General features: G+C 37.6%; 1 protein-coding gene across 11 annotated transcripts; it reads left to right on the plus strand.

Moving 5' to 3' along the window:
- Nucleotides 1-612: 612 nt before the first annotated feature.
- On the plus strand, nt 613-56,466 carry INPP1 (inositol polyphosphate-1-phosphatase). 11 transcript variants are annotated; one of them, XM_007494520.3, is made up of 6 exons: nt 613-800; nt 35,181-35,454; nt 46,459-46,519; nt 48,494-48,694; nt 52,660-52,834; nt 54,366-56,466. In XM_007494520.3, exons 2-6 carry the CDS (start codon nt 35,251-35,253, stop codon nt 54,931-54,933), a joined length of 1,209 nt encoding a protein of 402 aa, XP_007494582.2. In that variant the 5' UTR covers nt 613-800; nt 35,181-35,250; the 3' UTR covers nt 54,934-56,466. The 11 variants fall into 11 exon arrangements, with proteins under 11 accessions (XP_007494582.2, XP_007494585.2, XP_007494581.2 ...); XM_007494523.3 differs by having other exon boundaries at nt 35,184-35,454; XM_007494519.3 differs by lacking the exon at nt 613-800 and adding an exon at nt 2,142-2,410 and having other exon boundaries at nt 35,184-35,454.
- The last annotated feature ends 15,623 nt before the right edge of the window (nt 56,467-72,089 follow it).

The following is a 72,089-nucleotide window of genomic DNA, read 5'->3' on the forward strand; positions in this document are numbered from 1 at the left end:
GGGCTAGGCAATGGGGGTTAAGTGAATTGCCCAGGGTCACATAGCTGGGAAGTGTATGAGGCCAAATTTGAACCCAGGACCTCCCATCTCTAGACCTGACTCTCAATCCACTGAGCTACCCAGCTGCCCCCCATACAAATATATTCTTGCAGAAAAAATAACAGGAAAGAAAAAGGAAGGAAACAACATTTATCAAACACTTACTATGTTCCAGGGACTGTACTAAGCATGGAGGATACAAAGAATTTCTGCCCTCAGACTTTTCATTCTAATGCCAGAAGTCAACACATAAAAGGGGGCAGAAAGTTGGAGTTGAAGGGGGCAAGAGGAAAAGCATGGCTTTCAAATTCAGAAAATCAGGAGTAGGGCTGAGAGAAGAGTGAAGGCATATTATAGAAAACTAAAGAAAGTCTATAGAAGACTAAGGTAAACAGGAATGTTTTAGGAGAATGTTTAAGAATCAAAGGAAATGACTCATCGGTAATGTGCCTTGCTAAAGAGAATAACCTTTGGACTTCCCAACGGAGAACCTTATTATCTCCCCACCCTAAACTGATCTGGGAAAGTTTACAAAGATTCTTAAGTTCTGGGATAAGCCACAGAGAGCTGTATTTCCTAAACTTTCTGTTCTCAGGCACCCAGCCCCCAACTTTGCTTTGTTCTATGGGGACATAAAGGGACCCAGATCCTCAGAGTAGCATTGGACACACCAAGACATTGGAGCTTATATTTCTTTTCATCCAAGAATTCAGAAAGCTTGACAACCAACTGATTCACTAAAATACCACCTCTGTAGAAAGGTAAGTGACAGAAATGACTGTTTCTAGTTTAAGAATTTTTAAGCAGTTAGAACAGGAGTTTTAATATATAGGAAACCAGTGGTAAAAAAGATTGAAGTTTCATGCCCCGTGCATTTACTTTCACCAGAAGCCAATCATATTCCTCAGCAATCATATTCTTTGGGAAAGGGAAGTAACTAGAGAAATTTCAGTCAGGAATTCATCTAGAAATGCAGTTGTTTTTTCTCTTGGCACCTCAGCCTTACTTTCTCTTTCCCCAAATCAAATTCTCCCTTACACAGTTTTTATAATATATGACAGTCCTGCCCAAATCCCTGCAACATGTGAGAAAATTAAACTCTGAGATTAAATTCAACATATGTATTGAACACCCAACATGTATAAGACATTGTATTAGGCACTTTGGGAGAAGGGACAAATGAATAATAAGATCTCTTATCTTAAGAGAGGAGAAATACTCATATGGAAAGAATTAGGTTAGAGAAAACTAATGGAAAGAAAACTGAATTTTGGTAGCTTTTTTGTAATTAGGATGCCAAGATTACTTTGACCAAGAGAGACCTCTGCACAGCTGAGGTGAGAGAGGGACTGCTAATTCCCGTTATAAGTCCCAAGAGAACAGAAGCCACCTATAAAAATGACCCCAGAAGAGCTAGAGATGACAGCATTCAGCATTGGTTATCCAAGAGTCAAATTTGGGTTTTAGGCCAGTAGAACTAAGGATTCTGGTTCATTCTCAGAAAGGGAGGTGCTAAATGGGTGTAAAAGTATCTGGGTTCTCTGACCAATGACAAGATTGATTATCAAATGCTACTCAAATGGTGGGTAACAATACCACTAATATAGCCAGGCAATGTCTATTGGCACAAGGCCATGTGCTCCTTTTGGGGCAGGATGGTATCAGAACAATAGAATAAAGTATACTTTATAAAGTATGGTAAGTACTACAAAGAAATGTATACTTTGCATGGGACACTAATCTGTGGTTACTGCAGTGATACATCTCCTGTGGTATTTGGTTTACTATCTACCACACTATATGATGTGGAACAATCCATACTTTACATATAACTAAGTTGTGTGGAATTTGACAATGTAGTATAATGTGTACCTATAGACTGTACGGGCACACACGCATGCATGCACATACACACACACACACACAACACCCCTGATGTATTTACAGTTTTTTATTTTGTAACTTGAGTAGAGAGCATAGCAGCAATTCCCAATGACAAGCACCACAACCCTGAGCACAGGTGCTGATTAGAAGAGAATAAGGACTCCATTTCCCATGAGCCCATGAGCCTGGGACAGGCATTAATTGGATAAGAGCAAGATTGCTGGGAGGAAGAAGCTGAAAAAGAGTTGTTAGAAAGAGCAGTCATCGGTGGTAGTTACAGTAGAGGAAATGTTAGCTGTCAGACCAGTGTCTGAGGCTTCAAAAGATCAGGCAGGGTCTACTGGAGTTGTGGTGACTTGGCTGGGCTGTACATAGGAACAATGTCGATAGATGCATTCTAGACATGAGGAAGAGAGACGCAAGAGCAAAGAAACTCAAAGAGGGAAACTAGAGAAAAGAAGCACCAGAATCAAGAAAGGAAATCAAGGTAAATTTCTGGAAACCATTCTAAATCCTTCTACTATGTAGAGACTTCTCTTTTGATCAAGTCAACCAGTATTTATATTAAGCACCTATCATGAGCTAGGCACTATGCCAAGCATTGGTGATGTAAAGAAAGGCAAAAATAGTTTCTACTCTCTTGATCTATTGACACTTTTGAAATACATTTTCATTAATAACCTTTGTTTTTCCAACAATTTCCTATAATTCCCAGTGTATTTTCTCCTCCTTTCCAGAACCCTATTATAAAAGAATGTCTGAATGAAGTAAAAGATAATATAATAAAAGAAAAAAAAACACATTTAGCAAAACTAATGAAAATACTTAAAAATATGAAGACACTATATTTCTATTGTGGAATTATATTGTGCAAGGAAGTAGGCAGAGGCATCATTTCAAGCTTGGTCATTATAATTTTGCACTATTTGGTTTCAGTTGTATTGTTCTTTACATTACTTTTTTATAGTCATTATGTATATTGTTTTTCTGGTTCTGCTTATTTCACATTGTGTTATGTGGATTCCTCATATTTGTCATTTCTTGTATAGTAATATTCCATCATATTCATCTTCCATAATTTTTTAGCCATTCCTAGTCAATGAACTTTCATTTTCTTTCTAATTCTTTGTTACTATAAAAGATACTGCTATAAATATTTTGATCTATATAGGGCATCTCATTTTGTCATTGACCTCCTTGAATATATGCCTAGCTACTAAATTTCAGTGTCAAGAAAGATGAATACTAGGAAAAAGTAATTGCATTTGCTGGTGAGGAAGTGGCCTTTGAAATAAAATTTTCAGTAACAGGAGACTAGAAGGCAGATTGCTAAGGATTAAGCTACTTTCCAAGACTATAAATTGCAGAACGATTGCTGATCAGTATTAGTAGAAGGAACTTCCTCTTCCAGAGTTCCCAATCAAATCATAAATGCTGATCCCCCCAAAAAGAAGTAGGCATGCATGAATTGAGAAACTAGAAACTGCAAATGCAGATTACTCTTTTGAGAAATTTAACAAAGGGACAGTGAGAAATAGAATGGGGGCTTAAAAGCATAGCATAGCCAATAGAAACACCTTTTTTTAGGATCAAGATTCATAGAATCATGGAACCTGAGTTGAAAAGGATTTCAGAGGCTATCTACTCCAATCCATACCAGAAGGAAAATTCCTTTTTACAATCTCCCCAACAAGTGACCATTTAGTCTGAAGATCTCTGGGAGGGGAACTGGAGACAGTTCATTACTATTCATCATATTACTAATGAATTGTTGTAATTCTTGGGGAGTTTTTCCTTACATGATACCTAAATTTTCTTATTTTTAGCTTCTATATATTCTTCCTATTTCTTTTCTGCAAGGCCAAGCAAAACAAGTTTAATCTCTTTTCTACATGACATGTCACATACTTAAAAAGAGTTATCAAAGTCCCCCTTCATTTTTCTCCCCATTTTCCCATAAACATCCCTTTTTCCTTCAAGTAGTCCTTATATGGCATGAACTTGTGGTCCTTCACCACCCTGGTTGTCCTCTTCAGGACACTTTCCAATTTATCAGTGTCCTTCCTAAACTTTGGCCTCCTGATGTAGACAGAACCCAGAACATGACACTAGATATTTTGTGACCAGAGTGGAGTACAATGGAATTGTTCCCTCCTTATTCCTATATATTTCCCCCCAATTTTTAATTATTCCAAATGTTTACAAAGCAATATAAGCATTTTCATATACAAACAAAAAGAAGATAGTACACAGGTGAAATTACAAATCTTCTATATGCTTACTTTTCTTCCTATCTACATAATAAATGTGTCTACAAGTGTCCCAGCCCCTCTCTAAACTCTCCCCCACTCCCATCTCAAAGAATATCATCAGGGAGTCCAACATGTTCATATAAATTAAGTCTTTCACATTTTACCTTTCTCTTCACTTTCTGGAGATAACATTCACAGTTTATTTTTCCATTATTAGTTCATTCTAGCATTACTATTCCCCTCTTAATGAAGCCTAAGATTACCTTTTTTTTTTACTGCCATGTCATATCACTTACTCAGTGACTTTTTTAGTTAAATGGCTATTTAGCCATGTTCATACTATCTTTGATTTATAAAGTTAATTTTTTAAACCTATGTGTAAGTCTTCACCTTGAGTTCTATTAAATTTCATCTAATTAGATTCAACCCAATAGTTCTAAGTTGTTATTACCTTCTTGGATTCTACCTATTCTCTGATGGTTAGCTCATCTTTGGCATGTTAAGAATAAGGAAGGAAGGGGACAGCTAGATTGTTCAGTGTGGATAGAGAACCACTTGGAGATCCTAGTAGATGGGAGGTCCTAGGTTTAAATTTGACTTCATGTACTTCCTAGTTGTGTGACCCTGGGATAGCCACTTACCTCTTATCACTTAATCCTAAACCATTCTTTTGCCTTAGAACTAATATATAGTCATGATTCTAAGATGGAAATTAAGAATTAAAAAAAAAAATAAAAGTAGGGAAGGAATCAATAGTGAGATAGAAGATTTGAGAGAAAGAAAATGGAATAATTATGCAGCAAGATTTTGGAATCGGTAGTAGGGCATGGGGTCAAATTCATAGACAAAATTAACTAATCTTGGCAAAAAAAAAGAGACACTTCTTCATCTGAGACAGGAAGAGCAAGAGAAAAGAAAGGGCAAGTTAAGAGAAACATTGGGATAGACAGTAGAGAAGTTGAGAGAATTCCCAGATGGCAGATTGCTAAGCAATAAGCAACTTTCAAAGTCTTAAATTGCAGAACAATTGATAATATGTTTTAGGAGAAGGCATTTCCTCACCAGAACTTCTAAGCAATTAGTTTGATATAGAAGAAAGGGCAATGGATTATGAATAAAAGGACCTGGGTTCAGGTTCCAGCTTTGCTACTAATTTTATTTCTGCTGAACTCAGTTTCCTCAGGGGCTTAAAAAAAAAAAGTTGGATTCAACAACCACTAAAGTCTCTTCTAAACATTAACTTGTGGGATGCTTAGTTTCTTGTAAGGGCATGACAAATAAAGATGATAGCTCCATGCTTCATGCTATCTGGACCAAGTATTAAGAATTACTTAGGAAAACAGAGCAGCATAGTAGACAAAAGGAAATCTCAAGACTTGACTCTTAGATTTGCTACCTATGTGACCAATGACATTTAACCAAACATTTGTTAAGCACCTACTATGTGCCAGGGTCTGTGCTAAGTCTCCAAATTACAAATGAAGCACTGATATGCTTCCATAGAGGAAGTTCTAACACCAGGGATGAAATCATAGGTCCCAGAAAAGTTGGGGGCTGTGCTGGCTTGGTTTTCATTTAAACCTGACAGCACCTGGATAAAAATGTTGGGGACATGATTGGTACTGTCAACATGAAATCTAGAAACCTCAAACTTGTAGCCTACTAAGATCTGAGGAGCCCCAAGCTTTAGGACTAGCTTGTAAGTTGGAGACCCCAAAACTTGTACTTGTTCCCTGTTGCCATGAGAATCCACCCTGAGGGAATCCCAGGCTAGCAGTTTCAGATTGAATAATGGACCCCTAGGTAAAAGACAATCGATGTCTGGTGGGGCCAAGCTCAAGCCAAGTGACTCTTAGGCAGCCTGTCAAGTCTCATAAGCTGAAGGTCCCGAGTTATATTCTCAAAAGCAGGATGTGATGCAGTGGAAGAGGCTTCTGGAGACAAGAAGAGTCATTTGGCTTGGACTTGGCCCCACCTGAGAGTGATTGTCTTTTACCTTGGGGTTCATTATTCAGTCTGAAACTACTAGCCTGGGATTCCTCTGAGGGTGGATTCTCATGGTAACAGGGAACAAGTACAAGCTTTGGGATCTCCAACTTACAAACTAGTCCTAAAATTGGGACTCCTCAGATCTTACTAGGCTACAAGTTTGGGGTTTCTAGATTCCATATTGACAGTACCCATCTTCTCTCCATAATAGAGAGTAGATTTTGTGAATTTAGAGTTAACCTAACCTAATCTTCATAGATGGAAAAACTAAAGCCGCCCCCAAAGTGAAATGACCTTGGCAGAGCCTAGACTATAATCTTCAGTTCCAAGTCTTTTTCCTACCTCACATTGCTGCTGATGTATTACCAATAACAAAAGCTAAAATTTTAAATCGATGTAAGGGTTGCAAATTACTTTACCTGGAAAGTGAACTCCCCAAAGGTACTGATGTGTCCAGCAAAGTATCCAATATTTTTGATGCTCAACAAATGTTAAAAATAACAATTATTGCAGCTAGGTGGCGCAATAGACAGATTACTGGACCTGGAAGTCTGGAAGACCCGAATTCAAATATAACTCAGACACTTACTAGTTGGGTAAACTGTCGTAAATCACTTTGCCTTTCAGCCTGAGTAACCGTATCTGTAAAATGGGTACGATAATAGTATCTACCCTACAGGCTTGTTTTCAGAATCAAATGGGATAAGTGTTCCATAAATGCAAGCTATTGTTATTTTCTACTTGAAACAGGGTTTGTCAGTTTCATCTCTTCTGTGTTCCCAGTGCTGCCATCCCAACTGTCAACCATTTAATCCCCTAAAGAGAAAGATTTTCTTTTAAAGTCTTTTATTGTAGGTGGCTCTAAATGAGAAAGACAACAGTAGATTAGGGGACCCCGAGAGACCTCTTTTCTCAGTATTTCTTCCTCTGAATCAGAACGCCCGGCGTATGACAGCTTATGGTGTCACTTGCGGGCGGTCTAGAGGGCAGCTGCGGGACGCGGGACTAGTTGCTCTCACCGGGAGATTGACTATCTTCAGGGTTCACTAGTTTCCCCAGGGCAGCCTCAAAGGAAATAAGTGGGCGGCCATCTGCGGCGGATGCTGTAGTCACTCTTTGTGGAGGACCCAGGCTAGGGAACATGGACGAATTTGCTCCTTCATCGAATTCTCCCTCAGCCTCCCCCCGCCCCCGCATCTGGGCCAGTTTCTTCCTCCCTGCCCTTCCCCCTCTTAGCTCAGGCAGTCAAAGGTTTCAAGCTCTGCCTCCCAGCTCCAGTCCTGGCTCTAGCATAGCCCTGCCACTTAGCAACCCTTCTGATTGCATCTCACGGCCCACCTCCTCCTATTTAACTCTCCTCCTCCCCCTCCTCCGCCTCTTCCGTTCCTCCGGGGAAAGGCAGAAACATCTGCATCACCCTTCTCCCACCTCAGCCCCTGCTTAGGTAATACATTTTCCTTTTCCTTCTTGGCTCACTACTTCTGCTGCTGCTCTCAAGGTCAGATGGGCCCCGGGAGGGAGGAGGGCTTGGAGGAGGAGGAGGATGGGAAGGGGGAAACAGAGTGCTAGAAGCAACTTTAAACAGGCCCTGTGTGGCCCCCATCCTCTCTTAAAGGCCTGAGTTAGCAACTATGGGTGAGGAGAGTTCTGTCTCCAGCAGCTATCCACCCAGCCTCCGGGTGTAAAAAATCCACCCCCACTCCCCACCCCCAAGTCCTAAAAGCAGGGACGTGAGTGGCTGCGGCGACAATCTGTTTTGCCAACCAGCAGGAGAGGGGGGTGGAGCCCAGGCGGTTTGCACTCTCTCCCTCTGCTCTTTGAAAACAACCAGAAAGACTTGAAATGGGGTTGGGAGGGAAGGTTAGCGGGGGACTTGTCTTAGTCATAAGGGTGGCTTGTTTTTAGATCTGTAGAAGGAGGATACTAGCTGTTCTGACATTTGGGAAGCTGAGCCACAGGGTCTACAGGTAGGTGGCAAGCTGGAACTGCTTCCTTTCGTATTGTCTGCAGTAAGAGACCTTTTGCTCGCCCACCCTCCTAGTGGGAACTCATGGCTGTCAACTAACTCTGATACCTTTTGGAGGCATCGGCACGTATGTAAAAATAAACTTACTATGCCTCAGATTGGGGAAAGGTTCTGTTTTCACGCTTTTAATAGTCCATATTACCCAAACATTTGCAAGAGTTTGGGGAAGCTTATCCAAGTTATAGGGTCCAAGTGGAAAGTGGGGAAGATGATTAACCTTTAAAAAAAATTCTGACCCGCATATTCTAGGATGTTAAAAAAAAAAGATTTATAAAGGAAATAAGCATTAGATATGTGTCTATGTGTTCGAGATGAACCAAGCCAGGAGTCAGATCGTTCGTAACAAATCACATTTTGAACTGGAACTTTTTTTCAAATGGAAACAATTAAGGGCAGAGCAAAGTAGCTAGCTGACTTACATGTAAGATCCCAGGTGCTGAATAAAACAGGAATCTGCCCTTTTCTTTTTGCTTCAGAACTTTGAAATTAAAGAAATTGCTCTAGAATCAGCTCTTGGACTAGATGGGTAGCTGTTTACTGCTGAAAATAAGATAACCTTGCAGTCAATGTGAAATTTTAGGTATTATTTAAGTGACCTCATTCTTACCCTTTGAAAGAGTTGATAAAAGGGAAAAATAAAGGAAGTGGGAGATTGATTTCACTTTGGAAACTTGTTAATGTTCCAGTATGGCTTCTTGTTTTCCACTTTAAGCGATTCTGGAGTTGGGTTTGTTTGTTTGTTTGCTTTGGCTGTACTCTTGTTACAATTTTATTCAGAAAATGTTTTTTAAATGGCAGGGTATAGGAATTTGTAATTTTCTACATTTCCTGTGGGGGGATGCTAATACTTTATTTTTAGAATAGATGCTGTATTGAGAATATACTTTTGGAGAAATTTTATCTCAGCCTCTTATGTTTTCAGATGCCCTATTTACATTTCTAGAATTTATATTTCTTTAATGGCCACTTACAAAGGAGGCAATGCAATAACTTTCTGAATGACATGTTGGTTCTGTAAAACAAAGGTTGTATATAATATGAACTATTCATGTTCTTTAATATGATCTCATTCTATTTCCTTCTCTAAAAACAATGGTAATTTTAATATTCTGTTTTCACTGTGGTAGATAACCTATATAAATAAGTTTTTATCATAGTCTTCCCCACTAACCTTCCCTTCCTCCTCCCAGAGAGCAATCCCATAACAACATAGTATCTTTATTTTTTTTTTAACCTTTACCTTCCAACTTAGAACCAATACTGTGTATTGGTTCCAAGACAGAAGAGTGGTAAGGGCTAGGCAATTGAGGTTAAGTGACTTGCCGGGGGTCACACAGCTGGGAAGTGTCTGAGGTCAAATTTTAACCCAGGACCTCCCATCTGTAGACCTGGCTCTCAATCCACTGAGCTACCCAGCTGCCGCCACAAATAATATTTTTAAAGACAAAAAGGGGAGAAATATCAATACATTAAAAAAGGCCAAAAATATGAGCAATGTGTAATATCTCAGGAACTTATACTCTCCACAAAGGGGTGAATTGGTAGGGTCTTCTGTATCTTTTATTCTCAAATCACACTTAATCTTTTATAATTTTGCTGCATTCAATTTTCTGTTTTTTGCAGTGGTAGTTTCCAGTTTCATTGTTATAGACATTTTTATTTTCTTGAGTCAACTTTTTATGCTCCATAAATTCATATAGATTATTCCATGCCTCTTTGTAGTCATCACATCTATAATTTTTTTTTTAAATAAAACCCTTACCTTCTGTCTTGGAGTCAATACTGTGTATTGGCTCCAAGGCAGAAGAGTGGTAAAGGGCTAGGCAATGGGGGTCAAGTGACTTGCCCAAGGTCACACAGCTGGGAAGTGTCTGAGGCCAGATTTGAACCTAGGACCTCCCATCTCTAGGCCTGGCTCTCAATCCACTTGAGCTACCCAGCTGCCCCCAAGATAAGGGTTAATTTAAAAAATTATAGATGTGGGTGGGGGCAGCTGGGTGCCTCAGTGGATTGAGAATCAGGCCCAAAGATGAAAGTCCTGGGTTCAAATCTGGCCTCAGACACTTCCCAGCTGTGTGAACCTGGGCAAGTCACTTAACCCCCATTGCCTAGCCCTTACCTCTCTTCTGCCTTAAACCAATAACCCGTATTGATTCTAAGATAGAAGGTAAGGGTTTAATAATAATAATAATTATAACAACCCTTAGTTACTATTGGTTCCAACGCAGAAGAGTGGTAAGAACTAAACAATTAGAATTAAGTGAATTGCCCAGAGTCACCACAACTGGAAAGTAACTGAGGCCAAATGTGTCACTCTCCAACTGATGGGCATATATCTACCTTGTTTCCAATTCTTTGCTACAAAATATAAAATATAAAAACGTCTGCTATAAGTATTTTGATATATATGAGGACTTTCTTCTTATCTATAGCTTTCTTGGGGTATAAGCCAAGTATGTCTGGGTCAAACGGTATGGACATTTTTAATCTCCTCATTTTCATCATTCCAAATTGCTTTTCAAAATGGTTGTATTGATTCACATAGTTCTACCAACCAGGGCATAGTTCTACCAACCAGGGCATAGTTCTACCAACCAGGGCATAGTTCTACCAACCAGGGCAACCATGACTCTATCATCCTACAACTTCTTCCAACAGTGACCATTGCCATTTTTGATCATTTTTCATCATTTATAGGTCATGAGGTAAAATCACATATATATGTATATATATGCAGGTACACACACATATATACACATTTATTAATTGTTACTATATCTTGGATAACAAATCCATGTCAGAGAAACTGATTACAAATATTTTTCCCCATTCAGTTGCTTTCCTTCTTATTCTAGGTACATTACTTTTGTCTCTATAGAAGTTTTTCAGTTTTATATAATCAAAGAATATTTTTCTCTTTTGTAATTGTCTTTATCCCTTGTTCAGTTACAGGTGGGAACTCCTACCCATAGCAATGAGAGGCACATGATCATTTCCTCTTTTAATACATTTTATTATATGAATTTTAATATTAAAGTTGCATATCCATTTACAGTGTATTATGGAACATGGTGTAAGGTTTTGCTCTAAATCAAGTTTTTGCCAGTTCAATTTCCAGTTTTCCTATCAATTTTTAATTAAATAGAAAGTTCATTCCTTGTCAATTTATGTCTTCCATTTTATTGGGAAAAGTTTGTCATATATAAATTTAAATCTCAGCAAGTTGTTACTAGTGTACTTAAGAAACATTTTTTAACATATATTATTTCATTAACATTTTAGATGTCAATTTTAAAAATACTTTAAAAATTCCAGGTAAAAACTATTTCAGTTTTGATCCAATTAGAGAACTCTTTTCTCTCTTTTCTATCATACTGTTAACATTTTTTCCAAGTCCCTCTAGCTTACTTTTTTTTTTTAATTTTAAAAAATCTCTTACCTTTGGTCTTGGAATCAATACTACATGTTGGTTCAAAGAAGTGACCTGCCCCCATCACACAGCTAGGAAGTAAGTACCTGAAGCCATATTTGGGACCTCCTGTCTCTAGGTCTGGCTCTCAGTCCACTAAGCCATTCAGCTGCTCCCTCTTGCTTATTTTTCTATATACTTGTGGAGAAGATAAAGGGGTAAAATTAGGGGAGCTTTTTAAAAAAATCATTCCTTTTAAAACCCAAGTTCCCTTCCTCACCTCCAAAGGTAACCACTTATCCTTGTCCTTCAATTACTTAGGTATAAAGGCCATTTTAAAAGCCAGCTAGCATAATCACATAGATAAAACTAGCTTTTAGAGCCAACAAGACTGGGATTCAAACCCCATTTGATTTATGTGTTAGCTATTTGAATGGAGGCAGCTCACTTAATCCTTTTGAGCCTATTTCCTCATTTGTAAAATGGACAAAACAATAGCATCCAGTGGGTGTATAAAAGTAATTTTTATATGGTAAGTAAATTTTTAAAGTGCAATGAAAATGTGAACTACTATTATTATTACCATAGGATCAAGGAGAAAAGACTTTTGTTTTTACCAACTGAACACTGGTATGCTCCTAAATGACTCACTTTAAGTTAATTTGAATATTTAATTGCTTGAGAAATAAATATTACTCTGTTCTTTACATAATGGCAATTATATCATTTCCTCTTGATTCTACTGAGAGTCATAATTAGCATCAAAGGGAGTTATCCTTCAAAATTCTCTTTAAGGGAAATCTAATTCAATTTAAAACCCTGCAGTAATTTTTTCTTTATCAGCAGCTTTTTAAAGAACTGGACTGCAGTCCTTACAACATTGTGCCAATTTGTCTAGCTGATTCTGAGGCATCAGCATTTTTTATAATTTAAAAACCTAGGATTTTGAAAGCAAATTTCATATATTTCCCCAATCCATTTTAATTTGGGAATAATGATATATTATGGAAAAATTATAGCTGAAGGGATAAATTTATAAAACAGACATGTGGAATCAAAAGATAATGAAACAACCCAATTAAATGATCACATTGCTATAAGAAGTAGAAGATTTTCATATTTATAAACTAGTTGAGGATAACTTCATGACTCTCTAAATCTAGCTTTGCGCCTTTACTCCTTCCTAAGAAAGGAGTTTGTAATATTTACATTATGACTTTGATTCATCATACTATTTTATGAAGTATAAGTGAAACAAAATATACTTGCTTTAAAACTGGTAACTGGTCTTGAAGAATTAAGTCTAATCCTGACTTGCTTGTTAAACCTAAAATGACAGATATGACAATGGAATAAAGAAAGTACAAGTTAGAAATTTTGTAATTTTTTCCTCAGTATAATATCTTACAGTTTAAATAATTATATTTAAATAAATACAAATACAGAACCAGATTTATCTCCACCCACACCCACCTTAAAAAAAATATGAATTCAGGTTCAAGAAAATCTGTGAGTCAACAACCACTAAAATCCATTAGCACATGAGATCTCACCCTTGTGTTGACTCTGAATAAATGTCTTATTTTGAGCTAATGGGTCATCAAATTGAACAAACCACCTAGCAAATCAAATGACAAGAAAAACTCCATCTACCTTGCACACAAAGGGGATATTGCCCCATAGGAATAGAGAACATGTTAGGGCACAGGTGTAACTAGATAATTTAAATCTTATACTTCAGTGATAATAATGCCCTTAAACTGTTCTCTGTTAGTCATGTATTCTCTGTGGTTTTCATGGTATAGAAGTTGTTCTCTGTTACTTTCTATTGTTCTTAAGCTAGCTAGATTCTTTAGGACTAGCTGGTTTCTCTACTGCTATGACTATAAAGCCTCTCTAACTGGGAGAGCTCTTTTATTGCATAGATATGGGCTGTAAGCCTCAATGCCTAGTTAGGCAAACCACAGAAGCTAGCAGAATAACCTAGATCTGTGGTGGTGAAGCTATGGCACCTGTGCCAGAGGGGGCACCCAGAGCCCTCTCTGTGGGCATGCCCACCATTGCCCCAGCACAGAGTTTGCCAGAGTTCATCACTAGAAAGCCAGAGAAAGGGGGAGAGGGAAGGATGTTTCCTTATCCCTCTCTTCATGTGCCTGAGGACATCACCCACCCCTCTAAAATGTTCACCATCACTGACCTAGGTTAAGATTAGAGGTTATTCTGGGGGCAGCTGGGTAGCTCAGTGGATTGAGAGCCAGGCCTAGAGACGGGAGGTCCTAGGTTCAAATCTGGTCTCAGCCACTTCCTAGTTGTGTGACCCTGGGCAAGTCACTTGACCCCCATTGCCTAGCCCTTACCACTCTTCTGCCTTGGAGTCAATACACAGTATTGACTCCAAGACAGAAGGTAAGGGTTTTAATAAAAAAAAAAAGATTAGATGTTATTCTTTCATTTAACTCTAGGTGATAGAGTTCTTTGATCCCAGATGACTTTGCCTTAGGGTTAGGAAATTTCTTTGAATTCCTATTATATCTCCAATTGGATTCTCTTCTCTCTTGTCACTGAAATTGTGTTAAGAGTTTAGAATGAAGACTATCTCACTCCTAAGATATCTTTTGGCTTTATTTTTCTTTTTTATCATTTTTATTTCCCCTTCTCTCTTCATATAGCACAAATCATCAACATTTCTGCATATTACCAAGAAAATGCATGGGAAGAGATAGAAAGAGAAACTCCATTTAAAATAACTACACATAGTAGTTATACTACTCACTTGGAAGTGTACCTGCTAAGTCACATATAAAAACACAATTACAAAATGCCTCACACAAATAAAAATAAACCTAAATAATTATACAAATATGTTAATTACTCATGGGTAGACTGAGCAAATATAATAAAAATGACAGTCACACAAATTAATTTATTTAATGCCATGCTAATCAAACTGCCAAAGAATTACTTTATAAAGAACTAGAAAAATAAGAATAAAATTCATCTGGGGTAAAAAAGATAAAAAATATCAAGGGAATCAATGAAAAAAAGATTGAAAAGAAGTTAGACATAGCCCTACTAGATCTCAAAGTATGCTACAAAGTTGTAATCATTGAAACAATTTCGTACCAAGTAGGAACAGATTACATACATTATATTTAGAAGCAAATGTGCACATTAACCTGGTCTTTGATAAACTCAAAGATCACAACTATTTGAGGTAGAATGTCCTGTTTGACAAAAACTATTGGAAAAACTGGAAAGCAATCTGGCAGAAGTTAGGCATAGACCAATATCTCATACTATATATGATTTAGACATAAAGTGGGGATGTTTCAGGAACATCCTTTTTTAATTGATATTTTTCTTCACTAAATAGGTAGTCTTAAACTTATTAAGAAAAAAATTAATCCTAAGTGAGGCTGAAAGCTCAAGACAAATAATGCATATATAATTAGTACTAATTTAAAATGTTGCAAGTTAGACTAACCTTTTTGAGAACATAAAAATACTTATTAACAATACAAAGACATTTTTTATTCCTGCTTTGTGCAGGACATTATGTTAGTTATTGTAGAAGTAAAGGAGTAGAAGATATAATCGTGTAGAAACAGTTCTTTGACATGTAAAATCCATGAAGCAAAACTCCAATCCAATTGCAACAGGACTAGCAAGCCGACTCCCTTACCTGTAACAGAGTTATATGAATCAGCAACATCATTTTTAGGTTACTTCTCAGCCTGCTACTTGACTCATTTCCATATTTGATCTTATTGGGCAGACCTCAAGGATAATCCAAGGGGAGTTACTTTCTTCACTGGTAACATTTCAATATATCTTTCAGTCAAATAACTTCAAAACCTTATCATCAAGTCATCAAATATTTATTTAACATATTGGAGGAATTTCCTTTCCTGGTAGTAATTATTTCTCAGTTAAATTGTTTTTAATCTACCTGAATTAAATAAATATCAAAGTGAAATTAGAACTTCTTAATGATGAAGTCAGCAATAAAAGACTGATGATTATTATTTATTATATTTTAGTTAGGAGATAATTATGGCCAGAGTCACCTCCCACTCTCATTGTAACAAACACTGTTCACTTCTGAACATTTAGTCCTATCCCATTTAGTTCAATCCCAATAAATTTCTTTACAAGATTCCCTTCACAAAATAAGGATTACAAAAGTTGAATAAAGACAGAAGATATCTCGCTATTTCTATCTCCAGAAGTAACAGCACAACAGTGTCTAGCTTTTTCCAAGTCTTCACTTTCTATCTCAAGAATTTTTCCTTGTAAATTTTTAAACAAAATAACAATTAAGATAATTTTAACAAGAAAGAAATTTCTTCTCGCCATCTGTCTTCTCTATAATTTATCTCATAAATCTTATAATTAGACATATTCTTTTTGACACCATAGGAAGAGGCACCTCATAGAATTATAGCTATAACTATAATTCTTAACATCTCTCCTTAAGAGATAATAGCAGTTTCAATAGTCTCTGGCAGAGGGATTTTGCAACAGGAATTACATAATGTGTTTTTTCTCTTGTACAGAAACTCTGCAAATGTCTTGACTGAGAACTTAATTTTCCTCCCTTGAAATATTCCAACCACTAAAACCAAAGGAATTGTTGGGTTATAAAATGACTTTAAATCTATTTATTAGAGATCTGAATATGTCAATAGTTGAAGGTTACTGCCAAAGTATTAGTTTTTCCTTTGAAAGCTGGTCTTTTACATTTAATGACACCATTGTTATTAATGGTAAGCTATGTTAATAGAGAATTTTAATTTTTTAAAAATGTAACTTCCATCTCAGCTAAATAATGACTATAGTATTTTCTATTACTGTTCTGACTACTTGACAGTTAACTAATTGGTTGGTAGATGCATAGTGGATATATAGTCTTAAAACTGTACTAGATGTGTGAGCCTGGGCAAGTCACTCAGCCTCCATTGCCTAACTCTTACAACTTTTCTGTCTGGGAACCAATACATAATATTGATTCTAAGGTGGACCCTAAGGGTTAAAAAAAAATGAAAGTGAGGGGGCAGCTGGGTAGCTCAGTGGATTGAGAGCCAGGCCTAGAGACAGGAGGTCCTAGGTTCAAATCTGGCCTCAGCCACTTCCTAGCTGTGACACCCTAGGCAAGTCACTTGACCCTCATTGCCTAGCCCTTACCACTCTTCTGCCTTGGAGCCAATACACAGTATTGACTCCAAGACAGAAGGTAAGGGTTTAAAAAAAAATGAAAGTGAGAGAGAGCAAAAACAAAGAAATTTCAGAAGAAGCTGAGCAGTATATCCTGCCCTGTTTGAGGATTTTGGAAGATAGAAGAATGTTTTGTAGAGTGAGAAGGAAAAGGATTATTGAATATTTGGAACCATGGGAATTAGAATGCAGAGATCCCTTCCACACCACAACTTTCTTTCCCCACCATGGCTTTGATATATCATGAGTCAGCATAAGAAATTAAATGGGGAATTTTTTCGAGGGGGGAAGTGTTGTGGAAGCCAAAGATGATAGGCAAAGGTCAGCAAATGACACAGAAAAAGTTTAGAAAGTATATAGCCCATCACCAAATACTTAATCCAGATTTTACAATAAGGTACTGTAAACACCCCATAAAAGAAGAAGAAGAAACTCAAACTACTTCTTCTGGTATGAAGGGAGAGCCAAAAACTTTTACAGAGATTTTCCAGGACCAGAGGGGAAGGTGCCATGGAAAGCATCTGGGCAAAGATCAATGGTGGCAGCAAAAGTGAACTGCTATTTATTAAGTGCCTGCTATGAGCCAGACACTGCAAAATGTTGGGTATACAAAGAAGGGCAAAAAACTGGTGCTTAGTCTCAAGGAGTTCACAGTCTAACAGGGGAGACAACATGCAAATAGCTATCTACAAATAAGATATGTACTAGATAAATTGGACATAATCAACAGAAGGAAAGTACTAGAATTCCAGGGAACCAGGAAAGGCTTCTTATAGGTCAGATTTTACCCAAGACTTGAAGGAAACCAGAGATGCTAAGTGGGGGCAATGGGGACCAGCTAATGAAAACACTATATTGGGGAGATGGACTTCTATGCAAGGACAGCAAAGAAGTTAGTGTCATTGGATTGCAGAATAGATGGAGGGGGAATAAGGTGTACAAATCCTGGAAAAGCAGAAAGGAGGCAGGTTAGGCAGGCTTTTAAAAGCCAAAGAGATTTTATATTACATATTTATATCTTGGAGTTTATTGAATAGGGGGTGATATAGTCAGATCTTTATTTTAGGAAAATAATAGTAATAGTAGCTAACATTTACAGATTACCTATTATGTGCCAGGCATTGTGATAACAGTTTTACAATTATTATTTTATTTGATCCTTAAACAGTCCTGAGAGGTAGCTGCTATTATGATGATCTCTAAGAAATGAGGAAAGAGTGATTTTCCCAGAGTCACACAATTATTAAATGTCTAATTAGATTTCAAAGTTGGGTCTTCCTGACTCCAGACTTGGTGCTTGATCGACTATTCCACCTACTTGCTCAAAGATTTCCTAGTAAGAACAATTTGCCATCAGAGTAAATATTACCTGGAGAGAAAGAAACTAGGTAAGTTAAGGAAATGGATCACAACCTTTGTGATATAATAATAATGGTAAGAGATTCTAATTATCTCAACATGGGCTAGAATCTTCTCTCTGTCAGAAAGAAAAGTTACAAGTTTCCCAATGTGCCTTAATTTTTTTTTTCCCATCAGAAGGTGGAGGGACCAGCTAAGGGAATCAGTTTTGGGGATTTGATTCTTACCAACATGGAGAAACTGGTGGCTGTAATGGAAATGTGAAACTTTTAGGGCCGTGTTGGCGAACCTATGGCATGTATGCCAGAGCATGTCAAAAAGAGTTGCTTCCTGCCCCCTCTCCATGTGCCTAAGGACATTTCTCACCTGGCCCACCCCTCTGCCCAGCAGCCCAATGGGAGCACTTCCTCTACTCTCTGGGGTAAGGCAGGAGGCTCACATGGGGCATGAGGGTTGCAGTTTGGGCACTTGGTCTCTAAGGCCTCTAAAAATTTCACCATCACTGTTCTAGGGAAAGTGATTGTTCTATTTTAGATTCTGTGATAGCAAAGGAAAGAAATAGTCTTGTCATAGATTTGAGATTTTGTTAGAGTAGATCCTAATGGATTTTGAGAGAGGTCACATGAACTAAATTTCCACAGCTAGTCCAGTAGGAAAAATAAGCTCTTAAAAAAATGTAATTGTGAATGTGTGAAGAAGAAAATTCTTATGGGGTGAAGGGGAAGGAGTTATCTATGGTGATATTAAGTCATGGGGAATTTATCCACCATCTTCATCTCTAATGGCTTTGTGACCCTAGCAATATTCATACTCAGTCTCCTCATCTATAAAATGGGAATAATAATAGCACCTACTTCAGGGGATTATTGTAACTCAAGAGAGGTAACATGTACTACACTTCACAGGCCTTAAAGAATTAGGTTAATGATAGCAATTATATTCCTCTTAGATTTTTAAAAAATACATAAAGGATAAAATCAATGGCAAATAATTAAGTATGAATACAAAAGCATGGAGGTTTAAGAATAACATCTGAAGTGCTAAAGCTCAGAATGAATTGAGACAATGAAGAAAACTAGGACTAACAAAATCTGTGTTTTTGCTCTATTGAGATAGTCCCGCAAAGAAGGGGAGAAAGAGAAGTAATTAATTCTGCTTTTTGCTTGTTTCTCTCCCAAGCAAAATTCTTTAGACTAAAAAGAATAGAAAAATAGTTAGTAGAGAATCAGTGGTCACCAAACTACCCTTAATGCATGCAAGATACCAGATGAGCTACATCCTAGGGTCCTAAAGCAACACAAACACCACTGGATCATCATGGAGGACAAGAAAGTTACCACAGAGTTAGAGAAAGGAAATATTGTCCTCCTGTTCAGAAAAACAGAAGAGAATGGGATCTGTAAACTGTGGGTCTGACATTCTAGAACTTCATATGATTATTGAATATCTAGAAAAGGAAATAATGATTACATATTTTAAAAAATGATTTCTTCAAGAATAAGTCATGCCAGACTAATCATATTCCTCTTTTCATAGAGTTGCTAGACTGGTAGATCAGGGAAACACTGTGCTTTTTGTTTTATTAGGTTTTAGTGAGGAATTCAACAAAGTCTCCATTTTCTCTGCCTTTGTGAAGGTTGTTCCCTGTGCCTGGAATACACTCCTTCCTCTGTCTTCTGGAATTCCTAGTTTCCTTCAAAGTTCAGCTCAAATGCCACCTCCTACATGAGACTATTCCAGATCTTTCTTCTTTCTTCACCTCCAAGTTACTTTGCATTTATTTGTATATAGCAAATATAAGCTCCTTGAAGACAAAAAGCATTTTATTTCCTCTATCCCATTGCTTGGTATATAACAGACACTTTATAAGTACTTATGAGAAAAAGATGGAGAGAGATAAGGACTAAAAAATATAAGTATAGCACTAATATAATATAATTTCATGATTTAAGAGTTAGATAGAGGGAGTACAATCTAGACCTTGGGGATAGTTATACAAAGGGGTAGAGATAGGAGATGGAATGTCTTTGATTGGGAATAAATAGCAAGCAGTCCAGTTCGGTTATAAAATAATGTATGAAGGATAGTATATAAAATGTCTGACTGAAGCCAGTTTGTGAAGACCTTAAAATGCCATACAGAAGAGTTTCTATTTGATCCTAGACATTAGTAGGGACCTACTAGTACTTCTTTAGCCAGGGAGTAACCCGTTGAAATTTGTAGGATAGCTAGGTGGCACAGGAGATAGAGCACTAGACCTGAAGTCAGGAATATCTGAATTCAAATATAGCTTCAGGCACTTATTAGCTGTATGACCCTCGACATCGACAAGTAAGTCGCTTCACCTCTATTTGTATCCGTTTCCTGAACAGTGAAATGGGGAATAATAACACTACCTCGTTTCTAGGGTTGTCACGAGGATCAAATGAGATAATGATTGTAAAGTACAAAGCCTGGCACATAGTAGACACTAGATGAATGATTATTCTCTTCTCTTTTCCCTTGTATAATTTGGAAATGTCATTTTGTCAGCTTTGTGAAGGATAAATTGGAAAAGGGAAAGACTTGAGGCAGAGAAACCAGTTAGGATACTATACTATGAAAGGTAGTAAAAGGCACAGATTTGAGAGATTGTCGATATGGGGAAAAGACTTGAAAAAATAATTGGATATGATAGAGAGAAGGAAAATTGGAACACTGCCAAGGTTGCAAACCTGGGCACTTATAAAGATGGTGCATACAACACACAAAAGAAAAATCAGGAGAAAGAGTAGATTAAAAAAAATGAGTTCTATTTAGAAATGCTGAGTATGAGATTCCTATGAAATACTCAATTGGAGGTGTCTACTAGGCAATTAATGATAATCTGCCTTAGGAGGTGGAGAGCCAGGATTTCATCAGCAACTTAAAGTAAATGGGGAAATGGCTCATCTATTGCATTACATTTCTCAAACTGGGCTTTGAGCCATAGCTGGGCCTCTGTACTTCCATGAAGCTATTTGGGGTATTCCTCAGAAGAAGAAGAAAACTTTAATGATGCATATGCAGCATACAACAGCAAACTAGTCTTGTTGTGATGTTTTTTTTTCCCTAACTAATTATGGCTGAAAAATGTTACAGGTTAAATTCATCAGTTAGTGCTCCAGAAAGAAAGATTCTTTCTAGGGCAGGTGAGAACTGAGTTAAGCTAAAAGCTTGGGGTTCGTAGCATCATAGTTCCTCCATCCAAACTTATTTATCTAATTCCTGCCCCTGAAGTAAGGAATAGTGGCTGTAAAAGGAGCTGTGGTAATTTTTCTCTTTCCTCAGCCCAGGGCAGCTTTGAACCTCAGGAGCTATCCTTTCCCTTGGCTATTTTCCAAGACCCCATCTCCTGCAAACTCTACCCTTTCTTTCTTCTATTGGTCTTACAAGCTTTCTTCACTACTTTCACTAATTATTCTACATCCCTTTCTGCATAATTATTCTTCTCCATTATTGTCCCTCAAATACTGTGACCTAGATTTTTCTAGGACAGACTGACTTTCATTTTTTTGTTGTATTCATTAAAAAATCCTTTGTCATATCATGTGGAATGATGTTGGATTCAGATATTATGGACACCATTTCAATGATTTTCTCTACGAGCTGAGGGAATCCAGAAGGCAGAAGCCCTTATAGACTCTCATTTTTATTTTTAGCTATTGTTTACAGGAATAAAATCTGCCTCTCTCCTCTCCAGTTCTACACTGACTATGACCATTACTAAATGTAGCTGTGTATCATCCCCACTTTTCCTTCTAATTGATCCTATAGAAATATCTGATTGAAGAAGAACACAGCCATGACTCAATTCAATTTTCCCTTTTTACCTAGTGACTTTGAAAAGGAAAAAGCAAGGTCTGAGTGAGGCAGTTCACCATTTTGGAGTTTCCTTTTCTTAGTGTAAGTCAGATAAAGGATTTCTATTATTTTCAGTAATTTTAATCTAATACAAAAGGAAGTCCTCATTCTAAAGAAACTAGAACCCCTAATTCAAGGAAACTGAAGTTAAGGAGCAGTGGCCACCCAGGAAAATAAAATATGTCCTTGAAAATACCACCACCCTGAAGAGAGGATAGAGAATCATGAGGGGATCACTTCCTCCAGTTGAAGTTGAACATGAAACTGATCTCAGGAAAAGTAAGATTAACTGTACTTCATGTACATACCCCCATTAGATTATAAGCTCCTTTAGGACAAGGACTGTCTTTTACCTCTTTCTACATCCCCCAGCACTTAGCACAGTGAGTCTGGCACATAGTAGGCATTTAATAAATGTTTACTGATTGATATATTAATTGATGGACCAATCTCTAATCCCTAAACTGTGTCATAACTACAGTTGGACCAGTGGCATGTATCATTGTTCACCATAGAGTCCCTTTCCTATAGTAATGAAAGACTAAGCTCAGTGATAGGAAGGTCTGATATATACATTCATGCTGAATGCCCAGTGCACATTGTCATCACTTTGATTCCTACTTGGATGTTTCTGTTCAGGCCCTGGTATAACATAGGGCTTGACCATACAGAAAAATACAGATAAACTGCTGACTGAGTCTCTGAAAGGAGATCCAAGGCCAAAACAAACAGAGATGGACAAAATGAGCCAGAGCATTTCAAGTGAGCCACCAAAATCTGCCTCAGAGAATCTTTGCTGGTTTTTCAGTCCTTTACTTTGTACTAAGAATCTCACAAAGGCTAGGCCAGCTTTGACTTTCATCTACCAACAGTGATTGCAGCTCTTGGTCTCACAGGAAGACATTCTCTTCTTTGACCCAAATGGAAACAGGATTTGCAGAGCTCGTTCATATTTGTTACTACCATTTAAAGTCATTGGACCAAACTTAGCATTTTTCCACATACCTCTCCCCTCCAAAATTAAGTAACTTCTTGAAAGCTTTGAGTTTAATTCTAAAGTATGATAAAGAATTTGTACAAAAGTACATATAAGAATTCTGAAGATACCTTACTTCTATCCATTAATTCTGAGGAAAATTCTCTTTGGTTTTGAAACCAACAAGAATTAATTGGATGTCTAGGCTTCCTGAACATCTGCGAAATTTAAAGGAGATGCCAATGAGAAAGGAGATACTGACTTTCAGAATACCAGAAAAAGAACACTATGGATAACACCCTAACTTTATGGGACTGTTATTAAAGTTGATAAAATTGTCCTTTGCTAAGGAAAACATCAAAGCTATTTTAAGCTTAGAACCCATCCTTATGTTTGGAGGCAAATAAAAGATAGTGATTGGAAAAACTGAAGATGCCCATTGACAGAGGTGAAGAAGATATTACACAGAGAGAGACAGAGAAAGAGAGAATGAGAATGAATACTGGCTACTTCCCATCATCCTCCAGCGACCACAAAATGGGACTATTTGACCCTAATCTACAGACTTAATCTCACTATCCAACCTCTTAGACTAATTTATCTAGGATTCATGAATACATAGGTTAGGAGATTCAGAATCAAGCCAAACTTTTTCTGTTGGTCCTGTTTTTACCTAATTGCATATAACCAGCTTGACTGTTATCCATAGTGACCATTACATTCCCCACACTGAATTTTCCTGTCTTACTTTCTTTGTGCCTAAGGCCCTAACTTTGTTTTTGCTGGTCTTCCCAAGAATTAGTGCTTTGCTCTTTTAATCCACAGCTCCTTGGCAAAGGCCCTTACTACCACACCTCCCTTGTTCAGACTGGTTATCTGGACCTCTGCCTAATTGCCTGCTAACAGATTATTCTGATGTCATCTGTGCTCTGCCACCCACCTACCTTCTTGTATCACCATTATTTGCTACTATTTTTCCCAGTCTGTCTACCCACCTGCCCAGACTTCCTGACATCTGCTTTTGGGACCTTTAACAGATCACTTACCCCATCTGACCCTGACAATTCTGATCCTGTTCTTGCCTATTTTACCCCACATAAAGCCCTAGTATCACAAGCAGAGCTTGGCAAAGGCTGGAAATAGAAACTTTGGCATTGCAGACCAAAGTAATTTTGAATTTAAAACATGACTGAAATCCTAATGCAGTTATTTGAATTGAGGAGAGGAAATAAAATTACCTAGAGAATATACCTCTGCTAAGAATTCTTCACATCTTTTGTGTTATAGACCCTTTTGGCAGTCTGGTAAAGGCTATGGACCCCTTCTCAGAAAAACCTTTTTCAATAAATTAAATAAAATTCAAAAGATTACAAAGGAAACAATAATGCATGTTGAAATATAGCCTATGGACAAGATGACTGATAATTTACAACCTAATGTCATTTCTAATAACTACAGGAATTCCAAAGTGGTGACAAGCAAAAATGATACATCAAGATATCTGCAATAATTTTAATGTGATATATTGGTGGTAAAAAGCCAGGTACTGCTAATACTACTGTGGTTTGTTGCCTTTATTTGTCATTGAAGAGATTTAATGCACATCAAAGTTTAATGAAAATAAAACTAACTTTTTCCTATCCATATTCACAACCTCCCCCCCCACCCCCAAATCAATCCATAGATCCCTTCTGATGATCCCAAGTTAAGAATTCTTGCTCTGGATTCTTTTTGTAAATAGATTCCTTGGTATAAGTCAAAGATTCTGAAGTGCTTGGCCAATGTATGTTCAAACATGAAAAATTCACAGAGGCTCTTTGAGGATACAGGAACAGCTTTGTTATCACAAAAGCTAGTGAACTAACCCAGGGAGTCTAGCATTTACAGGTATATTTGGACGAGCTTTTATTAGGGGTGTTGGCATACCCAGTCACAAGGTTTTCTCCCTCCCAGCCTGTGATGGCTGTCTGGCAAGAAGGGGACAGTCATATCATTTCCTCCTTTTTTTTTTATGGCAGGGGAAGAGAAGAGTAAGGGGTGATGTTCAGTCAGTCGCTAACTACTTCCTCCTGATATTGGGTGGTGTCATGGGGGCTCCCATCCTCTGCCATCCTGAAAGTCAGGTCAGCCTCATCCAAGAGTGTCAGAGGTATAGAGAGGGAGTATCCAAGAAGATGTAGATGGAATTTCTGGAATCTAAAAGAAATAGACTTTAAAAAGATATTAAAAAGACAAGGTTCAAAAATGATGCCCAGGCATCCTATAGAGGAAGAAGTCACAAAGATGAATAGAACAATTACCTACAGGCAAGGGAGAGGCCACTGGAGTTTAATGGACATGCTGAGAGAGTCCCACAGGAGAAGTCAGGAGTGCTGGAAGGCTCTGAGGAGGATGAACTACACAAGAATGAAGAGCAAGACTTAAGTTTCAGCAATCATCCTCTGATGGATTGTTGTGCCTGAAAAGGAATTTGAGATCCTCCATAGGCTCCCAGGTGTAGGAACTGGGGAAACTGGGAGTTCAGAAGAGGAGATTTGTTTAATGAGGGATACATGAGTCCATCTGGAGAGTTCTCAAGTTTTATAGCCATGGGGGTAATAAGGATGACATATAAAGTTATATGCTTCCTTCCACCTAGTGCAGAGAGGTTCTTGGCTAGAGGGTTTCCAGGACTTAAGATATACAAGATCTCCTGGGAGTACTCGGCAGAGTGGGTCCATGGTTGTGCATGATTTCAGCATATGGGACTCTGTAAGCTGCAATGGCTTATCTGATTGGACCTAGAGATTTGCATGAATTTTAGAATCAAGAAAAAGGTCAGTAGTAAGGAATAATTGACCATATAGAAGTTCAAAGGGGCTGAGCTTAATGTCTGTGAAGCTTGACCCAGTCAAGCTGGACTTCCATAGAAGGTTTTGTCAGGGTTCTTTTGAAAATGTGATTCAATTTCTTGACCTTCCCAAGGGATTTTGGATGCCAAGCTGAGGATAAATGGTAAATTATTCCTAGTGCCTTAGCAACTGCTTGAACTACATGAGAGGTAAAGGCTGCTCCATTATCACTCTGGAGAGACTTGGGGGAGGTAGAAACAGTGGATGATGTCATTGAGGAGATGTTTTCTTACCTCAGCCACTATCTCTGACCTGTAAGGGAAGGCTTCCACCCATCCTGTAAATACAAGAAGGTATTTAAAACTTCTACAAGGTGGCATATTCATGAATTCTAGCCAGTCCTACCTTACCTCTGAATAGATTGCAGGAGAGGGGGTGGGCTCACTCCTCCTTCTGGATCGTACTTGGCACAAACAAGACAAGATTTGCATATCTGGGAGGCAATGGCAGACAGCTCACGGCCCTGGTATAGAGACTGGGCAAGTTTTGTGAGGGCCTTGGATCCTAAGTGAGTGGTCTGGTGGCGGTTTCTGAGGGCTTTCCAAGTGGAGCCCGGAGGAAGGACTAAAGGTCCTTTGGGAAGAGAAACAAACCAGTTGGGGTCTGAATGCAATCAGTATTAGTATGTTTTTGACTCTAGGAGTGGGCATAGTGGGGTGAAAATGATGGGGTATTCTAGGGGATCAGAGGAAGGAGTAGAAGAATATGGGCTACCTCCTTGGCAGCTGTATCAGCTTTCCTATTACCCTGAACCAAAAGAGTTACTGGACTGGTGACTGTTGCAGACCACTGTCATCTGATTTGGAAGGTAAATAGATTCTACAATTCCTAGGATCTCTGGGCCATGGTTGAACAGGGTGTTTTTAGAGGTAAGGAGACCTCTTTCCCTCCAGATGACCCCATGAGCATGGAAGACATGAAAGGCATATTTGGAATCTGTGTAAATATTTGGCCATTTACCCTGGGCCAGGCAGAGGGCTCTAGTAAGAACAATCAGTTCTATCTTTTGGGGCAAAAGTGAAAGAGGATAAGAATCCAAATTCCGTGACAGCATTCTAAAAAACAATTGCATATTCAGAATGAACAAAATTGGAACCATCAGTGAGCCATTTCCTTCTCAGGGTTCTGAATAGATATGTCTAAAAAATCACTTCTACTTGAGTGAGCCTGGTCAAAGCTATTAGTACAAGAGTGTTTGAAGGGGCTCCTCAATCTAGCAGGGTTAAGCAGTTTGCAAACTTTAAATATAAGGTCAGGGGTGTCCAGGAGCAACACTTGATATTTAGTGAGCAATCCTCTGGATAGCCTCTGGATGGCCCTTAACCTCCAGGATACTCTGAACCCTTTGTGGGTTTTGTACTTCCAGAGTATGCCAGAGTGAGTTTTGAGGCTTCATTGATTAGGAGGGCAGTTGCTGCCACTCCTCAGAGGCAAGTTGGCCAGCTAGAGGCAACAAGGTCTAATTGCTTTGAAAAATAGGCAACAGGATGGGGATGGAACCCAGATATTGAAACAGAACACCTAAGACTTGGCCCCTTCTCTCATCTATGAAAAGTGTAAAGGGTTTTGAAAGATCAGGCAAGGCTAAGGCTGGTGTAGAAATGAGAAACTTCTTGATTTTTTTTTAAACTCTTACCTTCCATCTTGGAGTCAATACTGTGTATTGGCAGAAGAGTGGTAAGGGCTAGGCAATGGGGGTTAAGTGACTTGCTTAGGGTCACACAGGTGGGAAGTGTCTGAGGCCAGATTTGAACCTAGGACTTCCTGTCTCTAGGCCTGACTCTCAATCCACTGAGCTACCCAGCTGCCCCCTAACTTCTTGATTTTTAAGAATGCATTCTTTTGCTCAGTGCTCCATATCAGAGGGTCAGAATCTGGCTCTTGAGTGGACTCAGAGAGAAGTTTAGCAATGAGTCCAAAGTTGGGGATCCAAAAGTAACAAAAACCAGCCAGTTCTAAGAAAGACAAGAGGTGTTTGTTTTTGGTGCAGAATAACTGATTTCCTCTCTTCTGTTAGAGAGTGAGAGGAGGATGTGAGGTCAAGTCCTAAGTATTCAATTGACTATTTGATAGCATCCACATTCTCTGAGTAAGTCAACAAAGGCTGGCCCAGGATAGTCACTGTGACCAAAAGGGAGAAGTCCCTTGAAGGACTGCAAATCAAAATATCATCCATATATTGGAGAAGAGAGTTTTCTCTCATGTCTAGACCTGAGATCTCTGCTGAGAGCCTGATCAAAAAGGTGAGGGCTGTCCCAAAAACCTAGTGGAAGGGACAATCCATGTGTACTTATGGGAATTATGCTTACCAGGAGCTGCTCACTCAAAAGCAAATAAGAATTGAGAGTTTGGATGAAGGGGAATATTAAAAAAAAAAGTCATTCTTTAGATCTAGAGTGATAAACCAAGCAGTCTTACCAGGTACTTGGGCCAGGAGATTATATGGATTTGGCACTATAGGATGGATAAGGATAATGGTCTCATTAATGGCCAACAGATCTTAAACCATACAGTAAGTGCCATTAAATTTAAGGAATGGAAGAATTGGGGGTGCTGCAGGAAGATTGGCAAGGAGTTAAAAGGCCATGCTGGAAAAACTTATCTATGAGAGGCTGGAGCCCCAATCATGCCTCAGGCTTTATGGGGTATTGACTCTGCTATAAGGAAATTGAGTGGAATCTTTGGGAAATATCTTTACTGGAGTGGCATGATTGGCTCATACCCTAGTGACCTAATCGCTAGCGGCATCAGAGAAAGTTCCAAACCATATTCTTTTCCTCAATGGAACAGCAGGAGAAAAGGATCAAATTAACATCTCCCCAGGTCAAGTCAAATTGAAGGGAGAGTTTGTGGAACCCCTCTCTGAATTTGGAGGTGTACTCTATGTAACAGTCAAAGAGTCTCACTTATTTTCCCTACATCAAAACTGAAAGAGGCACATGAACTCTGGTGGGTTCCAGAGTTGTAGGAACTTCTCTTAAAGGGAAAAGGTGACTGGAATCAGGAGGGAAGAGTAGGGGAGTTCACAGCCCTGGGAAGTAGAAGAGCCAGGAAAAGGGGTTCCCTGCCTAGTGAGGGAGGGATTAGGGGAAATCTGACTTAGGTAAAAAGAGAAGCAGTGGGGAAAAGAGTGAGGGGGAGGGCACTTGTTAGGGCTCCCTGAGAGGTGGATACAAAAAACAAAGAGTGGGAGTGTTTGGAGAAGGAGAGGAAGATGTTGGAGAGGAGGAGGGTGTTCCTGAGGATGAACTCCCGAGAGAATGTTAATCATGGAGTTCCAAAAGGAGGGGGTCTTCTGGAATATCTATCTCTATTTCAGCCTTTTTGGTCCTTGCTTTCTTGTCCTTTAGAGGGGCAAATTAGGATTTGGCCAACTTTAGAGGTACTTATGAGGGACTGGTTAAAAGCTTTGAGAAAGAGCTCTGGATTCCTGGACAAGGGATCTCAGTCCATTTTTCTATACATCTGCAAAAAAAAGGTCCTACTGAAGGTTAGTATTACAATTTAGAGAGCCATTTTTCTTGGTCTTCCGGGTTATAATTCAGCCATTCATTATTACAAAAGAAAATGAAGCATTTGCATTTGAGTTTCTGGACACCAAATTTGTCCCAGTTTCTTAAAAGACAACTCCAAAGAAGATTATTTCCAAATAGATTGAGTCTGGCCCATTGCCTTTTAGGGTGGTCCCAAGCCCATGGCTTGTTCCCAAGATAATTAGCCCCACCTGCTGGAGAAGTGGAGCCACTTTCCAGGGGTTCATCTTTTTTTTTTTTTTTCATTTTTTTTAAACCCTTACCTTCTGTCTTGGAATCAATACTGTGTATTGGCTTCCAAGGTAGAAGAGTGGTAAGGGCTAGGCAATGGGGATTAAGTGACTTACCCAGGATCACATAGCTGGGAAGTGTCTGAGGCCAGATTTGAACCTAGGACCTTCCATCTCTAGGCCTGGCCCTCAATCCACTGAGCCACCCAGCTTCCCCCGAGGGGTTCATCTTAATGCTCTACCCCAGGGTTCCTGAGTGAACCACATTTTTATAACTAGACACTGAGAGGCTACCCCACCACACTTAGGGTCCAGTGGATTGGCACTCAGAAAAAAAGCAAAGAAATCTCCCAGGACCAAAATTAGGGAACAGTCAGAGGGGAGAGACTTAAATGAAAAAATCTATCTTAGGAGAGAGTAAACCCTCAGGAGCTGTACCCCCAAAGTGGATCCTAGGTTTGGGCACCAAAATGAAGTGTTTGGCTGGTGTAAGTTTGAATGTGAAAAATTCACGGAGGCTCTTTGACAATATAGGGGAAGCTTTATTATCTCAAAAGCTAGCAGACTAACTGAGGGAGGATCTAGCATTTACAGGCAGATTTGGGGGAGCTTTTATTGGAGGTGTTAGCATACCCAGAGTTAAGCAAATGGGTCAGGGATTTAATACCTAGAAGAACAGGATGTTTTGCAGTCTGATCCCTCTACATGCTTGAGGTAGTCTTAGGGCATAGTCTCAAGATAGTCTAGGTGTTCCCAAAATGGGGTGAACAACAAGAAAAATAGGATGGGGGTTTGCTTCCTTCTGTGTGCTCAGAGTACAGTCTGTGTTTGCTGCCTGCAAAAAGGGGACAATCACATCAGTTCTGCCACTGGAATTCATTAGAGTACAAGAAAAAATTCAACATATACTGGACCCCAAAGGAATAATAATGGGACTTAACAAAATTTGAGAAGTTAATGGGGTAGATTTTTGACTCATGAACTCAGCCCTTACAATGTACTGGATAATTTTTGCCTCTTACAACAATGCAAAGAATCACTCCTAGAGGTGAGATGAGAGAGACAGAGAGAGAGAGAGAGAGAGAGAAAGAGAGAGAGAGAGAGTTGAAGATCCATCTTTAATTGTGGGAAATTAGAGCTAGAGGTTTCATTACGCCCACCCTGTGGCAAAGACGCTGTTTAGACAAAATGTTCAAAGTATGTTAAAAAGAAAAAACATGTCTTAATTCCTGAGATAACTACACAAACCTGAAGTTTTTATTCCTCTAACAGAAGTTCTTAATCTAGTTTGTTGCTGTATTCTAATACCCCAAACTACATCCTTTCTAATACTATGGTTAACATTCTATTGCTATAATTGATATCTTATTCCATTTGCTTAATTAGTAGGTCTAACTCTTTCTTAAAAATCATAGTTGCAGTTACCTATTTAAAGGATAACATGTGATCACTTGGTTATGATCAATAATATAAAAGCAATAAAGCAAATTTCCTTTCACTTCTAAAAGTTGGACTAAGATTTTCTTTTAAGGTATACATAGTTTGGCTTCCCATTATACTTCAAATTTGTTCCTGAAAGTTATTTTAGAAGCAGATATTTGAATATTTGATCATGTTATCCCATTGACAACTATAATTTCAGACATGAATATGCACAAAATAAGTCCTCCACCTCCTAGAGTCTTTCAAGGAGCATACCATGTGTCATTTCCTAAGGAAGTCTTTCCCTCTTCCTTTATTTGCAAGTACTCTCTTCCATCCCAGATTATTATTATGATACTTATCTGTCTAAAATACACTGAACCCCCTAGAAGAATACAAGCTCCATGAGAGAAAGGAAGGGTCTTTTTTGTTAGTTTTGGTGTTACTTCTCTATCCCCATTCCCGATCTCTTTGCCTTGTACATGCTAAACATTTAACAAATGCTTGTTAGAACCCAAAGGATTGAATATTTAGAACTCACTTAGTAATCCTATCAATTTGAGGAACATTTTGCTTTTGTCAATGTACGTTGTGACCACACATGTCACCCTAGCTGTCATTCTTGACTCTTCCCTTTCATATGCCACCCAATATCCTGTCTGTTACCAAGGAAAATCTGTAATTTTACCTTCATAACATCTCTTGAATGTATCCCCTTCTCTCTGCACAACCCTGGTGCAGGCTGTCATCACCTCAAATCTGAACTATTGCAGTAGCCTATTGGCTTGTTTGCTGGCCACAAGTCTCTCCCATCTCTAGTCTGTTCTCCATTTAGCTATCAAAGTGTTCTTTATAACCTACAGCTCTGTCTATGTTAGCCCCTTATTCAGTAAACTCCAATGATTCTCTATTACTTCCAAATTCTATCTTTGACTTAAAGCTCTTCGTAACCTATCCCTCACCTTTCTAGACTTACTAAACTTCCCTCCACAGTCCGGTGATATTTGTCTCTTCATTGTTTCTCACATGAGACTCTCCATCTCCTGACTCCATTTTCATGGACTATCCCCCATGTCAGGAATTCTCTCCCTCCTCATCTCTACCTCCTAACTTTGGCTTCCTTCATGTCTCACTAAAATCCAGCCTTGTGCATGCAGCCTTTTGTGATCCCCCTTAATACTGGTCTTTCCCCCTGAAATATTCTCCTACTTGTCATTATATAGCCTTATATGACCTGGTACATAGTAGATGCTTAATAAATTCTTCTTGACTTAATTATGTATCTAATGCTTTGTGTCTTTAACAGACTAAATTGCATCACTTGATAATTTCACTACTAAGATAATTGCTATTTAGAAAGAAATGATTGGGAGTTGATTGTAGATTTAATTGTGAAAGGGAAAGAAGAAAGGAAGAGGAAACCACAGCATAGTCTTCTCATAAAATTATAAAACTGTGCATATCCTTAGACTCAGCAATACCATTGTTGGTATTGTTTCTCAAGGAGATCAGGGGAAAAGGGAGAACCTATATGTTCAAAAGTATTTATAGCAGCTCTCTTTGTGGTGGCAAAGAACTGGAAACTGAGGGAATGCCCATCAATTGAGTATGGATAAACAAATTGTGGCATATGATTGTGATGGAATACTACTGTGACATAAAAAATGATGAGTAGGCTAATTTTAATAAAACTTGGAAAGAACGACATGGGAGAATGAACAGCAAAATGAGTAGAACCAAGAGAGCATCATACACAGCTACCTTCAGAGAGTAACCTTAAAGGTGGAAACATGAGACACAATTTGTATGAATACCTCTACATCTGTCTCCTGGGTGATTCCTACTGTGATGTGGGGAGTTGGGGTGAGGGGCTGGAACACTTGTAGATAAATTATAATAAAATGTTTAAAAATAGATTCTAGATCTAGAGAAAACAACACTAACATGAAAATTCATACTATGCCATTAGTAACTGCTATATGAGATAATAGGACAGAGTGCTAGAAGGTTCTTAGTACTTAAGCAATAACAACCTCTTAGAGTCTAAGAGCAGCCTTAGAAATATCCCTTTTAAATATGCATCATTGCCCAGAAGAAGCAATAGAGATGATTGAAAAAGCAAAAAACATTCCTGAAGACTTAGGGTAAAGAATGGTTGGTTTCAAGCAGAACTAAGTTGGCACTATAAAAATGCAATCATTATGGTGAGCTTTGTCAAAGTGAATTCAACAAAAAAAGGTCACAAAACTTTGTCAAGTCCCTGTATCCCAAACTTCTTTCACAGTATACTCTTAATAACTGGCTGAACATATCTTGTGTGGCTATCCCACTATGGTAGGAGAATATTCAAGATATGGAGGAAACCTTCATTCCAAGATGACTGTTGCAGAAGGAGGGAAACTCTTGATTCAATAGTAGCATCAGAAAGTTCACAATAGTGAATGCTAGGAGATTTGTTTGTGGAGACCCAGTCTGCTTTAATCACAGGAAATATTTTCCTGAATTCATATAATTCTTTGTGGGAAAAGTTTTTGTTTATCCATTAGCAAAGTGTTTACAAATGGATTTCCTCTTCCTTCCTTTCTTTTCTTTATTCTTTCCTTTCTCCTTTCCTTCTTTTGTCCTTTCTTTCTTCTTTCCTTCCTTTAAAACAGGTAATTTTTATAAAGAGAGGTTATTTTAGAAAATATTAATAATCATCCCTTTCCCTACACATAAGATTAGTATTGGAACACTCTTGAGTTCATGTGTCTTACCAAACATGCAGAATGCATATTATAAATTATTTCTAAATCAATCTGGTAAAGTTTTATTAGCATAGCTACTTATCAACTAAGAAGCATAAAATAATTTGTTTTGTTTCAACCAAAATTGGACTATAGTACCCAGAATCATTATTTTTCAACCACTGATGGCTTTCCTACTGCAAATGATTATAGATAAACACATAAACTTTGTTAACTGGTCCTCTCATCAATCTAACTTCCTTAATATTGAAATAGTTACTTTTTCTTTTTTCATTCAGAATTCATTTGACTTATATGAATTTTCATTTTTCTTTTTAAAAACTATTTATGTAAGCATTTATAGCTTCTCCTTCCCACTGCTCCTCTCATTAAACAGTTTTTCAGGAAGAAAAATAAAACCCTCGTAACAAGTATGCATATTTCAGCAAAACAAATTCCCACATTGGTCATGACTAAAAATGAAATGCATGTATCATCTGCAATTTAAGTAAGCTCATCACCTCTCTGGCATGAGGTGAGATATCTTTTACCTTCTGCTTCTAAAGTGTAGATAAATAAGGGACAGCTAGGTAGCAGAGTGGATAGAACACCAGACCTGGAATTGAGATGACCTGGGTTCAGATGTGGCCTCAAACACTGGGCAAGCCATTTAACCCCTATTTGCCTAGCCTTTGCCCTTCTGTTCTTCTGTCCTAGAGTCAATACTAGGATAGAAGGTAAGAGGGTTTTGGTGGTTGTTGGTTTTTTTTTTTTTTTAAGTTTTAAAACAAGGGTAGGCAAGGCAGATTATTCATTAACCCTTGTAACCCCATTGGTCTTCACAGAATTATAGTCCTGGAGCTTAAAGGGTCCTTAAAAGTCATCTAGTTCAACCTTTTTATTTTTCAGTTGAAGAAACTGAGATCCAGAGAGGCTAAGTCATTAGGGAACTAAATAGCATAAATAGGATGTGAGCACAGGTCCTCTCCTTCTCTGGATAGAGAGACTGGGAGCTTGAGATTTAGCCAGTAACTCAGATTCATATCTAGTGAAAATTTCAACAGATTTTCTCATGTCTGAATCTCTTAAGACAGGATTAAAAAAAACAAAAACAACTTCAAACACTTCTTTAAAACACTAGCCCACAAAATGATATTTATACATCCTTCAAAAGTATGAAAGACCAGTTTGATTGAAATCAATATCTAGTCTGCACCCCCATTAGCCATGCTGCCATTAGGACAGTTGCTTAATTTTAGTGGTGCCAGAGAACTCCCTTATAGTGACACATAATTTTACATCATCCTTTTTGAGCTTACTTTTCTTTCATATTCTTGTATTTTTCCAGCAGACAGCAGTCTAGAGTTACTGCGTGGCTTTCACCCTCTGCTACGAGCTGAAAGGCACAGCTTTCAGAAATGTCAGAAATCCTCCGGGAACTAGTCTATGTTTCTGAAAAGGCAGCAAACATTGCCCGGGCCTGCAGGCAGCAAGAATCACTTTTCCAACTACTAATAGAAGAAAAGAAAGATGGAGAAAAGAACAAGAAATTTATAAATGATTTCAAGACATTGGCTGATGTGCTGGTACAGGAAGTTATAAAACAGAATATGGGCAACAAGGTAAGAAAGCTTATAGGAAAGATAATTGGTTTTTTTCTCTATATAAGTTTCATTTCATTTGCAAACCAGGTGAAAAGAGCCCTGGATTTTTTCCACTGTCTTTTTTCTCTACTCTTGTTTGTCTTTACAAATTTCATTTCATTCATAAACCATGTAAAAGGGAGTCCTAGATTTGGAATCAAGGAAATCTGTGTTGAAATCCTGGCTCTGACATTTACTAGCTGTGAGATCCTAGGCCAAATCATTGAACTTGTCTGAAAAAAAGAGGATTGTATAAATATAAGTTATTATCCTCAGAGAACAGGAAATGGCAACATGGTTTTGAACTAGTCCATTCACTTGCTTACTTACCTTCTTCATGGAAGGAGTACTGAAGAATTCATTTTTATTTTTTAATTCCAGGACACTAACAATTAATCAACCATTTATTAAGAGTTTACTATATGTGGAGCACTGTTGCAAGTCCTGGGGTGGAATAACAAAATGAATAAAACTGTTAACTGTATATTTTAGATGATTAGATAAGCCATGTGTATATATAAATTGCATGAAAAATAGAACACAAGTCTAATAGATATATAAACAAGAGGAAACAAGCCCAGGAACCTGGGCTTGAATACTGTCTCTCATTCTTGCTCTCTATACAAACATGGACATGTTTGTTAAGCTCCCTTAGCCTCATTTTCATGTTCTATAAAATGAAGATAACACTAGTATTGACAAATTTGGGGTACTGGTTTGTTAAGTGCTTTATAAAGCTTTAAGTGCTTTCAAAGTGTGAGCTATCATCCTGTGTTTACGTTTCTGGACAATAGATCATATGGAAAGGGATTGATAAATCATGTGCTGTTACCTTTCTTTGGTGCCATTTCAAATAACAAAAATAACTCCCCTAAAAAAACTAAACACATTTTTTAAAAAGGGGACGGTAGTACTAGAGCAATTAAGCAATGAGGTTAATAGCTTAAATATGCCACAAAAGCATTAAAAGAAACATGAAATACTGAGGTTTCTGTGTGATATGTATATTAGTGACAATGTGAAAATATTACTCCTAAGTCCTATGTTTGTTTTCTTTGTTGTAAAACTTTTAAGAATTTAGCATTACTTTAACACAGCAGAATGACTCTTTAGAGAAGGGCATTATTGTGATTCTGTCTTATGAGCTCAGTGCCTTGTGGTCAATCAGTAAATATATATGAAGCATCTACTATGTCTGGCATTGTGATAACGACTGGGGTGATAAATATGAAAAACAGATTTTGTCTTCAAGGAGCTCACGATCCAATGGGGGGAGACAACCCACAAAAGGAAGCTGAAAAGTGAGGAGGTCAAACACACATAGTACCCCCTCACTTAGGCTTGATGGAGAAGTAAAAGAAGCATAGCCAGGTAGAAAATGAATGTAGTATGTACTTGGAAAATTCATATTTAAATGAAATCATCTGTCATCTCATTGAGGCTACTACTCCTTATGCAGTTCAAACCATAACCCAGTCCCACTTTCCTCATTCCATGTAATTCTTATCCAGGATTTCCTATAAGCCTTCCATTGATATTTTAACCAATATACTAGAAGCTTTCTTCTGAGTTTTAATATTTAATAAATAACATGGGATTTATTTACTAAATCCCAAATGAATTACTAAAGTCAGAATGGAATTTATGGTAGTTTATTTTACAATAAAGAGGGAAGATATTAAGGAATAGAGAGAGAGAAGAAAAAGAGAGTGATAGCTGCTCTGGCTGTAAAAATAAATTAAAATAATAGCAAGCTACACAAAATAGATAGAAAAACTGTCAAAATATAGGTTCAAAACTGTTCAGATACTTTTATTAGAGGTAATCAAAAGTATCCTCAGTGATGAAGTGAAGTTCAAATGTGAACTTCCCTTCAGGGCAGGCACAAGGATTCTGAAGAGACTCTTATTATAAAAATAAAGTATTTATTGAAATATATAAGGATAAATAAAGGATTTCTAATTCTAAGGGATTCAAAATCCACCCAAAGAAACTCCCAGGTTCCACAAGGACCGGCTTCTCCTGTGTTTCATAGGCTACTCTAATCCTCCTTGATCTGATGAACCCACATTTATACTATCTAAATAAAAACTACCGCTATTATCCTTATACTTCTTAACTTTGCCTGAGTCTTAAGAGACTCAGAGTCCAAACGAAAGACCAGGTTTTTCTTTGGTCTTAGGAGTTAAACAGTCTATAAAACCACAATCGATATTCAATAGTGTTTCCCAAGTTGGGAAAGGAAAACACTGAACTCCTTCAGATCGTTCCCTTAGACAGAGAGAAAGGCAAAGATGTTACCTCCTCCAGCCCTGAGAGAGTCTCTGAGTGTGTGTCTCTGCCAACTGCCAGAGAGAGTAATTGACATAGAAAAATGGTTATAATTGTCACATCTGAAATTAACACGCTCTCTCAGCTCTGCTTCAAACTCCAGTTCTTTTCTCAAGCATCAACTTTACTTCTTATCCCTAAACTAATAAAACAATAATTATTTTCTAATATCATCCTTACACGGCCTCCTCTGAGCCAGGCAGGAGTTCAGAGGCCCCAGCCAAAGGGAAAGAGCCTCAAGATGATGGGCCTCTCCAGAGGCCAGTGTCTTCAGAAAGGCCAAGGGAAAGGGAGTCAGCCTTTACACTCACCACGTGTCAGTTCGAAGGAACAGGGTCACCAGGAAAAAAACAGGTCCAGTCAGCACTCTTCTGAATGAAGAATTATTCTCCAGTAGAACTCCAGCATAAGTGGAAGTTGAACTTCCAGAAGAACTCCCTTCAGACCCTTGTCACTCTGTTTTAAAGACCTTTCTTCTTGTGTCACTTCCCTTAATCTTTATGTCTACCAATCACAGCTGACACTTCACTCTAGGACAGCCCAGAAGGCAGTCAGTTGATTCTGATTCATCACCCACTCTTTCACAGGTGGGTAACAGACCTCCCCCTCAGGGTGTGAGATGGGTGTTTGTACCTTTTTTGATTAAATCCAAAATGGGCAAATCTCCGTACTCAACTTTAAGTACTGTGCTTACGCTTTTGGGTATTAAATACAAAAATAGACAGGAGATTACAATTTAATCTTTACAATCAAGGAAGCACTAAGTACCTTCATTGTTATAATCAGGGGAGAGCCTAATTCAATCATCACACAGGGCAGCCCTCAAACTGTCTATTCTGTTAGTATTTGTTACATGACTATCTCACTTCCTTTTTTAGTTATTTATTCTCTTGAGAGTTACTTTTATGAAACTCTTTGCAAATAAATTAGATTTGATAATATGCCATATTCTCTTTATACCCACCATGCATATCTTTGGGACCAATTTTTAAAATTAATTAATTAATTTAGAATATTTTTCCATGGTTACATGATTCATGATCTTTCCCACCCTTCTCCCCTCCCCCCTCCCATAGTTGATGAGCAGTTCCACTGGTTTATACTTGTATCATTGTTCAAAACCTATTTCCATGTTATTAATATTTGCAATCAAGTGATCATTTAAAGCCAACATCCCCAGTCATATACCCACTGAGCCACGATTAATCATATGTTTTTCTTCTGCATTTCTACTCTCACAATTTTTTCTCTGGATGTATATAGCATTTTTTCTCATAAGTTTTGGGACCTTTTGAGTCATTTTTAATTTCAAGTCATTTTTGATTCATTAGAGGTCCTGATTCTGTAGCTTAAAACCAAATAGCATTACCAGAAGAATATTAGATTTTTGAGCAATTTGGAATCACTAAAAGCCCTGTGTGCTTTCAGAGATACAATCTAGTATAAGTACAAATCTGGATCCAACTCACTTTAGTTCATCTGTAGTTCCTTTTAAATCTACATGTATTGATCAACTAACTTAATCGACTATCCATCTAATTACATTTCATAATAATAGATAAGATGCAGCTTTCACCGGAGTAGTTTTTCCTAGCTCTTGAGTATGAATCTCACTGAGGAAATTTTAAAGTATTCTCAGGCTACTATACACAGGAATACATTGTGAGATTTAAAATGGTTGAGGTCTTAAACTGTAGTGATTAAAATTGTGGAAGATATAAATTGTGATAGATATGAGAGGGTGAGTAAATTTGACCGCAGAAAATATGTTTCACTACAGTGTCTTGGTTTTTAAATCAAATATAAGATGGTCGCCAGGGAAATATTCCCAATTATTCAACTATCCAAGTCAATTGGGTTTTATAGAGATTTTAATTAACAATACAATGAGTAATCAAAGAAAGAGAGAGAGTAAGAAAGGAATAAGTATGAAGGGCCTCAAGCCAATATGGCCTAGACCTGAGTCTTAAGAGAGAAATCAGTCAGTTTTTTAACACTCACCACAAGGTCTGACTAAACAAGGATTCTAGTAACACCAGGCCAGCTCCATCTCAGCTGACTTCACCAGAGAGCCTTCCAGCCAGAGACTGTTCCAAAAGGCCTCTCTCAAGAGATTCTTCCCAAGCGGTCCTCATCAGAGATCCTCCAAAAGGCTTTCTCCAAAAGGATCTATCGTCAAGAGATTCTGCTTTTTCTTATATAGGGGTTTTTCTCCCATGTCACCTCCCCTAAGTCCTTACATCTACCAATCACTGTAGACATTTTCCAAAGGACTGCCCTGCTGAATTCCTCCTCAGTAAGTCTGAACTAGAGAAAACACAGCTGAGTCAACTAATCTCCTCAAGAGAAAACTTGCCCGACCCTTTTAGGTACCTAGCATCCCATTGTATCAATTCTAAAAACAGGCCTGGCTCAAAGAACTCCTTGCCCCACCATAAGCATGGGTCCAAGTACTTTCATTGTTTAGCAAGGAGTTTTTTTTTCCCCTAAAGCAGTCTTAAGTACAGTTGGAGTAGAGGTCCTCCCATTTCTGATCCTGGCGAGTTCTCACATCAAAATGGGGAATGTTTCTCAGTAGGGAATTTGTTCCAATTAAGAATTCCCTGATGGGGAATTTTTTAACATTCACAAGTCTGAGAGATTTCAAGATTTACAACATCTAAATAACTTCACTATCTAGAAGGAAGATGCTTTTAATGTTTTGGTATAGTGCAAGATGTCCTCCATGATAGTCGTGAACACTTAGAGGCAGTGGATAGAGTGGTAGAACTGGAGTCAGGAAAACTTAAATTCAAATCTGACCACGGGCACATACTAGCAGTGTGATTCTGAGCAAGTCACTTAACTTTTATTTGCCTCATTTCCCCCATCTGTAAAATGGGGATAATTAATAGCACCTGCCTCCCAGGGTGGTTGTAATGTTCCAATGAGATAATATTTATTTTATTTTTTTAATTTAATTATCACATATTGTATTTTTCTTTTTCTTCTTTTTCCTCCTTCCCTAAATTTTTTTATTTTAATTAAAAAAACTTATTTAGGTGATTTAGAATATTTTTCCATGGTTACAAGACTCATGCTCTTTCCCTCCCCTCCCCATTCCCGTATCTGATGCACAATTCCACTGGGTTTAATGTGTCATTGATGAGATCATATTTATAAAGTGCTTAGCACAATGATTGGCACATAGTTCAGTGCTTAATAAAAGCTTGTTTCTTTCATTTCTTTGAGCATACATCTGCCTGTCTTAGGTCTCTCTTGAATATGGTTAATTAGAGAATTGTTGAAATAAGTTCTGTAGTTATGTCTGTCATTGAATATAGTATAATCTATATTTTTTAACCAGTACTTTCTGTCTTAGTATGAATTCTAAGGGCTTGGCAATTGGGGTTAAGGACTTGCCCATGGTCACACAACCGGATTTGAACCCAGGTTTTCCCTACTCCAGGCCTGCAATCTTATCTACTATGCTACCTAGGCACTCTGAATCTGGTACAATCTAACATATGTATGGAAGCTCTCTTGTTAGAGAAGAATCTTGAAGGCTACATTTTATTCTTTGAGGTTGAATAATTTATTGTAATCAACTACAGCAGGATCTTGCTTATGTGTAGTTCCTATACCTTTAGTTAATCGTGTGACTGACTGTGAGCATGAGGTTTTGCTATAGAGAAATCATCTGTGGAAAGCCAGACTTTCTTTTTTGTTTCCCTGGAAGGAGGGTGCCCTCAATACATGCTCAGACTCTACCCCCTTAAATATTTGATAGAGATGAGAAAGTAGGCATATGCCTGTGCTACCATTAGAATGTGTTTTCCTTCTTTTAGTATCAATCCCTCTGTGCCTTTGAGATTGGGTCTTCCAGCATTGATTTCTTTTTAGTGTACCTGGAAATGTCCAGGCTCTCTCACTTCATCCGAAGGACTGTTTTTTAATCCCTTCTATTGCACATCAGGGACTAAGGCATTTGAGACCAAATGTGGCACTTGTATTCTCATCCATAATGAGAATTAACTACTATAAAATGTCAGATTTTTTTCCCATTTTACATCTATTTGTTTATAAATCCACCTTATTTAGTTGGGTTTCTTGACAAGTTCTCTGCAAGCTTATTTTCCCCTAGACTGCTTTTTATTTTTTTTTTTAACCCTTACCTTCCATCAGCTCCAAGACAGAAGAGTGGTAATAGGCAATATGCTAGGCAATAGGGATTAGTCTTGCCCAGGGCCACACAGCTAGGAAGTGTCTGAGGTCAGATTTGAATCCAGGACCTCCTGTCTCTAGGCCTAATTCACTGAGCTACCCAGCTGCCTCCCTAGACTGCTTTTTAAAAGAATTTTGAATGCTTGTTTTTTTTTTTAAAGTAAGTTTTTTTATACCTTTTATTTTTACATCATAGCCACTCTAGGATATACCTCCCTCTCCTGAAATCAAGCTTTTTCTTGTAATAAAGAAAAACAGTTAAACAAAAAAACTCCAACTGATTTAGTGATTACATCTGAAAAGGTATGCAGTATTCTTAATCCCCCACCTCTCTACGAAAGAAAGGACAGTTAGTTTCATTATGTCTTCTGGGATCAAAATGAGTAATTTTGTAACACATAAATTGTGGTCTGGAGGCTCAGCATCAGGTTTATAAGCATTTATTAGTAAAAAGAGAGAGATTGAGAGATATCAGTCTAATTAGAACTGATTCTTCATTTGTCTGGTTAAGACCCTCAGCATAGATCAGGAGCCAAGATAAACTGGTGCCTGGACAGTTTAGAGATCCAGTCAGTCCAGGTCTGGAAGCAAAGAGAAACCAGCGAGCTTCCCAGCCTGAATTTAAGAACTGTGCTTGCCCACTGGCTTTTGTCATTCCACCTTTCCTTCCATGGCAGCATTCTGTTGGCTCTTCCTCATTCCACTAGGGATGCCCACAATGACACTGGCTCTGCCACATTGTCACTCACCCTGACCCTGATTCTCACACTGATGCCAGAGGATGTCAGGGCTAGACTCTGCATGTCTAGGATGTCAGGATCCATGTCCCCTAAATAATTTCTTTCACACACAATTTCATTTATTCAATTACAGATTGGTATTGGTATTCTTTTCACTTATATCATTGTAGTCACTGTGTAATTTCTTTTGGTTCTGATTATTTCGCTTCATATCAATTCATAAAAATCTCATATTGCTCTAATCCATCATTCCTTACTTCATAATAATTTGTTCTACTATACTCTGTTTTTCAGTCAATAGGTATCCGTGTTGGTTTCAGTTCTTTGCTAGCACAAAAAAGTGTTGCTATCAATATTTTGATTCAACTATAGTTGTCTTACTTTCTAACTTTGACTTCCCTGGGTTGTATATTCAAATAAGGTCAAAGGTCATGAAGAATTAAGCTAATTTTTAATATTCTAAATTATTCAATTCCTTTGAATGTTAATCTATTGAATGATAGCAGTTTGTGTTAATTCCCTTCCCATATGTTTTAGATATCAGACTTAAATCAGTGATCTACTTATTTTCACTGTTTTATGTGACAAAATTACTAACATCTTGCCATTCTCAGCATAATACTTTGAAAGTGAACTTTTACCGTAATTCATTTTCTCTGGTTGTCATGTCTCTCAGGCAAAGAAACCAAGTATTGGTTGGTTGTAGAAATTTTTCTTTAGTTTTGGCCTCCTGGTTATGGTGATTGTTTTGCAGTGGTTAAACTTCTCCAATGGTACTAAAGTATCAGTTTCTTAACTCTAGAAAATGAATGAGGATAAAATAGCTTATTTAAATAGATGGAGTTGGAGTGATTATAATCTTGGACACTTTTTGTCTTCTCATAGACTTCCTTTCTTCTAATAATGTTAATTTTGATCTTGGCTCTAATTAGTTAATGGCCAGACTGTACAAACTTATGTATTAATGATTTCTTTGTCAATAATAGATCATCTTCTGTCTGCTACAGGAGAAACAACTTCATTTTTTATGTATATGATGTTATCTTGCACCTTCTGAGTTTCTTCTTGAAGCATTCATGATGTACAGGGATGAGCCTTCAGAGTATAGTATACGTCTTCAGTCTCTTTCATCTTTTTTAATCTGAGTCATGCTTTTCATATCTTTCCCTGTATCTATCTATATATTGAAGTCATTGAATATAAATGTACACATTGATCTGATTTATATGATCTTGACATGTTCTTCATAGAGTTTCTTTGATCCTTCATCCTTTGCAATGGGTTGTGACTTTTAAACTACAGTTGTCTTCATGGTGGTCTTTTTTTGCTTATCAGTCAAGGAACATTTAATGAGTACCTACTGTGTGCTAGTCATTGTACTAGTCATAGTATTACATTCTGGGGACTCAAAGACAAAAATAGCCCTTGACATTCTATCTGTAAGCACTTTAAGGTGAGATAATTATGCCTCCCATGAAATATTTCTTGCTAGCTTTAACAACTTGGTAAAGGCAACTCTTTTCTTTCCTTACACATCTAATGAGAATCCAAGAACTGTTTATTTGTTATGCTTTTGGTATTTTTATATTTATTTATAATGAGATTATTACTATTAATGTGGCTCAGTATACCAACTTGTTGGTTATTTAGCAAACAAAAGAGTAGCCAGCATTTATATTTCATTCTAAGGTTTGTGAAGCACTTCTCAAATATTTTCACTGCAAAATTTACCCTACCTCTATTTTTTACTTAAACTCTTACTTTGTTTCTTAGAATTAATACTAAGCACTGGTTCCAAGACAGAAGAGTGGTAAGGGCTAGGCAATTGAGGTTGTGATGCAGCCAGTCACAAAGCGAGAAAGTGTCTTGAGGCCAGATTTAAACCCATCACATCTCATCTTCAGGTATGACTCAATCCACTGAGTCATCTACCTGCCCCATCTTCCATATTTAGAGAATATTTTCAGCCACTGTTTCTCTTGCTAATTGATCTTTGGTATTCTGGTTTATTTTAATAGGTATGACACTGTCATCACTTTAAGTATGCCATTTTAACATTCAAGTAAGTTATTTTTTCCTGTTAAATACTTGCTTGACAAGTAGGCAGTATTGCCACTAAATGCTTTGGTAATGAAGAAGGATGAGAATAAGAGTTTATTAAGCACCTACTGTGTGGCAGGCACTATGCTAAGCAAATATTACAAATATGATTTCATGTCAGTTTTATAGACATTATCTTGTAAGATCCTCACAACCACCTTGGGAGGTAGGTGCTATTATTATTCCCAATTTACAGTTGAGGAAACTGAGGCAGTCAATGATTAAGTGACTTGCCCAGCATCACACAGCTAATAAGTATCTGAGGTCAGATTTGGACTTGTCTTGCTGGCTCCAGGTACAGTGCTCTATATGCTCTACCACATATCTGTCTAACATCTCATATCTATAGAGTACAAATGATTAAGTTGCTCTTTCTCTAGGGTCCAAAAGCTGTTATTCTTCTTTTCTCTCTCATTTTCTGGTACCATCTCTGAAGATGCAAAAGGGGATCAAAGAAGACTTGAGGGAGGCTTTTGTTTTATGGGATTTAGAGGTGAATGGGACTTTAGAGATCATTTAGTTCAACATCATTTTAAAAAGAAAGAAATTGAGGCACAAAAGAATTGTGACTTACCCAACTTCACAAAGTAGTAGTGGTCAGGATTAAACAAAATCTTCTCTCTCTGAACCCACTCTCCCTTTTCTTTGGCCAAAATTTATTTCTAGAGTCTAGTCTGTTGGAGAGGAACATATCTATATCTAGTTATGTTTAAACAGAGGTGAAGTCAGTTGCTGGAACTATTCTCAAAGCTTTCCTAGAGCAATGTTTTTTAAATAATAAAGGAAACGTATCAGGTAGCTACCGTTATTGGCTAAGACTATAAAACAAGGAAAAATGAGTAATGCTAGGTTAGATTAAATCTATAGTCTGGTCTATGGTCCATAGATGACCAAATAAATGAGTCTGATAAGATAATTTTGCTTCAGATTCTCAAGAAGTAAGTTGCACCACAATCTGGCACATACTGAGAGAAAACCCATCTCTCTTGTTGTAAGAACTCTACCAAGTTAAATATCCATAGGAACAACTGAAAAAAGTTATTAGGCCTAACATATATTATCTATCAAGGTAGCCTTTTTCTCCTTACCATAGTAATATTCCCTTTTTTATGGATAATTCTTATATTCTAATCCAAATGCTAATAAAACCTGAGTTACTCAGAATCACAGCTTGAGATCAAAACAAAACCTAAAATCACCCATCTCATCCCAACCTTGCCCACTAATCACTTGAGCACAATTACTTTCTAGCCACTAAGATATCAATTCACACCATAAAGCAACAATCGTACCTTTAATGATCTTCAAGAAAAAGGAGATATTGTGACTGAGTGATATCTGAGAATTTTACTAGAACTTTTACAAATGAAGAAGGATGGATAGGGCAGACACAAAACTTATGCAGTGTTTTAAACTTTCTTTGGGGAGGAATGTACACTTTCAGGCATAAATTAGAAATTTAGACTGTCCTTTTATAGCTGGATTGATATCAAGGGCAGTAATGAATTTTCATAACTTATCTGTTGAATTAAGAAGACAAAATTATTCTGTTTGAAACTGAACATGTGGTTTTCTGTTTTTGTCTCACCCCAACCCCCAATCGATTCAGTTTCCAGGCTTGGAAAATCACATATATGGAGAAGAATCCAATGAATTTACTAATGAGTTGGGTAAGTATGCAAATATTAATGTGTTGTTTTTCTTTAGTCTAATTGTCAAGGGGTATTTTGTCTTTTTCCCTTTGTGAAGATATTTGAGTCCTCTATTTTCTAGCATCTCCAATGAAAATAATACAAAATAAAGCATTCAGACAATAGATATATGCTTTTTATTTACCTCCTTTGAATTATAATAGGCAATAATTCATACTTATGTAGATGCTAGTGCCAAGTTAATTTTGATATTCTTATCTTTCTATAAGTGTGCTTTATTTTTAGATTAAGGCATGTAGATTAAATTATACTATGAAAATAGAGACTGCAATGTAGCTTAATTGTTGGGGGATTAGATTTCATGAAGACCTAGGTACAAATCTAATTTTTACCATTTACTATGAGACCCTGGGCCAGTCATTTAACCTCCATCTAAGGCATCTCCTAGCCCCCATCCTAGTCTACTAAGTCATAGAAGGCTTGCAATCTCTGTAGGTAGAAGGGACTTCCACACTTGGAGTCCCCATTCTTATAAAGTCACAGAACCTTCGTGTTCCATCTGGATGGAATCTACTTTAATCACTTTATTTTTTAAAGACTAGAAAACTTTCCGAGGCTGGGAACTGAGTACAAGTGCTCTATCAGCCTCAGACTTAATGGTACAGGGGATAGACCACCATATTTGAGGTCAGGAAGACCTGTGTTCATATATTGCCTCAGGTACTTCCTACCTCTGTGATCCTGGGCAAGCCACTTATGTTAGCCTCAGTTTCTTCTTCTGTAAAATGAGTTGGAGAAGGAAATGACAAGAATCAGACATGACTGAAAACAACAAAAATCACTTTGCCTGGCTTATTTTTAAGCCCTTTAATGATAATCATTTAAATGAAATTACTCCTCTTACCTTTCAATTTTCCATCAAAAGTCATTCTGGATGTATTAATTACCAACAGTTCTTTAGGTACATGATTTCACAATGAATATTTTCATCCATTTTTGAGGAGCACCATCAGTCTTGTAGTCTGACCATCATTCTTGAAAACCAACATATTTCTTGCATGTACCAACAGTAGAATGGTGCACTCATTTGCTTCTCATAAGCTGAAATGGACTAAGAAACAGATAAGATTGTCTCAAAATCAAAATAAACACACATAAGCCTCTCTTAAAACCAGGAAATGGACTTGGAATGATGGCCTTGGGAGACTTTGGTGGACTGAGTTGTATGAGCTTTACACACTTGTATTTTTTTTTTCACCCTTACCTTCCATGTTAGAACCAATGCTGTGTATTGGTTGCAAGGCAGAAGAGTGGTAAGGGATAGGCAATGAAGGTTAAGTGACTTACCCAGGATCATACAGATAGGAAGTGCCTGAGACCAAATTTGAACCCAGAACCTCTCATCTCTAGACCTGGCTCTCAAACCACTGAGCCACCCACTAGCTGCAACCCCAACTATCCTTTTTTGATATGCTTAAATTACTGAAAATTATCAAACCTCAAAAATTAGAATAAGACAAAGTTGAAAAAGTATTCGTTTAATGAGGAGGCCCTCTGATTAAACTTCTAGGAGATAACTAGCAGTACAATAGCTAGCATTTATCTAGCACTTTATGATTTGCAATGAGCTCTACATATGTTATCTTGTTTAAACCTCACAACACTGTGAGGAAGGTGTTATTATTGACCCCATTTTACAGATGTGTAAATTGAGGCCAAGAGAGGTTAACTGACTTGCCCTGGGTCTCATATCTAGTAAGTATCTGAGGTGGGTTTTGAACTAAAGCTTTTCTGATTACATGGAGCCAACTTGGTGGCTCCATGAAAAGCCATTCTCATTTAATGTGGGCATTGTATCAATATGCAATGTGGAAAAAAAATTAAAAGTTACAAAAAGTATAAAAAAAGAATGTTTCTCAAGAATGTCATTTATTACTTATTCAGTTTTGAGAATATAATGCTTTTTAGTTAATATTTTAAAATTTATTTTAGGAGAAAAGATCACAGTTAAAGTATGTCCCACAGAAGAAGAAACTGCACAACTTCTTAGTAAAGTTCTCAGTGGTAATAAGTTGGCATCTGAAGCACTGGCCCATGCTGTTCATCAAGATATTTCATTTACTGACCCAACTCTGGATTTGGTGAAAATCAACATTCCACAAGATATCATGGGAATGTGGGTGGATCCCATAGGTAAGAGAGTGGTGGTGGATTCCTATCTTAGAATAAATACTTTATTATGTAAAAATTAAATTATATCTCTAATCACAAAAATATTTTATGAGGTTTATTAAGGATCATTAGAAATCAAGGAATAAAGAGGATTAAAATAAAAACCATATGCCCATGGTTGGTTAGCCATTTTCAAATTTTCCCCGCCTTACCACCATCAGTGCTTATGCTACATCATGCAAGAAGAGAGAATGTGGGAGGTGTCACTGCCAGTTAAATACCAAAAACGTGATCTCGCCAATGTGGAGACGCAGGAGAGATTATAGGGAATTCTGGGGAAATACCAAGGACTTCTGGGGAATGAAGCCTAGGGTTCAAAATCTCCATTTATACAATTATTTTAGTCATACTAATTAAGAGGAAGAGTGCAGAATCAGAGTTGGCATCTCCCCAATGAGCTTCATAATATGTTGCATAAGGAGTCCAGTCCATGATCATGTAATAAAAACTGGGTCTGTTATTTATTATTATTATTAAATTTATAGAAGAGGAAACTCCCTTTATTAATGCAAGTACATCCCTTCTTTGTGACTTAAAGTCTTAACAGCCTAGGGGTAGCTAGGTAGCGCAGTGGATAGAGCACCAGACCTGGAATTGGGAAGACCTGAATTCAAATATGGCTCTAGACACTTCCTAGCTGGGTGACCTGGACAAGTTGTTTAATAACTGCTATTGCCTAGCTCTTATTGCTCTTCTCTCTTAGAATTGATACTGTCAGAAGGTAAGGATTTTAGGAGGAAAAAATGCTTAATAGAGCCACCTTGAACACTGAAAAGAAAAGTGACTTTTCTTCTCAGATACTTGATTGCATGTGACCAAAGCCATCCCACCATTTTGGGTCGAAGACAAAACTTGAACCTAGGTGTTCTTGACTGAGATTGGCCCTTTATTCACTATAACATGATTTCTTACAACCGTGAAAACGTTTGTGAAAATACTGTCAATTCTTCCTACTTCTCTCCACTCATTTTTATAAACATGTTAGACATTAGTATTGTTTTTTTCATGCCTTTTGTGTGTGTGTGTGTGTGTGTGTGTATGTGTGTGTGTTGGGCTAATTTTAAAACACAAAGTTTTCCAATGTATTCGAAGTTTTATGTAACTGAGTACAAGAAACAACTGAATAATGAGAGAGAGACATTGTGGCAATTAGGAAGACCCAACAGTTAGAAGAGGAGTTTCTAATTCCTGCCTCTAACTCATACTAGTTTTGTTACTATGAGTAAGTCACTTCATCTATCAGTGTCCCAGGCATCTCCCCAAGACTTTAAGTTCCAGAGGATTTGCTAGTTTGCGTTATTGGAGGAAGTTTCTATATTGAGAATTAATTCTCTAAATAAAAACCGCAGATGCAATGAAAGGAAAAATAAATTAATACTACTCTCTCAAAGGATAAAAATAAGTATAAGATGAGGATATGGTGAGAGAAAGAAAAGTATAAGATGAAGTGCATACTTACCAAGAGTCGATAGTTTATTTTTAAAATAATTATACTTTAACATTCTTTTTTAAAATGTTGAACAGTTCCCAATTCTCTTCTTTCTTCAAGCACCTCACCCACCCACTGAGAAGGCAAGGAATAAGTTATCAATTATACATGTGAAGTCAAAAAGCACTATTTCTACATTTGCCATGTTATAAAAGAAAAAGGCAAGAAAAATAACGTGGAAAAAGTGTGCATTAGTCTGAATTTAGAGTTCATCAGTTTTCTCTGGACGTAGATAGCATTTTTCTTCATGAGTCTTTTAGAATTGGTTTGAATCATTATATTTTTTTATGACCTCACTTTTATTTTTTTTAATCTGTTAGAAGAGACTTTAGTAACAAATTTCCCGTAAGTTTTTCCAAGTCATATGTTTGATTATTGTATTGATTAGAATGGCTGAGCCACAGTTGATCATCATTACATTATTGCTGTTATTGAATACTATGTACATCTGGATCTTATCACTTTACTTTTCATCAGTTTATACAAGTCTTCCCAGGTTTTTCTGACACTCTCCACCTAGTCAGTTCTTATAGCACAATAGTATTGCATTACAATCAGAGACCACAGCTTGTTTAGCCATTCCCCAATTGGTGGACATCCCTTCAATTTCTAATTCTTTGCCACCAAAAAAAAAAAGAGAGATATTATGAATATTTTTATATGTATATGTCCTTTTCATTTAATCTCATTGGAATACACCTATAGTAGTGATTTTGCTTTATCAAAGGTACATTTGGTTTTATAGCCTTTTGAGCATAGTTCTAAATTGTTCTCCAAAATGGCTGGATAAGTTAAAAATTCCATCAACAGTGCATTAGTGTGACTATTTTTTTCCTACATCCTCTCAAGCATTTGTCATTTTCTTTTTCTGCCATATTATTCAATGTGATAGGTGTGAGGTGATACCTCAGAGTTTTTTTTAATTTGCATTTGTCTAATCAGTAGTGATTTAGAACATTTTTATGGGACTATTAATAACTAATTTCTTCTAAAATTTTCCTCTTTATATCCTTTAACCATTTATCAATTGGGAAATGGCTCTTATTTTTATAAATTTGTCTCAGTTCCCTATATAGTTGAGAAATGAAGTCTTCATCAGAAAAACTTGCAAAAAATTTCCCCCCAATTTCCTACTTTCCTTATAATTTTGGCTGCATTGGTTTTGTTTATTAAAAAAAAAACCCAAACCTTTAAATTCATGTAATCAAAATTATCTACTTCCGGTGTTCCTCTCTCTCTTTTGTTTGGTCATAAACTTTTCCCTTATTCATACATCTGACAGGTAAATTTTTTCATACTCCCCTAATTTGTTTATAATATCACCCTTTTTGTCTAACTTATGTGCCTATTATCTTGGTAAACAGTGTGAGATGCTGGTCTCTATCTAGTTTCTACCAAAATGCTTTCCAGTTTCCTAGCAATTATTGTCAGATAGTGAATTCTTATTCCAAATGCTTGGACCTTTGAGTTTATCAAATATTAAATTACTATTATCATTTACTACTATATACTGTGTACCTAGTCTGTACCACTCTAATTCTCATAGCCAGTACCAGATGGTTTAATGATTACCACTTTATAATATAGTTTGAAATTTGGTGCTGCTATGCCACCTTCCTTCACATTTTAAAAAAAGTTGTTTCCCTTTATATTCTTGACCTTTTTTCCTTCCAAATGAATTTCATTGTTGTTTTTTTTTCTTGCTCTAGAAAATAATTCTTTGGTAGTTTGATTGGTATGGCACTAAATAATTTTTTATGTTGACTTGACTTACCTATGAGCAATTAAAATTTCTCCCTTTGTTTAGATCTATCCTTTGGGTATGTGAAAAGTATTTTGTAATTATGTTCCTATAATTCTTGGATTTATCTTAGTAGATGGATTTTCAAGAATTTCATATTGTCTGCAGATATTTTGAATGGAATTTCTTTTCCTAGTAGGTTTTGTTGGTAATGTATAGAAATGTTGATGATTTACATGAGATTATTTTATACCCTGCAACTTTGCTAAAGTTGTTAATTATTTCAACTAGTTTTTTTAGTTGATTCTCTAGAATTCTCTAAATATGTCATCATATAGTCAGAAAAAAGTGATGATTTTGTTTCCTTGTTGCCTACTTTTATTCTTTCAATTTTTTTTGTCTTACTTTTACAGTTAGTATTTCTGGTACAATAGTGAATAAAAATGGTGATAATGAGCATCCTTGTTTCACCCAAGTTTACAGTGTAGTTGGAGGAAAAAATATTTAAATGTAAATAAGTTAAGGAACAGTTGAAGACATAAGTAGAAGAGTGTAAGAAGATTGAAGCAAGGATCCATAAATATCATAGGAATATAAAAGGGGAGAAAAGTGGGTTCATCATTATCCTAATTAAGCTTTATCTGAATAATGACCTGATAATGATCTGAATAATGAATAATTTTAATTTATTTTTAGACTCTACTTATCAATACATAAAAGGGTCTGCTGACATCAAGCCTAATCAAGGGATCTTTCCATGTGGACTTCAATGTGTAACTATATTAATTGGTGTCTATGACAGACAAACAGGGGTGCCTTTAATTGGAGTCATCAATCAGCCATTTGCATCACAAGATTTAAAAACACTCAGGTGAGAGATGAATTGGCTTTGGGAGTCAGAGTTGTCATAATTTATGTAATCTATGAGTTGACTACCTTTTAAGATGTACCAGATCTGGATTCCAAGAAATGGGTTTTGTTTTATGATCATGCTTAGATGAGTTTCTAAGCCTGAATATCCCTATTTATAAATAAGACAGTTGAATTTGATCTTTGGGAAGCCAGAGAATCCCTCTCAACTCAGAATCTAAGATTATTTTGCCTCTTATATTTCACTGCAATTATTGAACTATATTGGAATGTTTCTGTTGAGTTTTCCAGGATACAATTTTAAATAAAATGAAGTCTATGTTAGTTTTTGAGAGGATGATCTTTGTTTATCCTCAAGTTCATTCTTTATCTAGTCGGATCAAGAAAAATGTGCAAACTAAATTAAAACTCCCCTCTCCCACACAGTACCTGCCCCATAGTAAGTGTTTAATAAAAGAGTGTTACTGCTAATCTCTATTCAGGGCTCACTTGAAATAGAGAGTAGGGCCTCTCCACCAGAGATGACCCTTCAGACCATGGCCCAACCAAACCCTGTAATTTTAATACTAAAAACAGGGACTAGACTTGTAATTTTAGTGGTTGAGGGAAATACTAGGTGAGAAAAGTTCCCCCACCATGGCAAATAGGCTCTTTCTCCACATCCTAGCGTCTTAGAGAATTGCCTCGAGTATAAAATAATAGATTGTACCAGTATGTATTAGAGTTGGGTCTTGAATGAAATCCCAACTTGGCTTCAAGACCAGCTTACTCTCCACTCTAACATGATACAGTAGGGCCCCTGTATCCATGGGGGATAGGTTGCAAGACCTACTTTGGATGGCTGAAACATGGATGTAAATGAACACCTCTTGACTATTTATAAATACACATCATACATACATAATATATGTATATAAATATATTTATATATGACAAAAAGTAAAAACAAACGAAAGGGGGAAATTACTTAATTTCTTTTTCACAGATGGGAAGGACAGTATTTGGGGACTTTTCCTCTATGGAGTTCAACGTGTGTGTGTGTGTGTGTGTGTGTGTGTGTGTGTTCTTTCTCCCTGGCTCCTGCTTATCAGCCCATCTCAACCTCCCCCCCCCAGAAAAACTTTAAAAAAAGTAAAAGTGGAAATAGAAATGGGGGGCACACACTGCTGCTGGAGGAGCTTTGCTATGCAGACCTATGCTCCAATTTGACTACAAAATATTGAAATCACAGATAACCAAAACTGCTAAAAGTAAAACTGCATATAAGGGAGTCCTACAGTATTAACGATATGTTCACAGTGTTCCTAAAACATTTTTGTGCTATCATCAATCTGATAAAGATGGGAATTTAAAGTCCAAGATTGCCTCCTTGCCAGGATGAGGCATTGAAATATAGGACTTTAGTGCAGGATAAGGGTTTTAAGGTCCACTAAAATGACTATAGCAAAAGTGATGACTTATATTTGTTTATTTATAAATAATGTCATCTGGGAAAAAAACAAAAGGGGAAAACTTATGTTTCTTTTTCACAGGTGGAAAGGGCAGTACTTTTGGGGCCTTTCTTATATGGATTTCAACATTCATTCGCTTCAGCTTTCCAGTGAGAATGGAAATAACAGAGAAGCAGTCAGCCAGATGACTGAAGAGGCCAGTTCTGGACCTAAGTTCATCCAGCACTTTTCGGCCGTCATTAGTACAAGTGAAAAGGACACCATCAAAACAGCCCTATCCAAAGTATGTGGCGAAAATGTATATGGGGCAGCTGGAGCTGGATACAAGAGCCTTTGTGTTGTACAAGGTCTTGTTGATGTCTACATCTTTTCTGAGGATACTACATTTAAATGGGACTCCTGTGCCGCTCATGCCATACTGAAGTCAATTGGTGGAGGAATGGTGGATTTGAAGGAGTGCTTAAAAAGAAAATCAGAAACTGGGTTTGATTTACCACACTTGTTGTATAATGTGGACAATCAAGGGGCTACTGGTATAGATCGATGGGCCAATAAGGGTGGACTTGTTGCTTATAGATCACAGAAACAGCTAGAAACATTCCTGGATCTGTTGATTAAAAACTTGTCACTTTCTAGTACATTAACATAGGTGGTACCTGGAATCACTGTATATTTGTCTTATACCATAACAGTATTTCTAATTACCTTTTTGTGTTGTTTCATGGTTAAATGTTTCAAGTTCTTCTTATGAACTGCAATCCCTATTTGCACTTAAAAGCAACTTTTTTCTTTTACTATGCATTAAAAATCACTAATTTTGATCTTTAAGTCTGAAGAATTTTGTTTAATGATATAAATACTAACATATCAAAGGCAACATTAGTTTACCAAAGACTGGTCCAAAACATAGAATATTTAAATTAAGTGGTAGATTCTTTGAATTATGCTAAAAATCAGTTTTGATGGGAAAAGACATCAATTTCTGTGGGAAATGGGTAGTGTTTTTAATCTACACCCAATGATTTATTATCCAATTTTTTTTAAACCCTTACCTTCCATCTTAGAATCAATACTGTGTATTGGTTCCAAAGCAGAAGAGTGGTAAGGGCTAGGCAATGGGGGTCAAGTGACTTGCCCAGGGTGTCACACAACTAGAAAGTGTCTGAGGTAAGATTTGAACCCAGGACCTCCCATGTTAGGTCTGGCTCTCAGTCCTCTGAGCTACCCAGCTGCCCCATATTATCTAATTTTTAAAAATCTAACTTACAAAGAGTTTGGAGAAAATAGTCTCTATACCATGTGATTCTTTGCTCATATAAATGTTGCTGACTGCTAACTCTTATTAAAATCATCGGGTAGAGCCTACTCCTATTTTGTGGTCTTTTAGAACCAGCTCTACTAACTAGGAAGATGAACAGAATGGGAGGAAAGAAGTTTGAGTTCAAGGAGACAGTGAGAGCATCATGGAAACTAAGAGGACCAAAAGCAGAACCGGGCCCTTCAAAACTTTGCTTTCCCTTTCTCAGGAAGATTGCCTGACTGTTGTCTGCCCTGCGCCCTCTGGTGGCTATTAGGAGTCCTTGTCATGCTCTCTATCAATATAAAGCATTGGACTTACAGACAATTGACATTACAATTCAGTCTATCTTCTAATTTTCTTCACCTTTCCTTTTAGGATCCTCTGACTTTCATAGTGTACAAATAAAAATTACTTAATCCAAATCAATCAATAAGTATTTATTAAGTGCCATAAGTGCTAAGGATATAAAAGGAAGCAAAAAGTCAGTCCTTCGCCTCAAAGAATTCCCAGTATAATGGAAGAGCTTACAACTGAATGGATGAATCAAGAAATATTTATTCTGATATTATCAAAACAGTCCCTTCTCATATAATGGCTTTCCCTCCAGAGATGAGAAAAGTAGATTGGTAGGAATTATTACCTAACTAGTGAAGACTAGTTAAGGAAACTGAAACCGGATACTTCTCACTCATGTAAATCATTTAATTTACAAAATGTTCAGTTGGTCTTTTTGCTGAAAAGCTTCACACAAACCAGTTTGGGGTTGTAAACCAGGGTATTTTATTTATTTTCTTATTCTTTTTGATTATTTTCATTACTGTGTAATAACATGCATGTGATTAAAAACCAAACTGGAATAAAGAACTACATTGCATGCAATAATACCGTGATGATATTCTTCTTTTGTCTATAATATCCAATATAGTCACATATGTTATAGGGTTTTAGAGACATCCTGGAGGTCTCAGGTGCATTCACTTATTGGTGGTAAACATTGAACTTCTACCTCAGCCTATAAGACTCATTACCTTTATTCATTCTCTTGGGTTCTAAGACAATAAAGGGATGGATGCTAATGTTTCATTAATGAGAGATGTTGGGATTAGAATCATTTATCAATTAGCTCTGAGTCTTCAACCCAGTCTCTCTAATATATTGGCTGTAAAATGAGTCACCATTAACCATTTCTCTGAAAACAATCTTTCCATTCTGTTCTTTCAGGATGATGGCTTAAGTCTTTCTCAAAAATTCTCTTCACAAGATGAGAGTTAATCATTTCAGTAAAGAAGTTTAATCTGTTCTCTCTCTTTAGTCTCTTGTCTACCACCACAATTAAGCAACATTCTACTGTCTCTTCCCAAAATTCCATTCCATTACAGTATCCATGGATTCTAAGGGGGCAACAATTGAATCTAGTCTTCAATTTTTTTTTAACCCTTACCTTCCATCTTGGAGTCAATACTGTGTATTGGCTCCAAGGCAGAAGAATGGTAAGGGATAGGCAATGGGGGTCAAGTGACTTGCCCAGGGTCACACAGCTAGGAAGTGTTTGAGGCCAGATTTGAACCTTGAACCTCCCTTCTCTAGGCCTGGCTCTCAATCCACTGAGCCACCCAGCTGCCCCCGTGGTCTTCAATTTTTAAAAAAATTTGATCCTTTATGATGGTTATAATTATAACTTTAAGGAACTGTTTCTCAATCTTAGTTAGCTACATGTTTACAAAACTCACTGGATAGCCAGGAAAACTGTCTTTTGTTAGTACTAAGAACTCTATGATCTAACTGTACTTCTGTACTTTTATATATTATCAATGGAGGATGACACAAGAAAAAGTAGGTATAGTACTTCTGGCTCCACTAGCATTAGACAATTAGCTTTGCAAGCTTTGGCCCATTACTGAAACTATGGGCTCATACAGATTTATATCCTGAAGGCTAATCATGATAGCAGCACCATGAAATCATATCCTACAAGGCTGACCCTCATCACCAATTTTTAAAAAATAGTGAAACTTTAGTAAAAGAAAGGTATTGAGTCATTCTTCCAAAGGAAATGAGACTAACACAGTACTCTAAATTAGAGAAAGAAAAGAAAGGCAAATGAGTAAAATCACCAAGAAAACAGTAACCAATGAAATCTTATCTTCTCATGATTGTGGGGAAAAGGAGACTTTTTATAATTCAGTAAAAGAACAAAAGGCTTAGGGGCCTCCTTGACAGCAACAGCAACAACAACTTTGGTAGCTGTCATCCCAGGAAGGGTAACGTGGTCAGATAACTGGTCAAGAATGTTGCAGGGCACCCCTTTGCTAGCATTTGGTGCAGCTGGCACTGGTTAGCAATTGTATTGCCTTTATGCAGTGCCAGGGCAGAGAGAAACACTTCTGATCACTCCCAAGGGAGCAGAGGCCCTGGTCACAGTTCCAAGCAAAGAGAAACATTAGCAGTTGCAGGGGAGGGGGGAGCCTAGAAAAGAATAATCACATCTTTCTTAGAAGGCCAATGACCATACCTCTTCCTGGATTGCATCACTTTCAATGCACTAAAAACTTGCATACCTCTAGACTAGCTATGAAAGAGAACAAAAAAGTCTCCACTCCTAGGTGAGCAGATCCCAAACTTAACATAAAATTTGAAATCAAGAAATAGACTAGAAAAATGAATAAATAGCAATAAAAAAAGGAACTTGGCCATAAAAATCTATACAGTGGCAGAGAAGACTTAAGACACAAATTCAGTAAAAGACAACAATATGGAAACATCTACAAGCCATGCCTCAAAGAAAAATGCTAATAGGACACATGCCCAAAAAGAATTTCTGGAAGAGTTTTACAAAAACAATAAGTATAACAGGAAAAATTGGGAAAGGAAAAATTAGAGTGATGCAAGAAAATTATGAAAAGAGAAATAATAGGGGTAGCTATATAACACAATAGATAGAGTCCTAAGCCTGGAGTCAGGAGGTCCTGGGCTTAAATCTGGACTCAGATACTTCCTAGATGTATGTCCCTAGGCAAATCACTTAACCCCAATTGCCTATCCCTTACTGATATATATATATATTTTAAAGAATTAACAGCTTGGTAAAAGAGACAAGAAAATGACATCTTAACAGAATTAGCCTAATAGTAAGAAAGGCACAAAAACTTGCTGAAGAAAATAACATTAAAAAGCAGAATTAGCCAAACAGAAAAAGGTGTAAAAGCTCACTAAAGAAAATAATTCAACAAAAAAAAAGAATTGGGCAAGTGGAAGCTAATTTATTCCAGGAGACACCAAGAAACAATAAAACAAACTAAAAAAAATGAAGAAATAGAAGAAAATGTGCAATATCTTATTGAACAAACAACTGACCTAAAAAACAGATCAAGGAGGCATAATTTAAGAATTATTGGACTATGTAAAGCTATGCCAAAAACAACCACAAGAAGAAGCAAACAAACCCTAGATATCCTGTTTCAAGAAATTATCAAGGAAAATTATCCTAAACACATTTCCTAACTTTACTATACACATTGTGCTTGCTTGCTCTCTCTGCTCCTGCCCCTTAGCTTGGTACTCTGCACTTCCCTACTCCCCCCCAAAAAACTCCTCCAAGTGCAAGCAGAAGAATGGAGGCAGAGAGACCACTACTATTGCTGCCACAGGATTAGGGGCTTGGTTTGAGACCACAAGGAGAAAAGAAATTTACCTTGCTCTGTCCACATATTTGTCTTCCTCAATCCTTGTTCAGGTACTGTGTGTCTGTCCCCAATCCCATATGTCACCAGTCCTCTCCTGTTTGTGCCCATGTCTTGCCCCCATGTGTCTGCACCCTACAAATTCTTCCTTTTGATTCTGGCCAGGTCCCCATGTGGCTGGCCCTAGGGTCTCTGTTCATTCCTTTTTCTCCTCATCTCATTTTTCTATCCCCGGCTCTTACATGTTCTTGAAAAGTGTGACAGTGGAATGTTCCTTTCTTTCTTCTTTCCCTCCCTTCTCCACATTAGTGAGCAGATTTACATTATGTATGAAAATCACTTTACATAAAGAACTGGGGAATAGTCCACTTATGTAAAGTGAGATGTTTATTCCAGAGGCAAAGGAGCTAGGATTACAACTAAGAATAATCTACTCAGCAAAACTGAGTATATGTCTTTATGGGGAAAATGGAAATTTAATTAAATGGAAGAATGTCCAATATTCCTAATGAAAAGACCAGAGATGAATAGAACATTTTACTTTCAAATACAAGTTTCAAGAGCATAAAAAGGGGAAAATGAAAGTGGAAATCATAAAGAACTCAATAAACTACTTATATTCCTTTATGGCAAGATGAAACATGTAACCCCTAAAAACTTTATCATTATTTGCAGTTAGAAAATGTCTACATAAACAGAGGGCATGGATGTGAGTCTATTATGTTATGGTGATATAAATAAAAATTATGATAAAGAAGGATGCAGGGGAGAGGGGAAAAAGAAAAGGTAGAATAGGGAAAGTTTTCTCATACAAATTAGACTCACATGAAAGAGCTTTTATAATGGAGAAGGAAAATGGGGGAAGGAGCAATGCTTGAAATTGGTTCCATGAGGGAAGAATATATATATGCATTCAGTTGTCTATAGTAATTTGTCTTATCCAATAGGGAAATAGAAGGAAAGGGGATAAGAGAAAGGTAGGGGTAGAGGAACAATAAAAGGAATGGTGGATTAAGGGAGGCAGTGGTCAGAGGTAAAACAAAGTTTTGAAGAGGGAAAGGACAAAAAGAGAGAGAGAAGGATAAACAGAAGAAATAAAGAGAAATACATAGTAATCACAACTATGAATGTGAATGGGATGAGCTAACCCATAAAGCAGAAATAGATAGCAGAATTGATTAGAAACTAGAACCTGACAATATGTTGTTTATAAGAGACACATTTGAAATATAAATAAAAAGTTAAAATAAGTGGCTAGAACAGAATCTATTATGGTTCAGCTGAAATAAAGGCAGGGGGGAATAATCATGATCAAACAAAGGAAAATCAAAAAAAATGAAAAGCAAAAATAAGATAATCAGGGAAATACAATTGGCTAAAATGTGCCATACACTATAAAGCAATATCAAGGATTTTTACAGCAAGTTTCTCTGATAAAGGTCTCATTTCTCAAATATAAAGAGAACAGAGTCAAATTTACAAAAATAAGAGCCATTCCCCAATTGATAAATGGTCAAAGAATTTGAACAGGTAGTTTTTAGAAGAAATCAAAACTATCTCTAGTCATATAAAAAAATGCTATAAATCACTATTGATTAGACAAATGCAAATTAGAACAATTCTGAGGTTGATACATAAATGACAAATGCTGGAGGGTATGAGGGAAAATAGGTTCACTAAGGAAGAGTTGGTAGAATGTGACCTGGTTCAACCATTCTAGAGAACAATTTGGAACTATGCCTAAAGGACTATATAACTGGACATATACCTTTGATCCAGCAATACCACTTTTCAGGGCTGCTCATCCACCTTTGGTGTCTACCTGTCACCCAACTCCTTCCTGAGTTTCCAAGAAGCTGTAGCATGTGTAGTGGCTATACTCTAATAAAACCAATTCAGCCAATGGGCTAAACCAAGTTGGGAGTAACTGACAGGTGAAAAATCATCAGTGAATAAGAGGGTTATCTACTCCAAGCATGTGAATACTTCCCCCAGCAGAATGGGCAGAGAAGAACAATTTGTTCCAATAACCATGAAGGGGGCTGAAACAGGCACTGTGGAAAACTTTGAGTTTGGTCAGATTGCCTTGAAACTGCAACCTGAATATTCTAAATATTATGACTCAGAATTGTTCTTCGAATTCTTACCCTTTTTCTACTGACAATTTTAGATGCTTATACTTTCCTCAGACACATTATTGAGAGTCTGATAATACAACCTACCCAATTAGGAGTACATTCTGAACACAAAATTCCCAGCCAGCTATGTTTATTTATTTTTCACAGAAAAAGGAAATAGAACCAGAATGTTGGCATTTATTCATTTCTGGTATATTTATTATTGCCATATTTATAATTTTGGTCTCTCTTAGATTGTAATCTGAAAGACAGAGAGAGAAGGGACCACTTTCTATAGTACCTAGCATAATGTTTTACATACAAAAATAGGTGCTTAAAAATCATTTTGGTAAAGAAATATTTTGATGGTTGATCATTTCCAGTGGCTTCAGACTGCAGCCTACAGATCAACACAAATGGGTGCCTTACCAAGAAGTGGTGACAAAATAATAGATGCATTCCTTTAAGAGAAGCTATTTAATGGAGACAAGACAAGGAATTCCAACCAGCTGTCTCATCTAAACAATGTTCATCCATATGTTCTGCTATCACCATATGTCTTTATAATGAAGTTCAACTGAATCAGCATTTTTTATTTATGGAAAAACGTGACAAGAGAAACATGGTATTTATGTAAAGCATGAAAGCATCATCTTACTAAAGCATGAAATCTGCTTAGTAGCCATTGTGGTTCTCTGGTTCCTCTGGCTTTACCTTGGCTACCATAGCTGTAATAGGCACCTGCAGAAATGTTCTGCTTTGTTGACCATGTTCTAAGACTGTTGGGACTGTGGAAGGTTGACCTTAGTTAATGCTGATAGAAACCTTTTAAAATTTCATTGACTAGTTTCACTGAATTCTGCTTCTTAAATCTACAAAAGACACACTGTTGTGGGAGTGAGAAGAGAATGTTTATGCTGTTTCCATCATGGGATATGAAGAACAAATCCAACTTTTTTTTTTAATGAGGTACTGTTGGTTCTGCTAAAAAACACCGTGCTATGCAAAACCTCACAACAGAACCACAGAGACCTTATGGAAAGATGGGATTAGGGGCACAATGTTCAAAATATTCATCAGTGGCACATTAAAGAAAAAAGATGGGAATCTGATAAAAGTAGCAGCACAGTTTGACACAGTTTGAGTTAAATAAGTAGGGGCAGCCTTAACAGCCCCAGACTGTCCAGACAGTTGTCTGTCCTCCTCTTTCCCCTACACCCCACCCCAGACTATTTTGTCAAAGATTCAAAGTTTGCTTGTAGAAATGGGTATCGGAAAGGCCCAACTTGCGAGCTATTATGCAGTGAGGCAGTTTTCTGTATTCTCTATGTTTCTTTCAGGAAAAAATGCATATCAATAAATTCAGAATGTTTCATGTTCAGGAGGCGGAGTCAAGATGGCAGCTTAGCAAGCAGCAAAAGTTCAGACCTCAGAAAACCCTTCCTTACCGATTACAAACTAAATGCTCCTAGGGCACCGAAATTCAAACTGAACAACAGGACAGAGGTGGGGAACCCTCCTTCTGGACTCAAATTAAAAGGTATGCCCCCCAAAAGCTGGAATCTGAGAATACTTGGATCTAAGAGGAAGGCAGAGGGAAGGCCCCAGGATCCCTCCCCCCCAACCCAGAGGGCTGAGCCCCCAGCAGCAGCAGGAACCTCTGAGCGGGCAAAGGTACTGGTTTAGAGGGTCTACCTTGTGAACAGCAGGGCACCGGGCTCAGAGCGTCCAGCATGGACAGCGGGGAGGAAGCCAGTGAGAGACCGGGGCCGTGGCTAGGTCCCTCCATCTGTTTCCAGTCTCACCGTTGCCTCGGGGCACATCCAGACCAATCCAGTTGAACCTAATCCCATCAGGACTCCTCAGAGCTCAGGGAGGTGGGCAAAGGCACTGGGGAACCTTGTGGACAGTGGAGAAGCAGCTGGAGAGAACCGGAGAGAGAGCCTGGGTGGCCCAGCCTTCCAGGAGTCTTCGGCCTCAGAACACATACAGCCCAACCCAGTTGAACTTAATCCGATCAAAAGCCTCCAGAGGACAGGGAAGTTAACATTTCTCCCCTAGAGACTGTACCAAGAGATCTGACAAAGCTCCAAGAGGGGAGACTGACAGCCCCAAAACCAAAAAAAAAATGAGAGGAGCAAGAGCACAGACAAATACAGGGAGCAAAGAAGGGGTAAACTCGAGCAAACAACAGAAAAAGAAGAAAGAAATTACAATGGACAGCTTCTGCACAGGTAATGAGCAAAGAGTGAACAAAACAGAGTGGGAGGGATCAGCAAAGGAAAAATCAGAAATCCCAGTGAATTGGATACAGGCTTTGGAAGAACTCAAAATGCAATTCAAAACACAATTCAGAGAGGCTGAAGACAATTGGGAAAAGAACTTAAAAACTAAGATGAGTCATCTGGAAACAGAGGCACTTGAACTAAAACAAGAAAATAGTGTCTTGAAAGCCAAAATCAACCAGCTGGAAAATGAGGCAAAGGAGATGAAAGATGAGGAAAAGCAGATAAAAGATGAAGTGAAGAAGATGAAAGATGACCTCCAAAGAAAGTCAGACCAAAAGGAAAAGGATGACCAAAAAACTAAGGATGAAATCCAGGCTTTAAGAACCAGAATACAACAACTAGAATCAACTGACCTCACAAGGCAGCAGGACACTATAAAACAAAACCACAAGAATGAAAAAAATGAGGAAAATATGAAGCATCTCATTCATAAAACAGAGGATTTAGAAAATTGTTCAAGGAGAGACAATTTAAGAATCATTGGCCTACCAGAAGACCATGACAAAAGAAAAAGCCTAGACATTATATTACAGGAAATTATTAAAGAAAACTGCCCCAATATCCTAGAACAAGAGGGAAAAGTGGAGATTGATAGAATCCACAGATCACCTCCTGTACTTAATCCCCAACTGACAACACCCAGGAATGTTATAGCCAAATTCAAGAACTATCAGACCAAAGAAAAGATATTACAAGCTGCCAAGAAGAAGTCATTCAGATATCAAGGAACCACAGTGAGGATAACTCAGGATCTGGCTGCATCCACACTGAAAAAAAGAAAGGCATGGAATATGATATTCAGGAAAGCAAGGGAACTAGGTCTACAACCAAGAATCAACTACCCAGCAAAACTGACTATATTCTTACAGGGGAAAGTATGGTCATTCAACAAAATAGAAGAATTTCAAGAATTTGTAAAGAAAAGACCAGACTTGAACAGAAAATTTGATGTCCAAGCACAGAACTCAAGAGAATCATCAAAAGGTAACTAAAAAAGAGGGGGGAAAAGAAAAACAAAACAAAAAAAATTTTTAAGAGACTCAATAAGTTAAAATGATATGTATTCCTATAAGAAAAGAGGTCATTGGTAACTCTTAAAAACTGTTGTTATTACCTGGGCAGAAAAAGAAGTACATTTAGAGGGATCAGTGACAAACTGTATAGGATGAAAGGACAATACATAAATAGGTATATAGATATATGCATGCAAAAATACATACACATGAGTATGCATATATATATACATATACATAACTAGAGCTTAAAATAGGTTAATATTAAAAGAAATGGGAAAAGAAACAAATGGTGGTAAATTTATATGTCATAAGGAAGCTCATGGTGGGAGAGGGGAGAACATCAATACACTGGAAGGGTAAAGAGGTCGGAGACAGGCAATATTCAACTTTTACGTGCTTTGAAATTGACTCAAAGAGGGAAAAACAATCCAATCCATTGGGGGCAGAGAATAGATTTGCGCCCTATAGGGGAGTAGAAGGGTAATAAATGGTCTGGTGGGGAGGGAAGCAGTACAAGAGAGGGAGGGGGTGGGGGGTTAATTTTTAGAAAGACTATAGGGAAAATAAGGGGGGGAATAAGAAGGGAGAGGGATAGAAAGGGAAGTAAAATAAGGGTAGGAACAAGGGGGACTGTTTAAAAGCAAACATTGGTGTAGAAGGAAATAGTGAAAGAAGAAAAGGCAGGAACAGGAGCAGAAATCAAAATGCTGGGAAATACACAGCTAGTAATCATAACTCTGAATGTGAATCGAATGAACTCACCCATAAAATGCAAGCGAATAGCAGAGTGGATTAGAATCCAAAACCCTACCATATGCTGTCTACAAGAAACACACATGAGGAAGGTAGATACACATAGGGTGAAAGTAAGAGGGTGGAGCCAAATCTATTGGGCATCAACTGACAAAAAGAAGGCAGGAGTCGAAACTGCTGGGAAAATTGGAAGACAGTGTGGGAGAGATTAGGTTTGGATCAACACCTCACACCCTACACCAAGATAAATTCAGAATGAGTGAATGACTTGAACATAAAGAAGGAAATTATAAGTAAATTAGGTGAACACAGAATAGTATACATGTCATACCTTTGGGAAGGGAAAGATTTTAAAACCAAGCAAGACTTAGAGTCACAAAATGTAAAATAAATAATTTTGATTACATCAAATTAAAAAGGTTTTGTACAAACAAAACCAATGTTACTAAAATCAGAAGGGTAGCAACAAATTAGGAAACAATCTTCATAAAAACCTCTGACAAAGGTTTAATTACTCAAATTTACAAAGAGCTAAATCAATTGTACAAAAAATCAAGCCATTCTCCAATTGATAAATGGGCAAGGGACATGAACAGGCAGTTCTCAGCCAAAGAAATCAAAACTATTAATAAGCACATGAAAAAGTGCTCTACATCTCATAATCAGAGAGATGCAAATCAAAACAACTCTGAGGTATCACTTCACACCTAGCAGATTAGCTAACATGACAGCTATGGAAAGTAATGAATGCTGGAGGGGATGTGGCAAAGTAGGGACATTAATTCATTGCTGGTGGAGTTGTGAATTGACCTAGCCATTCTGGAGGGCAATTTGGAACTATGCCCAAAGGGCGATAAAAGACTGTCTGCCCTTTGATCCAGCCATAGCACTGCTGGGTTTGCACCCCAAAGAGATAATAAGGAAAAAGCCTTGTACAAGAATATTCATAGCTGCACTCTTTGTGGTGGCCAAAAATTGAAAAATGAGGGGATGCCCTTCAATTGGGGAATGGCTGAACAAATTATGGTATATGTTGGTGATGGAATACTATTGTGCTAAAAGGAATAATAAAGTGGAGCAATTCCATGGAGACTAGAACAACCTCCAGAAAGTGATGCAGAGCGAGAGGAGCAGAGCCAGGAAAACATTGTACACAAAGACTGATACATTGTGGTACAACTGAAGTAATGGACTTCTCCATTAGGGTCAATGCAATGTCCCTGAACAATCTGCAGGGATCTAAAAAACACTATCCACAAGCAGAGGATAAACTGTGGGAGTAAAAACACCGATGAAAAGCAACTGCTTGACTACAGGGGTGGAGGGGATATGACTGAGGAGAGACTCTAAATGAACACTCTAATGCAAATACCAACAACATGGAAATGGGTTCGAATCAAGAACACATGTGAAATCGGGCGTGGGCTATGGGAGAGGTGGTGGGATGGGGGGAGGGAAGAAAAGAAAATGATCTTTGTTTCCAATGAATAATGTTTGGAAATGACCAAATAAAATAATGTTTAAAAAAAAGAATTTATATGAAGAATCTATGCAATTGTAAGAGAAAGTAAGAGTGAACTTCTTTCTTATACAAACTATATTGTGTTACATTTATGTTCCATGAATAATAGTTTATAAAAAGAATTCTAGAAAGACCTTGAGAGAAACTGAAAGGCTGTTAATTATCATTACTAAAGAGAAAAAGGGTCAATCCTGAAAACAATTAAAGGAGGTTAAAGAGACAATCATGATTTGCAATAATCTAATTATTTGAGACTGAGTTTTGTAGGGGTTAAAATTAGGAGCTTGACAAAGATAGGAGAGCAAATGCTACTTTGACTGTAGCATTGGCTAGGACCAAAATAGTGTTTAGAGCACTGGTGTTCACCATGTATTGACTTAGAAAACCAGAAATTGACATCATTTTTGTTGTATTTGTTTACTTTATTAAATACCTCCCAACTGCACTAAAAAAAAAAAAAGAATGTTTCATGTTCAGATCAATAATGCTGGAACAAAGTCTTATTTTCCAAACAAGCATGGTAGCAGAACTCACTGTACTTAATAAACATCAGGAAAATAATCGTTCCAGTATATAAAACCGGAACAGAAAGAGGATTGTATCTAAAACTGAATTTCCATTATGTAGTTTCTTTTTCAGTGCATATTAAATTTAATGCAAATAGCAGCAAGTTACCCTGCTTGTCTTTATCTCCTTTTGAACTTTATTCTACTCTCTTCTATGTATTTCACAAATCATATTTAATACATTTCTCAAAACCTTTTTAGGGAAATATTAAATTTGCTCAAAATCTGCCAACTCTTCCTAAAGTTATCAGGGAGTAGATAGATAAAAAATTAATTTTCAAGTGCTAAGTTGACTCACATGGTTCAGTCAATGATCTGGACAGTTTATTCTTCTTTTAGAACAAGTTGAGTTAAAATTGGAGCAGTCCCAGCTGCCATCTCCTTAGAAAGCCCAAAGGGTGAGGGATTAGCTAGGCGAAGCTATACTATCTAAGAAAGGGTATATAGTTCACCACTTGCCACTCTCAAAAGGCTCCACACCCATCTGTTCAACATTGATAGTTCATTTAAAGGAAGCTGAGTCAAAATCTAAGCCAATATGAGAGTTGGGGAATGGGTGGCTCTTAGTACAAAGATGTGCAGAGGATATACAAGGATAGTAATGATAAACTCAGCAGTCTGGCAGGTAAAAGAAATCCACAGCGAACAAACAGGATAGGGTCCAAAAGATCTGCTAATCCCATTGCAAAGGCTAGTAGGCTTCCAGATCTGAGATGGCTTTTGGTTCCCTTCCCGATCTTTTTTGGTGCCCATCCCTGGTGGTGATAGAGGGGTTGGGGTGGGAGGGATAATCAGGGATAGCAGAATGCTATAAGATGGGTTAATACTAAGATCTTTCACATGAATTATTTTATAATCATGTACCTACTCTAAGCACTGTGCAAGAAGAAAGGAAATGAACATTTATGTACTTCCTATGTGTCAAACTATGTGCACTAAGTATGCTATACATATATGTATGTACATATATGTATATGTTATCACATTTGATCCTCATAGCAATCCTGGGAAGTAGATGCTATTATTACCCCCATTTTACAGTTGAGGAAACTGAGGCAGGTAAAAGCTAATTGACTTATTCAAAGTCATCTAGCTAGTAAGGATAAGACTGAATTTGAACTCAGGAGTCACCTGGCTCAATACTTCATCAACTGTGTCACCTAGCTGCCTCTAGACCCTAAAGGAGAATAAAATGAATAGCTCCTCTCATGGAATTTACACTCCCACAGAGTAGCACACATTTCTGTAGATGGAACTCATGGTTGAAGGCTCCTGAAAATTATGGGCTCATGTAGTCAAGGACCAATTCTTGGGGATAACCCTAAAAAGATTATTATCCCTTGGTGCTTGGTGCTTCTACTTGGAGTAATTTCATGGAATTCTCCAAAACAAAGTTAAGATATAATTCATGATTAGATTTTTTCCCAAATATGGGCAAAAGGACGTCTTCTATTTCTATACAAACACTCAAGGTAACAAATGTGAATTGGATATGACAAAACCTTCATTGCACCCCACAGAAAAATGAAAAGATATAAAGGAATTGAAAGGAGCCCATGAAGAAATAAAGAAACTCAAAATGTGCCCAAGTAATCCATAGGTCTCCTCAGAGATGACTAAACTAGGGGAGCAACTCTTTGGCATTCTGGTGAGACCCTCATTTGACACAGTTGTACACATACCCATACTTATAACACTATTCGGTAGTTTAAATTCCCCTGAATGATAACCGTACTTTGGGGTCCACTGAACAATTAGACCTCCAAGTAGCTCTTGGTAATAGTAGGGTTTTGCAAGGTCCATATCTCTTACCCAACCTCCTTTCTCCCAGGACCATGTCATCAGTTTTTTCAATGCAGAAACTGAGTTAGTGATCCCTTTTTTTGGGAAGGGATCTCCTTCTAGAAGGTGAGTGGGCAGGGCTATTTAACTTGCAATTTTGAAAAGTGGGGATCAACCTCCTATGAAAGGCTGCCAAGGAAATCTCCCTTAAATGGCTAGAAGGCTAATTTCTAGCATCTTTCTGCCTATTGAATTAAAAATTCTCTCTCAGTCCTGACAGGCATATATGTCTATCTTCATCCTGTGCTTCTGTAAGGACTTGACCATTGGGGGAAGCTAGGTGGTTCAGTGGATTGAGAACTGGCTTAGCAACAGGAGGTCCTAGGTTCAAGTCTGATCTCAGTCACTTTCTAGCTGTATAACCCTGGGCAAGTCACTTAACCCCCTTTGCCTGCTCTTCTCCTTGGAATCATTGATTCTAAGGAAGGTAAGGGTTTTTTTTTAAAATGGAACACGATCATTGCCCCAGTTCTCATTTCTTGAATGGGACAGGTTTACTATCAGAGGTTCTCTTGTCCTTGACTTAACTTAGAAAAAAGAAAGGGAAAGGCAGATGTTTTCTAGAAATTTGAGATTCAAGAACTCGTGTCTAAGGATTCCTGGGCAAGCACATGCTGCTTACTAGGTACTTCTGATATAAATTACCATTAACTTTTCCTGGTAGCAAGAGGGAGAAATCCATCCCAACCCATACATCTTGTTCTTTGAAAGAAAGTGCAAGGAAAAAAACAAAGAATGTTCTAAAAAGAACAAGAAAGACATCTGAACTCTTAGCTTCACTTTTACAGACAATGAAGTTGGAAGGCTCCTCCAGAAAGAGTATCCTCTTGCTTCTCCATCAATTATTAGTTCCCTGTTTCCTCACGCTTTATGAAGAGGTATCCCTCAGATGCCTACTAAACTTATTATTGTTATGGGGGAGTTTGCAAGATTAATTGGAGAATCTCATGATTCTTCTTTTTTCTTTTTTTTACAAATTAAAAAAGTCTATTTTTATACAATTAAAAACCACAAGCTTCTGGAACTGGCTTTCCCTCCATGTACCAATTCCTTTCCTTTGTAAAATGGAGATTTGAATCCCAGACTTCAATTCTCAGAAGTCCTTGGTAGCTCCCAGAGCTCCCCATAATCCCAGGTGAGGTCCTCACCTGAGCAGAGAACAGAAATTGTATTTAAGCTGACTCTCCGCCTACTTCGGGTCTCTCTCTTGGCTTCTGCTTCTAGGGACAGGCGGCTCTCTACCTAGCCGGCAAAATGTAGGTTGCACATGCTTTCTTATTTTGTATTTTATTTATTTCTTAATCTTTAATAAACCTCTAGAAATATAATGCTTTTAGCATTTTAATCTTAACACCTTCCACCCATATCCTAAGTACTACCATCCCAGGGATGCAGTTCCCCTTCTTTCTCTGAGACCCCTGGCTCTTAGGTAATAAGACCTGGATGGAAGGTGACTTCAACTCCAATGCCTACACTTGGTGTAAGCTGGAGGATTGGTCTACCCTTCCCAGAGTCCCAGGATTGCTCTGACTCCCAAGAACCTTCTTATTGGTCCTGGGGTCCTTGACCTGAATAGAGGAACAATGAAGGAAATGGCAGGACCTTAGCAAAACCACAGCAGCTGGGAAGAGGGGGAGAGGACTGTGGTCTTTCTCAGCTGCTTTAGCCACCAATTCAAAGCCTGGATCCATGCATCCATATCATCATCACCAATTGATCACTGGAAGTTCTGGTAGGGACTTTGCTCTGCCCCATCACACACATTTTTTTTTTTTAATATATTTTATTTGATCATTTCCAAGCATTATTCGTTAAAGACATAGATCATTTTCTTTTCCTCCCCCCCACCCCCCATAGCCGACGCGTAAGTCCACTGGGCATTAGATGTTTTCTTGATTTGAACCCATTGCTTTGTTGATAGTATTTGCATTAGAGTGTTCATTTAAAGTCTATCCTCTGTCATGTCCCCTCAACCTCTGTATTCAGGCAGTTGCTTTTTCTCGGTGTTTCCACTCCCATAGTTTATCCTTTGCTTATGAATGGTGTTTTTTTTCTCCTGGATCCCTGAAAGTTGTTCAGGGACATTACACCGCCCCTAATGGAGAAGTCCATTACGTTCGGTTATACCACAGTGTATTAGTCTCTGTGTACAATGTTCTCCTGTTTCTGCTCCTCTCGCTCTGCATCACTTCCTGGAGGTTGTTCCAGTCTCCATGGAACTTCTCCACTTTATTATTCCTTTGAGCACAATAGTATTCCATCACCAACATATACCACAGTTTGTTCAGCCATTCCCCAATTGATGGGCATCCCCTCGTTTTCCAGTTTTGGGCCACCACAAAGAGCACAGCTATGAATATTTTTGTACAAGTCTTTGTGTCCATTATCTCTTTGGGGTACAGACCCAGCAGTGCTATGGCTGGGTCAAAGGGTAGATATTCTTTTGTCGCCCTTTGGGCATAGTTCCAAATTGCCCTCCAGAATGGTTGGATCAGTTCACAACTCCACCAGCAATGAATTAATGTCCCTACTTTGCCACATCCCCTCCAGCATTCATTACTTTCCTTTGCTGTTATGTTAGCCAATCTGCTAGGTGTGAGGTGATACCTCAGAGTTGTTTTGATTTGCATCTCTCTGATTATAAGAGATGTAGAACACTTCTTCATGTGCTTGTTAATAGTTTTGATTTCTTTATCTGAGAACTGCCTATCCATTTCCCTT

This window comes from Monodelphis domestica, chromosome 4, assembly GCF_027887165.1.
Source record: "Monodelphis domestica isolate mMonDom1 chromosome 4, mMonDom1.pri, whole genome shotgun sequence".
In the NCBI taxonomy this organism is placed as follows: domain Eukaryota; kingdom Metazoa; phylum Chordata; class Mammalia; order Didelphimorphia; family Didelphidae; genus Monodelphis; species Monodelphis domestica.

What these genes read in the sequence shown, in the direction of transcription:
- INPP1 (XM_007494520.3), top strand. Translation starts at nt 35,251, where the DNA reads ATGTCAGAAATCCTCCGGGAACTAGTCTATGTTTCTGAAAAGGCAGCA. An exon ending in AATGTGGGTGGATCCCATAG is followed by an intron (nt 48,695 to 52,659) that starts GTAAGAGAGTGG and finishes ATTTATTTTTAG; the next exon opens with ACTCTACTTATCAATACATA. An exon ending in CAAGATTTAAAAACACTCAG is followed by an intron (nt 52,835 to 54,365) that starts GTGAGAGATGAA and finishes TCTTTTTCACAG; the next exon opens with GTGGAAAGGGCAGTACTTTT.